The 72,089-nt window shown below is 44.7% G+C and overlaps 2 protein-coding genes across 2 annotated transcripts; one reads left to right on the top strand and one right to left on the bottom strand.

Annotated features, from left to right (window-relative positions):
* Nucleotides 1–34,449: 34,449 nt before the first annotated feature.
* Nucleotides 34,450–65,392, bottom strand: LOC138643466 (uncharacterized). Its single transcript, XM_069732371.1, has 3 exons — nucleotides 65,385–65,392; nucleotides 65,096–65,282; nucleotides 34,450–37,157 (listed from the first exon to the last, which is right to left on the bottom strand). The coding sequence occupies exons 1-3, from the start codon at nucleotides 65,390–65,392 to the stop codon at nucleotides 36,363–36,365; spliced, it is 990 nt and encodes a 329-aa protein (XP_069588472.1). The 3' UTR covers nucleotides 34,450–36,362.
* On the top strand, nucleotides 65,391–70,877 carry LOC138643465 (dentin sialophosphoprotein-like). Its single transcript, XM_069732370.1, has 11 exons — nucleotides 65,391–65,751; nucleotides 65,863–66,045; nucleotides 66,199–66,381; nucleotides 66,787–66,948; nucleotides 67,039–67,662; nucleotides 68,089–68,901; nucleotides 69,013–69,237; nucleotides 69,322–69,504; nucleotides 69,553–69,861; nucleotides 69,946–70,401; nucleotides 70,492–70,877. The coding sequence occupies exons 1-11, from the start codon at nucleotides 65,391–65,393 to the stop codon at nucleotides 70,875–70,877; spliced, it is 3,885 nt and encodes a 1,294-aa protein (XP_069588471.1).
* Nucleotides 70,878–72,089: the final 1,212 nt, after the last annotated feature.

The raw sequence follows: 72,089 nt of genomic DNA, 5'->3' as shown, positions 1-72,089 counted from the left end.
ATACTGTGTCTGCACCCATCCCATCACCCTTGCTCCCCATACTGTGTCCGCATACATTTTCCCCTCGTTCCTCATACTGTGTCCGCACCCATACTGCCACTCATCATACTATGTCTGCACCTATCCCCCATGCATACTCTCCATCTCACCCCTTCCTCCTCATATTGTGTCTTCAAATTTCTCCTGCTCCCCATATTGTGTCTGCACCTGTCCCTTCGTTTGCTCCTCAAACTTGTGTCCTCAAATTATCACTCTTTTACACTAACTTCTCCAATGACGTTAAATCTCCACCAGCTCGGTTACAGTAAATTTCTTCCCACACACACAGTAAATACCCCCTACATACAGTAAATACCCCCACATACAGTAACTACACCCCACACTGTAAATACCACCCCACCAACACAGTAAATACCCCCAACACATAGTAAATACCCCCCTCCCAGTAAATATCTCCCACCCACACACAGTAAATACCCCCACACACAGTAAATACCCCCACACACATTAAATACCTCCCACACACAGTAAATCCCCAATGCACATAGTAAATACCGAAACATACACACAGTACATGCCCCCCACACAGTAAATACCCCACCACACAAAGTAAATACCCCCACATACAGTAAATACACCCCCATACACACAGTAAATACACCCCAACACAGTAAATACACTCCTCACACACACAGTAAATACCCCAATACACACTGTAAATGCACCCCACACATACACAGTAAATCCCCCCACAGAGTAAATACACCCCCACACAAGGTAAATAGCCCACACACAGTAAATACATCCCCACTCATACTATATATACCCTCCACACTCAGTAATACCCAAGGCACACAGTAAATACCACCCTGGGCAGTAACCCCCAAGCAGTAAATACCCCAGCCCTGTTACACTAAATTTCCTCACCATCTTCCGTGTCTTCAGCTCCATTAACATGGAACACTTACCACCAATGCTCTTTGCGCTGGTGAATGACGTCAGCAGTGTGATCACATGAACTGATCATGCTGCTGATGTGTCTCTGACCTGGTGGTCAGAGCTTCAGTTGTACTCGCGTCTGAAAGGCAAGGATACAATTGATCACTGGGCTCATGCAGTTTCTCGAAGTCGGCTATCAGCTTGACAGCCTGTTCGGAGAGCTGCCGACTCCCAATCTGGGGGACTGCAGAATCCAGCTGTCGGGGCAGACACTTCGGATCATCGCCTTAGGTGGCCCTACTGTGCCAACCTGCCGGGTGTGCCTGGCGAACATGCCCCGGCTGCCCCCCTGATACACCTCTGTATGTCTGGGTTTCTGTGTTTCAGAAGCAGCGAGGGTTCTCAAACTAAAAGATCCCTTAGTAGTTTCTGATATCATGTAATTAAATGTTGCACATATTCTATTGTAGAAACTAGAGATAAGTTAATGAATTATTCAGAATCCAAATGTTTTCTTAAGTTCTCCTGAAAACCATAAAATTCAGGGTTCGCATTTGCAAATTTAGAATATTCTTTGCAGGACCAAGATGGCTTTTAAAAAAATAATAAAGGATAGTATTCTAGGATTCAACCCCCCACCTGTCCAGTTACTGCAGCACCCTGCCCAGTCTTCTGCTCTTTTTGAGTTTTTGTTTTTCTTCTCTTATCTCTTGTACTCTTTTGATTTTTAGTACGACATGTGTCGTACCCTATGAGGAACCATCGTGAGGTCCCAAAGATCAAAGATGAGAAATGAGAAGACAGAAAGCCCAAAGTCGAACAGAGTAAAAGACTGAAGTTGAGTGGATCACTGAGGATGAGAATATCGAAGACCCAAAGAAAACAGAAGACCAGGCCTAGGGAACATGCCCCGGCTGAGCCCCTGATACACCCCTGCATGTCTGGGTTTCTGGGTTTCGTATGGAGCGAGGGTTCTCAAACTAAAAGATCCCTTAGTAGTTTCTGATATCATGTAATTAACCCCTTCATGACCCAGCCTATTTTGACCTTAATGACCTTGCCGTTTTTTGCAATTCTGACCAGTGTCCCTTTATGAGGTAATAACTCAGGAACGCTTCAATGGATCCTAGCGGTTCTGAGATTGTTTTTTCGTGACATATTGGGCTTCATGTTAGTGGTAAATTTAGGTCAATAAATTCTGTGTTTATTTGTGATAAAAATGGAAATTTGGCGAAAATTTTGAAAATTTCGCAATTTTCACATTTTGAATTTTTATTCTGTTAAACCAGAGAGTTATGTGACACAAAATAGTTAATAAATAACATTTCCCACATGTCTACTTTACATCAGCACAATTTTGGAAACAAAATTTTTTTTTGCTAGGAAGTTATAAGGGTTAAAATTTGACCAGCGATTTCTCATTTTTACAACGAAATTTACAAAACCATTTTTTTTAGGGACCACCTCACATTTGAAGTCAGTTTGAGGGGTCTATATGGCTGAAAATACCCAAAAGTGACACCATTCTAAAAACTGCACCCCTCAAGGTGCACAAAACCACATTCAAGAAGTTTATTAACCCTTCAGGTGCTTCACAGCAGCAGAAGCAACATGGAAGGAAAAAATGAACATTTAACTTTTTAGTCACAAAAATTATCTTTTAGCAACAATTTTTTTTATTTTCCCAACGGTAAAAGGAGAAACTAAACCACGAAAGTTGTTGTCCAATTTGTCCTGAGTACGATGATACCTCATATGTGGGGGTAAACCACTGTTTGGGCGCACAACAGGGCTTGGAAGGGAAGGAGCGCCATTTGACTTTTTGAATGAAAAATTGGCTGCACTCTTTAGCGGACACCATGTCACGTTTGGAGAGCCCCTGTGTGCCTAAACATTGGAGCTCCCCCACAAGTGACCCCATTTTGGAAACTAGACGCCCCAAGGAACTTATCTAGATGCATAGTGAGCACTTTAAACCCCAAGGTGCTTCACAAATTGATCCGTAAAAATGAAAAAGTACTTATTTTTTCACAAAAAAATTCTTTTAGCCTCAATTTTTTCATTTTCACATGGGCAACAGGATAAAATGGATCCTAATATTTGTTGGGCAATTTCTCCTAAGTACACGGATACCTCACATGTGGGGGTAAACCACTGTTTGGGCACATGATAAGGCTCTGAAGGGAAGGAACGCCATTTGACTTTTTGAATGAAAAATTATCTCCATCGTTAGCGGACACCATGTCGCGTTTGGAGAGACCCTGTGTGCCTAAACATTGGAGCTCCCCCACAAGTGACCCCATTTTGGAAACTGGACCCCCCAAGGAACTTATCTAGATGCATATTGAGCACTTTAAACCCCCAGATGCTTCTCTGTTTATAACGCAGAGCCATGAAAATAAAAAATAATTTTTCTTTCCTCAAAAATGATTTTTTAGCCTGAAATTTCCTATTTTGCCAAGGGTAATAGAAGAAATTAGACCACAAATGTTGTTGTCCAGTTTGTCCTGAGTACGCGGATACCCCATATGTGGGAGTAAACCACTGTTTGGGCGCATGGCAGGGCTTGGAAGGGAAGGCACGCCATTTGGCTTTTTTTTTGGCGGACACCATGTCGCATTTGGAGAGCCCCAATGTGCCTAAACATTAAAGATCCCCCACAAATGGCCCCATTTTGGAAACTAGACCCCCAAAGGAACTAATCTAGATGTGTGGTGAGCACTTTGAACCCTCAAGTGCTTCACAGAAGTTTATAACGCAGAGCCATGAAAATAAAAAAAAAAATTTCTTTTCTCAAAAATGATTTTTTAGCCCGCAATTTTTTATTTCCCCAAGGGTAACAGGAGAAATTTGACCCCAAAAGTTGTTGTCCAGTTTCTCCTGAGTACGCTGATACCCCATATGTGGGGGTACACCACTGTTTGGGCACATGCCGGGGCTCGGAAGTGAAGTAGTGACGTTTTGAAATGCAGACTTTGATGGAATGCTGTGCGGGCGTCACGTTATGTTTGCAGAGCCCCTGATGTGGCTAAACAGTAGATACCCCCGACAAGTGACCCCATTTTGGAAACTAGACCCCAAAAGGAACTTATCTAGATATGTGGTGAGCACTTTGAACCCCCAAGTGCTTCACAGAAATTTATAACGCAGAGCCGTGAAAACAATAAATACGTTTTCTTTCCTCAAAAATAATTTTTTAGCCCCGAATTTTTTATTTTCCCATGGGCTACAGGAGAAATTGGACCCCAAAAGTTGTTGTCCAGTTTCTCCTGAGTACGCTGATACCCCATGTGTGGGAGTAAACCACTGTTTGGGCACACGTCGGGGCTCAGAAGGGAAGTAGTGACTTGAAATGCAGACTTTGATGGCATGGTCTGCTGACGTCACGTTGCGTTTGCAGAGCCCCTGGTGTGCCTAAACAGTAGAAACCCCCCACAAGTGACCCCATTTTGTAAACTAGACCCCCCCAAGGAACTTATCTAGATATGGGTTGAGCACTTTGAACCCCCAAGTGCTTCAAAACGTTTACAACGCAGAGCCGTGAAAATAAAAAATCACTTTTCTTTCCTCAAAAATGATGTTTTAGCAAGCAATTTTTTATTTTCTCAAGGGTAACAGGAGAAATTGGACCCCAATAATTGTTGCGCAGTTTGTCCTGAGTATGCTGGTACCCTATATGTGGGGGTAAACCACTGTTCGGGCACACGTCGGGGCTCGGAAGTAAGGGAGCACCATTTGACTTTTTGAATACAAGATTGGCTGGAATCAATGGTGGTGCCATGTTGCGTTTGGAGACCCCTGATGTGCCTAAACAGTGGAAACCCCTCAATTCTACCTCCAACACTAACCCCAACACACCCCTAACCCTAATCCCAACTGTAGCCATAACCCTAATTACAACCCTAACCCCAACACACCCCTAACCACAACCCTAACCTCAACACACCCCTAACCCTAACCACAACCCTAATTCCAACCCAACCCTAACCCTAAGGCTATGTGCCCACATTGCGGATTCGTGTGAGATTTTTCAGCACCATTTTTGAAAAATCCGTGGGTATAAGGCACTGCGTTTTACCTGCGGATTTACAGTGGATTTCCAGTGTTTTTTGTGCAGATTTCACCTGCGGATTCCTATTGAGGAACAGTTGTAAAACGCTGCGAAATCTGCACAAAGAATTGACATGCTGCAGAAAATACAACGCAGCGTTTCCGCGTGGTATTTTCCGCACCATGGGCACAGCGGATTTGGTTTTCCATATGTTTACATGGTACTGTAAACCTGATGGAACACTGCTGCGAATCCGCAGCCAAATCCGCACCGTGTGCACATAGCCTAATTCTAAAGGTATGTGCCCACGCTGCGGAAAACGCTGTGGATCGGCAGCAGTTTCCCATGAGGTTACAGTTCAATGTAAACCTATGGGAAACAAAAATCGCTGTACACATGCTGCAGAAAAACTGCACGGAAACGCAGCGGTTTACATTCCGCAGCATGTCACTTCTTTCTGCGGATTCCGCAGCGGTTTTACAACTGCTCCAATAGAAAATCACAGTTGTAAAACCGCAGTGAAATGCGCAGAAAAACCGCGATAAATCCACAGCGGTTTAGCACTGCGGATTTATCAAATCCGCTGAGGAAAAATCCGCAGAGGACCATAATACGTGTGCACATACCGTACCCTAACCCTAACCCTAACCCTAGCCCTAGTTCTAACTCCAACCTTAGTGAAAAAATTTTTTTTTTATTTTATTATTGTCCCTACCTATGGGGGTGACAAAGGGGGGGGGTCATTTACTGTTTTTTTATTTTGACCACTGTGATAGGTTTTATCACAGTGATCAAAATTCACTCTGGAACAAATCTGCCGGCACTGCGCATGCGCCCGCCATTTTGGAAGATGGCGGCGCCCAAGAAAGAAGACGGACGGACCTCGGGAGGCTCGGTAAGTATGATGGCGTGGGGAAGGGAGCACGGGGGGTGGATCGGAGCACGGGGGGTTGGATCGGAGAAGGGGGGTGGATCGGAACACGGGGGGTGGATCGGAGCATGGGGGGGTGGATTGAAGCATGGGGGGTGGATCGGAGTGCGGGGGAGTGGATCGGAGTGCAGGGGGGTTGGATTGGAGCACGGGGGGTGGGATTGGAGCAAGGGGGAGCGGATAGGAGGACGGGGGAGCGGAGCACAGGACGGAGGGGAGCGGACCACAGATTGGAGGACTGGGGGGGCGATCGGTGGGGTGGGGTGGGGGCACATCAGTGTTTCCAGCCATGGCCGATGATATTGCAGCATCGGCCATGGCTGGATTGTAATATTTCACCAGTTTTTTAGGTGAAATATTAAAAATCGCTCTGATTGGCAGTTTCACTTTCAACAGCCAATCAGAGCGATCGTAGCCACGGGTGCAGATCGGGTGAAATGGGAGTTAACCCTTTCACCCGATCTGCAGGGATGTGATCTTTCCATGACACCACATAGGCGTCACAGGTCTGATTGGCACCGACTTTTATGACGCCTACGTGGCGTCAAAGGTCGGGAAAGGGTTAAATGTTGCACATATTCTATTGTAGAAACTAGAGATAATGTAATGAATTATTCAGAATCCAAATGTTTTCTTAAGTTCTCCTGAAAACCATAAAATTCAGGGTTTGCATTTGCAAATTTACAATATTCTTTGCAGGACCAAAATGGCTTTAAAAAAATAATAAAGGATAGTATTCTAGGATTCAACCCTCCACCTGTCACGTTACTGCAGCACCCTGCCCAGTCTTCTGCTCTTTTTGAGTTTTTGTTTTTTTTCTCTTATCTCTTGTACTCTTTTGATTTTTAGTACGACATGTGTCATACCCTATGAGGAACCATCGTGAGGTCCCAAAGATCAAAGATGAGAAATGAGAGGACAGAAAGCCCAAAGTCGAACAGAGTAAAAGACTGAAGTTGAGTGGAACACTGAGGATGAGAATATCGAAGACTCAAAGAAAACAGAAGACCAGGCAGAGAGTATCGTTTAATATTTTATGTCCTACCACTATCTATATTTGCATATCTGACTATTATATATGTTTAACCATCGTGTATATAGTGTATTGTGTAGTGTTCCCTTAAGGTGATTAAATACAGTATATAATTTAACCTTTGGCTTCTCTCTTATCTCGATCCACGAATCCACATTTCTCGATTTAACTTCCTATGCTACCAGGGCTGGTTTCTGGCCTGATATAATCCCATTAACAAACTAGGCTTATATCTAACGAGAAACTGGTGGCAGTCCTATCGGGCTGACCAGGCACTGTTTCACTAGTGCTAGTGAAAGGGGCCTGTCAGTGTTGTGTGTGTGGTGCCACATCAGTGACTGCGTTGACTACATCCTTTCACTCTCTGTGCATCCCTGGACCAGTGTGGACAAGGGGTGTAGGTAAAACTACGCCAAGCGGACCTTACATGTCCCCAGGGGGTGCGGAATGTCACGTTGGTGTAAGATGAGAAGAGAGAAAACCCAAAGTTGAATAAAGTAAAAGACTGAAGTTGAGTTGAACACTGACGATGAGAATATCGAAGACCCAAAGAAAACAGAAGACCAGGCCGGGAGTATAACTGTTTAATATTTTATAACCATTTCTCAGCCCTCCTTTTATGCTTTGGAGTCTGGAGAGACCACAGAGTATAATAAGCAGAAATCTTTGTACTTCTGAGCCATTATGAATTTATGCGGACTTAATGATTTCTGCCCAAATCGTAAATCAGTATGTTTGCTTATCTCTAGTTGTACTATACAGTGCTATGAAAAAAAATGCAGCAAAGTAAGAAGGTTTCAAAAATAGAATTGTTAATAGTTTAATTTATTCAATTAACAAAATGCAAAGTGAATAAACAAAAGAGAAATCTAAATCCCATCATTATTTAGTGACCGCACTTTGCCATTAAACAGTATATAATTCTTCTAGGTGCATTTGTACAAAGTCATAGATTTTGTAGGATTATAGTCATTTTCATATGTAGGTTGAAGCACAGTCATTAACTGAAATAGAAACAGCTGTATAGGCTTAAAACTTGGTGAGGAACAGCTAAACTCTGCTACAAAGGTCAAGTTGTGTGAGACAGATTTTTTTAACAGGTAATTCACCATAGTGAGACTGAGCATGGCAAGAAGACACAAGGTAGTTATTCTGCATCAGCGAGGTCTCTCCCAGGAAAAGATGTCAAGGTGGTGTCAAGATGTCAAGAGATGCTGTATAAACTCTTTTTGAAGAAGCACCAAAAATGGGCAACGTTGAGGCAACCATAGATACAGAGGTTGGCCAAAGAAACTTAGTGCAGAAGATGAAAGACACATCATTATAACTCCTCTTCAAAATGTTGAGCAGTGCCATCAGCTCAGAAATGGCAATAACCAGTGTGACATAACTACACCAATCTTTGGAGAAGTCTGGCCAGAAGTTGTCTTTATGGAAGAATTGCAGCCAAAAAGCCATGCTATTTGTCATGCCCTTCTGTCTGTCTGGGATACTGCTGGCTGTTACTTTGATGGAGCCTTCTCAGTTCCCTGCTCTGCTGCGCAGTCGTACATGGGCATTTAGGTATTTGCCCCGCTGCATACCTTTCACATGTGCGGTCCCTGGTTGCTGCTGTGAAGCTGTCCGCGGGTTGTGAGGTCATTTGCAGCTGGTGCATGACTTTCCACGTGGCTCAGTGCTTGCAGTCTCAGCCAGGTGCCCTGAGCCTCAGAACCTGCACTGTTGGTGCTGTAATGGTTTCTGTGTGTGCTTAGGGCGTGCGCGGCCACACCTCCCCTGCTTTTATCAGGGTTAGGGTGTGTACTTCAAATGCTGTCCCCAGCCAATTGCTGTGGGGCAGCTCATATATAAAGCTCCCCTGCCCTATGGGCGGGGCCTGAGCTACACTCACAAAGCTCCTGAACTTTGCTATGCGTGTTTCTATTCCTGCACATCCCCTGTCTATGTTTTGGTACCAAAGTCCTTGCCTTGATTCCTGTTTTGTCCTGTTCTGGCGCCCGTCCTGGCCCGAATCCTTGATCCTGCACCTGTCCTGTACCTGAACCTGTCTGAACTGTGTCTGCTGTGATTATGTTCCTGGAATCCCTCTGCATCTGGAGCCTCACTCCCAGTGACTTTGAGTCTCTTGAAACCGGTGTTTCTGCTGAGCATCTACTACTCTGTGCTCTGACTACCATGCGGTGTTAACCCCGTCTGGCTCATGTCCAGTACGGCGGTGTCTGCACCATCACGCTTGAGTTCCTTCCTTGGTCCTATGCCCGGAACCTGACGACTGCAGTCTGGAATCTGATGACCGCTGTCTGGAGCTTGGAGCCTGATGTCTCTGGTGGTGCCTGTAGGTCGTGTCGGATGTCCCGAACTGAACGACTCCTGTCTGATGTCTGCCGGTGACCCTGGGTCCAGATGTCCTAATGTCCTGTCTGTACACTGATGTCCTGCCTGTGTCTTGGTGACCTCATGGACCCTGATGTCCTGATATCCTGTCTGTTCCCTGATGTAACCTGATTTCCTGGGCTGCCACGCCAGTGTCCCAGCTGATGACCTGGGCTGCCACGCCAGTGTCCCAGATGTCTATCCGGTATTCCTGTGTCCTGATGCCCTGCCTGTGTCCTGATGTCCTGAGGTCTTTCCTGAGTCCAGATGTCCTGATGTCCTGTTTGTATCCTGATGTCTTGCCCGCACCTTGATGTCCTCGTTTACCCTGATGTCCTGCCTGTGTCTTGATGACCTCATGGACCCTGATGTCCTGATATCCTGTCTGTTCCCTGATGTCCTGATGTCCTCCTTGTTTCTGATATCCCGATGTAACTGATGACCTGGGCTGCCACGCCAGTGTCCCAGATGTCTATCCAGTATTCCTATGTCCTGATGCCCTGCCTGTGTCCTGATGTCCTGAGGTCTTTCCTGAGTCTAGATGTCCTGATGTCCTGTCTGTATCCTGATGTCTTGCCTGTGCCCTGATGTCCTCGTGTACCGCCTATCTGTGCCTCGGTGATCCGTTGGTGCCTTGGGGTCCACTGGGTGGTACCCTTCTGAGGTGTGGAATTGGGAGCCTGACATCAGCATGTTTTGTTTATGTACTGTGTGACTTTACTTTAGTAAGCTTTACTTTCTCTATACCTGAGTATCGGTGTAATCACATCCTACGTGTCTCTTTCCTTGTCCACATGCTCAGCTGCCACAGAACCCCGGTCTCTGCCCTCCCCTAGTTCGGGTAGGCCCGGGTCCCCCTCTGCGGTTTAAAGGGTCCGTATTGCGTCTCCGGGGGACGCGCGCCCCACGCCTTCTGAGGTTGGTCGGCTTGGGGGCGTCTATGGGCTGGGCCGCATTGGCGGCCGCAGCTGATCGTGACACTATTGATATGGAAAAAGGGATGTGTGACTATGAACGCAAACATAGGAACTGGGATGCAGAAAATTTGACAGCAGCCGCTCTGGACTATGAATTACTATGTGAAATATATGGCTGTAACAAAAGACAGTTTGTTAATTGTGCTGCTCAGCTCTGATACATTCCAGTCTCCAGTTCTGCTGCACAGCTCTGCCACATCCAATTCTCCACTTCTGCTGCACAGCCCTGCTTCATCCAATTCTCCATTTCTCCAGTTCTGTTGCACATCTCTGTCACACCCAGTTGTCCACTTTTCCAGTTCTTCTGCACGGATCTGCTACATTCAAGTCTACACTTCTCCAGTTCTGTTGCACATCTCTGCCACATCCAATTTTCCATTTCTCTAGTTCTGCTGCACTGCTCTGCCCCATACAATTCTCCAGTTCTGCTGGACAGCTCTGCCACATCCAAGTCTACGCTTCTTCAGTTCTGCTGCCAGCACTACTGCATCCAAGATTTCACTTCTCAAGTTCTGCTGCAGAACCTTACTACATCCAAGTATCACGTGCTGATGCACATATCTGCTACATATACGTTTCCATTTCTCCAGTTCTGCTACTCAGCTCTGCTACTTCAAAGTCTCCACTTCTTCAGTTCTGCTGCTCAGCTCTGCCACATCCGATTCTACACTACTTTAGCTCTGCTTCACATCTCTGCTACATCCAAATTTCCAATTCTGCTGCACAACTCTGCCATATTCAAATCTCCACTTCTTAAGTTCTGCTGTACAACTCTCCTACATCCCAAGTCTCCACTTCTTCAGTTCTGATGCACAGCTCTCCAGCATCCAAGTCTCCACATCTCCAGTTCTATGGCATCAGTGAGTGTAAGTTCCCAATATGGTTTCCATGAACAGAATCAAGAGTGAATCTACCCATCATAGTCACGACCCCACTCAAATGGCGCATATTCGAAAAAAATGGAAAAATCAGTGAATAACAGATTCAGTGCCAAGACTAATGTTGACTAAGATCGCTACATTATTACACTGCAGCCCAGTGCATGTGAATGGGGTCACAATTTGACCCACAACTGTCCCCGACAAGCAAATTGCAAAAAAGTCAGAGACCATTGGAATTTTTACAAGTTGCTTGTTGTTGTCAAGATACCTTGAGGATCACAATGTGACCCCATTCAATTGCACTATACTGTGATGAAACAGAAACATACAGTGCGCTTTGGCCGCAAAACCTGCGTTGTGGCCAAAGTCACCTTGTAGCCCATACAAAGGGAATGAAGGATAAGGTGCACCTTTCTAAAAGTAATGGACACTCCCAGGGTCCATTCAAGGACCTTAGAACTTGTTAATTATTTTTGCTGGTTGCAAGAGGGAACATAGATGCCGTAGCAGCTGCCTGTGTTTTATTAGAGAACCTTTTCTAATATATTTATTTATTTATTTAGAATAAAAAGAAACAAAGGAAACACAATAACTGATAAAAACAAATGTTTTTTCCTGTGAAAAATACATAAAAAGTCTACAAAAATCTACTAAAAAGCATCCATTGATATGATGTTGAAATATTTAGCATCCCCATTGCCAGAATGATCTATGCAGAAAAAAATCATAACTGATGATTGCTAAATATCTTAACCCCTTTACCCCCAAGGTTGGTTTGCATGTTAATGACCGGGCCAATTTTTACAATTCTGACCACTGTCCCTTTATGAGGTTATAATAACTCTAGAAAGCTTCAATGGTTCCCGGTGATTCTGACATTGTTTTCTCGTGACATATTGTACTTCATGATAGTGGTAACATTTCTTTGATATTACCTGTTGTGTCGCCTGACGCATCCTTCACTTTTGGTTTGGGAGAAGGACACAAGGAAACGTCTTGTTCCTGACCGGGAGCATCCAGTGACGACTGGCTGCTGTGACATTTTGAACTTTGGGAAGAGGAGGCCAAAGAGCTAGAGGCTGAGTCAGCAAGGAAAGCCAAAACTTTTTCCTGCTGCTCCGGCTTTAAAAGCTGTTTTCCTACTCCCAGGTAAGGGAGCCTTCGAGGCCTTGTGTAGCCAGACGATGACGCAGGCTCAACACCTCCAGCCTTAGGTGCTACTGTGCTTTTGCCACTACCACCAGATGCAGCACCACCATCAGTACCAGCTGACAACCCCCGCCCACGGCCTCTTCCACCAGACTTCCTCATTTTTGGGGGGGAGACACAGAAGCACAACTCTGGCCCAGTGGTATAACAGTAAACTATGAACGTGGCAGAAAGTGGCTGCCTGATATATATGACACACTAGCAGTACAGCAGAATATACACTGTGTGCGAATTTTAATCTCCCTTTTTTGGGGGGGAGACACAGAAGCACAACTCTGGCCCAGTGGTTTAACAGTAAACTATGAATGTGGCAGAAAGTGGCTGCCTGATATATACGACACACTAGCAGTACAGCAGAATATACACTGTGTGCGAATTTTAATCTCCCTTTTTTGGGGGGGGAGAAACAGAAGCACAACTCTGGCCCAGTGATATAACAGTAAACTATGAACGTGCCAGAAAGTGGCTGGAATTATTATTTAAAAATAAATAAATAAATAAAAAAAATAACAAGCTCCCTACAATGAGCTCAGGACAAGTATGGCAGCAATAAAAAGGACTGCTTAACACAAAAATGTGGACAAATAAGCAAGATAGGTAACTGTGCAGAAAAGAGCAACAGGAATTTTGCTTTAAAAAAAGCAGTTGGTTTGCACAGCACCGTGCACACAGCTATGCAGCTGCTGCACTAAAATACGACCTCCACTGTCCCTGCACAAAAAGGTGGTGTGGGACAGTGAAAATCGCTCCAGCACAAGCGGTTTGGGGGTATATATTTCCTCCCTAACTCTGTCCCTGCTTCTGACTAACTGCAGCAACACCTCTCCCTGTGCTCAGATCGGCAGAAGTAAGATGGCGGTCGGCGTGCACGCCCCTTTATACCCCCTGTGACACCACAGACAGCAAGCCAATCACTGCCATGCCCTTCTCAAAGATGGTGGGGACCGAGACCTATGTCATCACACTGCCCACACTCTGCGTCCACCTTCATTGGATGAAAAACGGCGGTGACAGCATCATATGAAACATGACTTTGGCGCTCTGATCGTGTACCGCATGGCCGATCCCACTGTAGGATCGGTTCGGGTTTCATGAAACCCGACTTTGCCTAAAAGTCGCCGATTTATGAAAATGACCGATCCGTTTCGCTCAACCCTAAAAATGAACATTTAACTTTTTTTCACAAAAAATTTAATTCAGCTCCAATTTGTTTTATTTTACCAAGGATAAAAGGAGAAAATGGACCACAAAAGTTGTTGTACAATTTGTCCTGAGTACGCTGATACGCCATATGTGGGGGTAAACCACTGTTTGGGCGCATGACAGAGCTCGGAAGCGAAGGAACGCCATTTGACTTTTCAATGCAAAATTGACTGGAATTGAGATGGGACGCCATGATGCGTTTGGAGAGCCCCTGATGTGCCTAAACATTGAAACCCCCCACAAGTTACACCATTTTGGAAAGTAGACCTCCTAAGGAACTTATCTAGATGTGTGGTGAGCACTTTGACCCACCAAGTAACATAGTAACATAGTAACATAGTTAGTAAGGCCGAAAAAAGACATTTGTCCATCCAGTTCAGCCTATATTCCATCATAATAAATACCCAGATCTACGTCCTTCTACAGAACCTAATAATTGTATGATACAATATTGTTCTGCTCCAGGAAGACATCCAGGCCTCTCTTGAACCCCTCGACTGAGTTCGCCATCACCACCTCCTCAGGCAAGCAATTCCAGATTCTCACTGCCCTAACAGTAAAGAATCCTCTTCTATGTTGGTGGAAAAACCTTCTCTCTTCCAGACGCAAAGAATGCCCCCTTGTGCCCGTCACCTTCCTTGGTATAAACAGATCCTCAGCGAGATATTTGTATTGTCCCCTTATATACTTATACATGGTTATTAGATCGCCCCTCAGTCGTCTTTTTTCTAGACTAAATAATCCTAATTTCGCTAATCTATCTGGGTATTGTAGTTCTCCCATCCCCTTTATTAATTTTGTTGCCCTCCTTTGTACTCTCTCTAGTTCCATTATATCCTTCCTGAGCACCGGTGCCCAAAACTGGACACAGTACTCCATGTGCGGTCTAACTAGGGATTTGTACAGAGGCAGTATAATGCTCTCATCATGTGTATCCAGACCTCTTTTAATGCACCCCATGATCCTGTTTGCCTTGGCAGCTGCTGCCTGGCACTGGCTGCTCCAGGTAAGTTTATCATTAACTAGGATCCCCAAGTCCTTCTCCCTGTCAGATTTACCCAGTGGTTTCCCATTCAGTGTGTAATGGTGATATTGATTCCCTCTTCCCATGTGTATAACCTTACATTTATCATTGTTAAACCTCATCTGCCACCTTTCAGCCCAAGTTTCCAACTTATCCAGATCCATCTGTAGCAGAATACTATCTTCTCTTGTATTAACTGCTTTACATAGTTTTGTATCATCTGCAAATATCGATATTTTACTGTGTAAACCTTCTACCAGATCATTAATGAATATGTTGAAGAGAACAGGTCCCAATACCGACCCCTGCGGTACCCCACTGGTCACAGCGACCCAGTTAGAGACTATACCATTTATAACCACCCTCTGCTTTCTATCACTAAGCCAGTTACTAACCCATTTACACACATTTTCCCCCAGACCAAGCATTCTCATTTTGTGTACCAACCTCTTGTGCGGCACGGTATCAAACGCTTTGGAAAAATCGAGATATACCACGTCCAATGACTCACCGTGGTCCAGTCTATAGCTTACCTCTTCATAAAAACTGATTAGATTGGTTTGACAGGAGCGATTTCTCATAAACCCATGCTGATATGGAGTTAAACAGTTATTCTCATTGAGATAATCCAGAATAACATCCCTCAGAAACCCTTCAAATATTTTACCAACAATAGAGGTTAGACTTACTGGCCTATAATTTCCAGGTTCACTTTTAGAGCCCTTTTTGAATATTGGCACCACATTTGCTATGCGCCAGTCCTGCGGAACAGACCCTGTCGCTATAGAGTCACTAAAAATAAGAAATAATGGTTTATCTATTACATTACTTAGTTCTCTTAGTACTCGTGGGTGTATGCCATCCGGACCCGGAGATTTATCTATTTTAATCTTATTTAGCCGGTTTTGCACCTCTTCTTGGGTTAGATTGGTGACTCTTAATATAGGGTTTTCATTGTTTCTTGGGATTTCACCTAGCATTTCATTTTCCACCGTGAATACCGTGGAGAAGAAGGTGTTTAATATGTTAGCTTTTTCCTCGTCATCTACAACCATTCTTTCCTCACTATTTTTTAAGGGGCCTACATTTTCAGTTTTTATTCTTTTACTATTGATATAGTTGAAGAACAGTTTGGGATTAGTTTTACTCTCCTTAGCAATGTGCTTCTCTGTTTCCTTTTTGGCAGCTTTAATTAGTTTTTTAGATAAAGTATTTTTCTCCCTATAGTTTTTTAGAGCTTCAATGGTGCCATCCTGCTTTAGTAGTGCAAATGCTTTCTTTTTACTGTTAATTGCCTGTCTTACTTCTTTGTTTAGCCACATTGGGTTTTTCCTATTTCTAGTCCTTTTATTCCCACAAGGTATAAACCGCTTACACTGCCTATTTAGGATGTTCTTAAACATTTCCCATTTATTATCTGTATTCTCATTTCTGAGGATATTGTCCCAGTCTACCAGATTAAGGGCATCTCTAAGCTGTTCAAACTTTGCCTTCCTAAAGTTCAATGTTTTTGTGACTCCCTGACAAGTCCCCCTAGTGAAAGACAGGTGAAACTGCACAATATTGTGGTCGCTATTTCCTAAATGCCCAACCACCTGCAGATTTGTTATTCTGTCAGGTCTATTAGATAGTATTAGGTCTAAAAGTGCTGCTCCTCTGGTTGGATTCTGCACCAATTGTGAAAGATAATTTTTCTTGGTTATTAGCAGAAACCTGTTGCCTTTATGGGTTTCACAGGTTTCTGTTTCCCAGTTAATATCCGGGTAGTTAAAGTCCCCCATAACCAGGACCTCATTATGGGTTGCAGCTTCATCTATCTGCTTTAGAAGTAGACTTTCCATGCTTTCTGTTATATTTGGGGGTTTGTAACAGACCCCAATGAGAATTTTGTTACCATTTTTCCCTCCATGAATTTCAACCCATATGGACTCGACATCCTCATTCCCTTCGCTAATATCCTCCCTTAAAGTGGACTTTAGACAAGACTTTACATAGAGACAAACCCCTCCTCCTCTCCGATTTTTACGATCCTTTCTAAACAGACTGTAACCCTGTAAGTTAACTGCCCAGTCATAGCTTTCATCTAACCATGTCTCGGTTATTCCCACTATGTCAAAGTTACCTGTAGATATTTCTGCTTCTAGTTCTTCCATCTTGTTTGTCAGGCTTCTGGCGTTTGCTTCACAGAAGTTTATAATGCAGACCCGTAAAAATAAAAAATCATATTTTTTCACAAAAATGATCATTTTGCCCCAAATTTTATATTTCACCAAGGGTAAGAGAAGAAATTGGACCCCAAAAGTTGTACAATTTGTCCTGAGTACGCTGTTACCCCATATGTGGGGGTAAACCACTGTTTGGGCGCATGGCAGAGCTCGGAAGGGAAGGAGCGCCATTTGACTTTTCAATGCAAAATTGACTGGAATTGAAATGGGATGCCATGTTGCGTTTAGAGAGCCACTGATGTGCCTAAACATTGAAACTCCCCACAAGTGACACCATTTTGGAAAGTAGACCCCCCTAAGGAACTCATCTAGATGTGTTGTGAGAGCTTTGAACCCCCAAGTGTTTCACTACAGTTTATAACGCAGAGCCGGAAAAATAAAAAATCTTTTTCCACAAAAATTATTTTTTAGCCCCCAGTTTTGTATTTTTCCAAGGGTAACAGTTGAAATTGGACCCTTAAAGTTGTTGTCCAATTTTTCCTGAGTACGCTGATACCTGATATGTGGGGGGGAACCACCATTTGAGCGCATGTCAGAGCTCTGAAGGGAAGGAGCGCCATTTGGAATGCAGATTAAGATGGAATGGTCTGCAGGCGTCACATTGCGTTTGCAGAGCCCCTAATGTACCTAAACAGTAGAAACCCCCCACAAGTGACCCCATATTGGAAACTAGACCACCCAAGGAACTTATCTAGATGTGTTGTGAGAACTTTGAACCCCTAAGTGTTTCAATACAGTTTACAGCGCAGAGCCGTGAAAATAAAAAATCTTTTTTTCCCACAAAAATTATATTTTTGCCCCTAGTTTTGTATTTTCCCAAAGGTAACAGGGAAATTGGACCCCAAAAGTTGTTGTCCAATTTGTCCTGAGTACGCTGATGTAAAAAAGGGAAAAAATCTTCAGCTCACCCAAATGGAGTCCAAATTCCAAGAAGAAATCCGAGCAAGGATCAAGCGTGCAGCCAACAATGTCATGGATACAAAAGAAACGAGGGAGATCCAGCTCCAGGAAAGAGAAATAGTCTCTGATAAAATCCAAAATAGCTTTATTGTCATGAAAAAATTTAAAATGTGGACTCCAATGACAAGTGGTATAACAAAGGAATCACATAGCAGCTCTCACTCCTCATACTGAGGACTAAGAACACAGCTGTGTTCGAAACGCGTTCAGTGCAGTGAGTGCTGCTATGTGATTCCTTTGTTATACCACTTGTCATTGGAGTCCACATTTTAAATTTTTTCATGACAATAAAGCTATTTTGGATTTTATCAGAGACAATTTCTCTTTCCTGGAGCTGGATCTCCCTCGTTTCCTGAGTACGCTGATACCCCATATGTTGGGGTAAACCCCAGTGTGGGCACACGGGAGAGCTTGGAAGGGAAGGAGCACTGTTTTACTTTATCAACGCAGAATTGGCTGGAATTGAGATCGGACGCCATGTCGTGTTTAGAGAGCCCCTGATGTGCCTAAACAGTGGAAACCCCCCAATTATAACTGAAACTCTAATCCAAGTACACCCCTAACCCTAATCTGAACAGTAACCCTAACCACACCCCTAACCCTGACACACCCCTAACCCTAATCCCAACCCTATTGCCAACCGTAAATGTAATCCAAACCCTAACCCTAACTTTAGCACCAACCCCAACCCTAACTTTAGCCCCAACCCTAACTGTAGCCTTAACCCTAGCCCCAACCCTAGCCCTAGCCCTAACCCTAGCTGTAACCCTAACCCTAGCCCTAACCCTAACCCTAACTCTAGCCCTAACCCTAACCCTAGCCCTAACCCTAGCACTAGCCCTAACCCTAGCCCTAACCCTAATGGGAAAATGGAAATAAATACATTTTTTAAATTTTAAAATTTTTCCCTAACTAAGGGGGTGATGAAGGGGTGTTTGATTTACTTTTATAGTGGGTTTTTTAGCGGATTTTTATGATTGGCAGCCGTCACACACTGAAAGACGCTTTTTATTGCAAAAAATATTTTTTGCGTTACCACATTTTGAGAGCTATAATTTTTCCATATTTGGGTCCACAGAGTCATGTGAGGTCTTTGTTTTTTGCGGGACGAGTTGACGTTTTTATTGGTAACATTTTCGCGCACGTGACATTTTTTGATCGCTTTTTATTCTGATTTTTGTGAGGCAGAATGACCAAAAACCAGCTATTCATGAATTTCTTTTGGGGGAGGCGTTTATACCGTTCCGCGTTTGGTAAAATGGATAAAGCAGTTTTATTCTTAGGGTCAGTACGATTACAGCGATACCTCATTTATATAATTTTTTTTATGTTTTGGCGCTTTTATATGATAAAAACTATTTTACAGAAAAAATAATTATTTTGGCATCGCTTTATTCTCAGGACTATAACTTTTTTAATTTTTTGCTGATGATGCTGTATGGTGGCTCCTTTATTTGCAGGACCAGATGTCGTTTTCAGCGGTACCATGGTTATTTATATCAGTCTTTTTGATCGTGTGTTATTCCACTTTTTGTTTGGCGGTATGATAATAAAGCGTTGTTTTTTGCCTCGTTTTTTTTTTTTTTTTTTACGGTGTTCGCTGAAGTGGTTAACTAGTGATATACTTTTATAGGTTGGGTCGTTACGGACGCGGCGATACTAAATATGTGTACTTTTAATTTTATTTTATTATTTTGATAGAGAAATGTATTTATAGGAACAATATTTTGGGGGGGGGGATTTAAAAATTTTTTTTTTACCCATGTGAATATTTTTTTTTTTACACTATGACATTGCCCCTGGAGGGGGGGGCATCATGTTATAGTGTGAGATCGCTGATCTGACACTTTGCTGTGTACTGTGTCAGATCAGCGATCTGACGTGCACTTCTGGAGGCTTCCGGGCGCCTGCTCTGAGCAGATGCAGTGCAGCCACCTCCCTGCAGGACCAGGATGCCGCGGCCATTTTGGATCCAGGCCTGCTGCAGGGCGGAGGAGGTAAGAGACCCTCGCAGCAACACGATCACATCGCGTTGCTCCGAGGGTCTCAGGGAAGCCCGCAGGGAGCCTCCTCCCTGCGCGATGCTTCCCTATACCGCCGGAACACTGCGATCATGTTTGATCACAGTGTGCCGAGGGTTAATGTGCCGGGGGCGGTCCATGACCGCTCCTGGCACATAGTGCCGGATGTCAGCTGCGATAGTCAGCTGACACCCGGCCACGATCAGCCGCGCTCACGCATATGACGTACTATCCTGTCGGTGGTCATACGGGCCCACCCCACCTCGACGGGATAGTACGTCATATGTCAGAATAGGGGTTAAAAAATAGAACTTATGGTAAGTAATTTTTTTTCTTGAATTTTTCACATATTTTAAAGATGATAAAAATGATAATGTCCTATGACAAGAACTTTCCCAGGAATGTTACACGGTAAAAAAATAAAACACTTTTACATTGGCAAAAAAAATTATTTTAAGAATTTCTTCTTCGCTTCATTTATCAAAGAGAAGAGTAAAGGTTAACTCCCATTATTATTGCAGATTGGTCTTTTTCATCATCTCCTGCTCTTTAATAAATCAGCCGCTGTCCAGAAAAATATGCTCCGTTATTGATTGCGAATTATCTGCATTCCTGAGCATCACTTGTAAGAGACAAGAATCTCATGTAGATGCCCGCAGCTGGAGCGCAAGACGTGCGGATCAGGGGATAAGAGCCATCCAAGAGGCTGGAGGACGTCAGGAGGAGAATGCTGATTTATGGCAGACGCTGCGCCAACTTGTCCTCATCAGCTAAAGGGTTTCACAAATCGGAGCACGTCTGGAAAAAAAAGTCCACGTCGGACTTCTAGAGACACGACCTCCTGTGTCAAAGTCAAGCGCCAAGTCTTCGTGGACTTCTCATCGATAAGTAGTTTTGGCTTTTTAAAGTCACTTTTTTGGAGTTTGGAACATTTTTTTTTACTAGGCTGACGAACTTTGGGTCAAGTATGTAAATTTAGGGTGAATTTGGTGAACTTTTACATGACGCCAAACATAACTCGGTTGACAGTCAGACCTTCAGACAGAAAAAAAGATAAGTTTACTGAGGCCAAAGTGAAAGAAAGCCAACATTTAGAAATGTCAGAAAATAGAAGATTTTTATTTCCACACAAACTAATAAAATATCACTTTTTCTTTGCAATGGATATAGTAAATTATAGTAAAAAAAAAGTAAAAAAAATAAAAACTAGAACTGCGGTTTGTATGTCACATCACCTTTAAAAAAAAAAATCTATAATGAGGGGATATACCAAGCTAAATGTGCCGTATTTACTAGGAGCTTTAAAGGGAACCTGTCACCTGAATTTGGCGGGACTGGTTTTGGGTCATATGGGCGGAGTTTTCAGGTGTTTGATTCACCCTTTCCTTACCCGCTGGCTGCATGCTGGCTGCAATATTGGATTGAAGTTCATTCTCTGTCCTCCATAGTACACACCTGCACAAGGCAAGATTGCTTTGCACAGGCGTGTACTATGGAGGACAGAGAATGAACTTCAATCCAATATTGCAGCCAGCATGCAGCCAGCGGGTAAGGAAAGGGTGAATCAAACACCTGAAAACTCCGCCCATATGACCCAAAACCAGTCCCGCCAAATTCAGGTGACAGAGTCCCTTTAAACCCTTCAAGCTCCATTTATCATTTGCATTATTTTTTTAGTTATTTTTCATTTTTTGTCCTATTGACGTTGTTTTGTATCAAGTTCTTCAACATGACTAGTGCATGAATTTTTTCAAAAATCAAAAATTCTTTCTTATTTTTGTCTTTTGCCTTTTTTTTTTTGCACCTTTTTAGAGCAAAAAGTTGCACGATCCAATAGAATGTTGCAAAAGATTTGTGAAAATTACGCGTGTGCAATTTAAATCTCTCTATGGGGAGGTAAAGTGATTTTTTTTTTTGCCTTTAATAATATTTTTCCACTTTTTTAGAGGAAAAAAAGTTGTAAGATCCCCTAAAATTAAGCAAAATTTGATTTGGAAAATCCATAAAAGATCACTGAAAGGGTGGGGAACTGGAAAGCATTTGTGCAGAAAATCAAAATAAATAAGCGAACGCATAAAGTATCAGTAAAGATGCAAACTAAATGAAGAATTTGGAGTTAATCAATAACAGGCGGAAAACAATAAAAAATAGTTTAAAAGAAGAGTACAAATTAAATAATATTTTGGTACCAAAATGTTGCATGTTACCCCTAAAAAATCTGATGAAATGTCTTTAATATCAAATGTCAAAATAGTGAAAAAATAGAATAAAGATTTTCAAACCTAAGACAAATGTTACTACAGGAATCTTTAACATCAAGGCAGTGGAGTAGAATTGCACAAAAATGTTGCTCCTTTTTATAAAGTCTTTAGTCGTAAACTTTCCTAAGAATGTCTGTGATCACCCACTTACACAAAAAAACAACTGTGCAAAAAAAATTTGTGTAAAAAGTATAATCACTGGACCCCAATATCTTTTTGTGAGTGGATTTACTAACCTCGTCCCATATTGAGACAGTGTAAACTTAGATTAGAGAGTATTAGGCCGGCGTCACACACAGCGTATGAAAATACGGTCCGTATATTACAGCCGTAATACGCTGAAATGTCCCGAAAATAGTGGTCCGTAGCTCCTCCGTAGGCAGGGTGTGTCACCGTTTTTTGCGCATGGCATCCTCCGTATGTAATCCGTATGGCATCCGTACTGCGTGTTTTTATCGCAGGCTTGCAAAACCGACATACGGCTATGCAAGGGATCCATGTGTTAAAAAAAAAATAAAACATATATACTGTCTCTCTCTCTCTCTCTCTCTCTCTCTATATGTCAGGGAGACACATATATGTATATATATTATTACTTCATACAGCGCGAGATAGCAGAAAGCCGGTAATTCAATTACCGGCTTTTGCTATCTCCTTCACAAACCCGACATGATATGAGACCTGGTTACATACAGTAAACCATGTCTCATATCACCATTTTTTTGCATATTCCACACTACTAATGTTAGTAGTGTGTGTGTGCAAAATTTGGCCGTTCTAGCTATTAAATTAAGGGGTTAAATGGCGGAAAAAATTGGCGTGGGCTCCCGCACAATTTTCTCCGCCAGAGTAGTAAAGCCAGTGACTGAGGGCAGATATTAATAGCCTGGAGAGGGTCCACGGTTATTGCCCCCCCTGGCTAAAAACACCTGCCCCCAGCCACCCCAGAAAAGGCACATCTGGAAGATGCGCCTATTCTGGCACTTGGCCACTCTCTTCCCATTCCCGTGTAGCGGTGGGATATGGGGTAATGAAGGGTTAATGCCACCTTGCTATTGTAAGGTGACATTAAGCCAAATTAATAATGGAGAGGCGTCAATTATGACACCTATCCATTATTAATCCAATACTAGTAAAGGGTTAAAAAAAATACACACACACATTATTAAAAATTAATTTATTGAAAAAATCACAAAGGTTGTTGTATTAATTTATTCTACTCTCAATCCACTCACTGAAGACTCTCGATCTGTAAATTAAAAAAAAAAAATAAACCAACAATATACATATCTTCCGAGAATCTGGCATGTCCAACGATGTAGATCCATCTGAAGGGGTTAAAATATTTTGCAGACACGAGCTCCGCTAATGCAGGATGCTCATTTCTGCAAAACCCCGGCGAATGAAGCTAAATATAGGTCAATGAGCTATATTTAGCTTCATTTGCAGTGAGGCGCCCTCTGCTGGCTGTTCCTAGATCGTGGGAACTTTCCTCGAAAGCTCCCTTGCTCGAGTTCATATGAGGACAACCAGCAGAGGGCGCCCTCTTATGATCTCGAGCCAGGGAGCTTTCTAGGAAAGTTCCCACGATCTAGGAACAGCCAGCAGAGGGCGCCTCACCGCAAATGAAGCTAAATATAGATCATTGACCTATATTTAGCTTCATTCTCCGGGGTTTTCCAGAAATGAGCATCCTGCATTAGCGGAGCTCGTGTCTGCAAAATATTTTAACCCCTTCAGATGGACCTACATCGTTGGACGTGCCAGATCCTCGGAAGGTAAGTATATTGTTGGTTTATTATTTTTTTTTATTTACAGATCGAGAGTCTTCAGTGAGTGGATTGAGAGTATAATAAATTAATACAACAGCCTTTGTGATTTTTTCAATAAATTAATTTTTAATAATGTGTGTGTTTTTTTAACCCTTTACTAGTATTGGATTAATAATGGATAGGTGTCATAATTGACGCCTCTCCATTATTAATTAGGCTTAATGTCACCTTACAATAGCAAGGTGACATTAACCCTTCATTACCCCATATCCCACTGCTACACGGGAATGGGAAGAGAGTGGCCAAGTGCCAGAATAGGCGCATCTTCCAGATGTGCCTTTTCTGGGGTGGCTGGGGGCAGGTGTTTTTAGTCGGGGGGGGCCAATAACCGTGGACCCTCTCAAGGCTATTAATATCTGCCCTCAGTCACTGGCTTTACTACTCTGGCGGAGAAAATTGTGCGGGAGCCCACGCCAATTTTTTCCGCCATTTAACCCCTTATTTTACTATCTAGAACGGCCAAATTTTGCACATACACACTACTGACATTAGTAGTGTGGAATATGCAAAAAAAATGGGGATATGAGATGGTTTACTGTATGTAAACCAGGTCTCATATCATGTCGGGTTTAGGAAGGAGAAAGCAAAAGCCGGTAATTGAATTACCGGCTTTTCTCTCTAACACCGCTGCGTATTCCTCGCAAGTCACACTGCTGGTCCGTGTGTGATCCGTATTTTTCTGGCTTCCATAGACTTTCATTGACGTTTTATTTGCGCAATACGGTGACAAACGCAGCATGCTGCGATTTTCTACGGCCGTAGAAAGCCGTATAATACGGATCAGTTTAATATGGCAGATAGGAGCAGGGGCATAGAGAATAATTATGCCGTATTTTTTGCAAGTTTTATGGACGTAGTTTCTGCGCTCTTACGTCCGTAAAACTCGCAAGTGTGACGCCGGCCTTAAACTGCTGACGCTGATCATAAACTTGGCGCATCTTTTGACACTTTTCTCTAAGTTTACACCACCTTTTTATTGACTTAATTTGGGGAATCTTTTGTGTTGAAATTTGATGCATTTTTTCACGTTTTAAGCCACACTGCTTCATCTATGCTACACCCCATTTTATATGGGGTCACCTAATGGGGGAACTCGCGTGTCTTCGTAAAGGGACCAGGCTCTGCTCCCCCATCTCCCTCTCCTCTTTTGCATATCTGTTTACCATGGTAACTTCACTCTTCTATGCCTGCTCAGGTGGCCGCACTTCGCCTGAGTATTCAGGCAGTTCATCACATGCTGGCTACCGTATGTGTAGATTAAGTGCACCTCCTGACAAACTCTTCTGTGTTGTTTGCATCAGCTTTGCTGTATCAATGTGCCTGTTCCCAAAAAACGTCTCTCCTATTCCAAGCAGCTGTCCAACATTTACAGCTCTACTGTTCCATGTGCACTCTAGCTTATTCAGCTCCACTGAATCTTACCTGTTGTATCTCAGTTTTCAGTTGCACAGTTTAGTACATTTTGGGTGTTTTATCACAACTGCTTTTCTTGAACCTCTTTTTGGAAAAGTGCCACGGCAATGTACAAAATGGGGCATACATGTAAGGGGTTACAATGGACAGTATCGGCATCTAACCCCTTTTTAAACCACGTCCTGGTACAATGTAAATATGGTTTGTTAGGATTTTATAATTCTCTTTGTCTAGTGCTGTATACATATTTATAATATTTTAGCTTCTGTAGCACAATGTTTAATATGTGATTGTAGGCAAAGCACAGTTCTACCTTTAGCCACTAGATGGGGGCACATAGATCATAGAACTGTATATATTATAGTAGATGGTTAACATAGGAGAGATCACAGTGGATAAGGCAGGAAAGACTTCCTGATAGAGTCAGTCAGGGCCAGGGTGCCCGTTTAGCTCGGGTGGGCTAGATCAGAGGTCCCCAACTCCAGTCCTCAAGGCCCACCAACAGGTCATGTTTTCAGGATTTCCTTTGCATTGCACAGGTGATGCAATTATTACCTGGGCAAGACTAAGGAAATCCTGAAAACATGACCTGTTGGTGGGCCTTGAGGACTGGAGTTGGGGACCTCTGGGCTAGATAGCCCCGTGCAGCACCGTGCCATGCAACGGTGAAAAGAGTAAGGCCCAGCCATCTAGTATTGGTGGTCAGGACATCATCAGAAGAAGCAGCAGCAACATTGCTAGCAGTGTAGATTTAGTGGGAACTGCAATTGCTAGGGAAGACTAGGCAGTAAGGGCAGGTCACTCACCATGTGGCAGCTTATTGCTTGGGCTGATGCCCACAGGACTTGTGCAAAATGGCTGAGGGAGCACTCAAACAGAGAAAGCCTGCACAGGGAGGATGCTGAAGAACAGAAAGGTACGGTCCGTCCCAGAAGCGATCTTAGTGACAGAGAGAGGAGGACAGGGACAGAAGAAGAGTTGCATGATGTGAAAACTGATGCTGATGCTGGAACGAATATAGATGTGCTGTGTACGAAGATCAGTAAAGTTGTTTGTTTGAAAGCTAATTTGGACTGTGGCTCATTTTGTGAAAAACTGGACCGAGGAAGCTTCCAGGAACGTGCAGAGGGTCCTGACGATGCAGGTGAAGAAGCCTCAGGTATGCAGAGCTATGGACAGTGTGTTCATGTGATGGGAAGGCCGGGCACGCTAACGCAAATGCTTTCAGCCACGACTACTGCCCTGTACCTCTCTCACATAAAACTCAAGTTCCTACCAGTCCTTATGTTACGCATCTGCCTCACCTCGGCGAGGCTTCATATACTTCTCCTATGGCTGCTGCTTTCTGCTCCATGTCAGGTTTGGCAAGTGGCCCTCGGGCTCCTATGTGATAATCTGCCTAGGCCTTTATAAGGCTCACCAAGATACACAACTGTGTCTTGCTGTTAAAACTCTTGTTCTGTTTGTATAACTGCATCACTACATGCTTCCCTGTGTCCTGCCAGCCTGAGGTCTTGGTGCTTTAAGTTCTTGCTCCATACCTGATTCCCTGTGTCGTGTCTGTCTCCAGAATTACTCCTCCTCCAGACCAGAATGTATATCAAGGGAAGCTCCCTTAAAACCTGGTTCAGAGCTCCCCCTTCTGGCCAGGAGTCAGAATGTGTTGAATGTACAGCTTACCTGCCGAAGGGATTCTCCTCGTTTCCAGGCATGGCATCACCCTCCCCGAGAGGAAGGCAATACCACTGTGGTACCTGAACTCCTGGGGTGCCACACCTGTCTCCCAACACGACTCTACTGTTCCAAGTTGCTGTCTGCACAGTTGGCTATGCTACACTAAGGTGAATCTTTGCAAACACGGGGTCTCCAATTCTTAATAGGAGGCACCGCACCTGTTTTTTTCTAACTTTGTGAGCTTTGTGCCTTTTTTTAACTTTATTTTCTACTTTTTTTGAAGTTTATTTTTTATTTGCTTGTCTGTTTTTTGTTTTTTTTTCTTCCACTTTTCAGTTTCTCCGCCGTTTCCTTCCTGATGAAAATCAGCTCTCACCCTGGTCCGATTTTTTCACGCACCCATAGACTTGCATTGTTGGTTGTGAATCAGACCTCCAAACAAAATGGGACATGCCTTCAAGATTTTATCCGGACCACTCTGTCCGCGAAAAATCACAGCCATGTGAATGGCACCATAGGCTATCACAGGTACGCTCGTTATCTGTCAAAATCACGGATGTAACTCACACAAGAAAATTGGACGTCTGAATGAGCCCTTAGTGTGATACAAAAGAAACGCATCTTTCTATCCTTTAATAATGTAATTTTTAATAACACTGTTATAATGTGAGGTTTACTTTTTTCCTGACTGGATTATGGATTTGGATAGTTGTAATTGTAAAATTTCTTTTACATCATTTCTATTTTATTTTTTTTTCATTCATTATTACATATAATGGGAACTTTTGTCTTCCTAAAGATCAGATAAGTCTTTCGGCGTACAATATCCACATATCATATTCCTATGTAACTGAAAAAGCCCCAGTTGCCCCATGGGATTTTGTTGGCAGCCATTATTAACCCCTTCATGACCGGAGCTTTTTTCAGTTTTGCATTTGCGTTTTTCGCTCCCCTTCTTTCCACAGCCCTAACTTTTTTTATTTTTTCATCAATAGGGCTTAGTTTTTTGCAGGACGAGTTGTACTTTTGAACGACATTATTGGATTTACCATGTCGTGTACTCGAAAGCAGGAAAAAAATTCCAAGTGCGGTGAAATTGCAAAAAAAAGTGCAATCCCACACTGTTTTTTTTGTTTGGCTTTTTTGCTAGGTTCAGTAAATGCTAAATCTGACTTGAGATTATGATTCTCCAGGTCATTACGAGTTCGTAGACACCAAACATGTCTAGGTTTTTTTTTTTTACCTGAGGCCCCTTTCACACATCAGTTTTTTGCCGTCAGTCACAATCCGTTGACTCAACGGATCGACGGATCCGTCGCAGATTGTGAAAAACTGATGTGACGGATTTGTTTTTTTGACGGATCTGATTAGCGGATCTGGCTAATTGGATCCTAAATGAATCGGAACAAGCTCAGTTAAAAAAACGGAATCCGTCGCCGGATTCCGTCATTTGACAGATCTGGCACCCATAGGTTTCCATTCGAGCAAATGACGTATCCGTTGCTGTCCGATTTTTCGATGTACACAAAAAATGTACTTTGTCTGTCGTCTCCGGCTGCCGGTCAAATAATTTTCGAACAACGGATGAAACATGAGGACATCCGTCGCAATCTGTCGCTAATACAAGTCTATGAGAAAAAAATAGATCCGGCGGCATCAGTGGCCGGATTCGTATTTTTCAAAATTCAACCCATTGTGACTGATGGCAAAAAAAACTGATGTGTGAAAGGGACCTACGTGGTAAAAAAAAATTACAAAGTTTGCTAGAGAATGCAATGTTGCGGCGACCAAAAAGACGTAATTCTGGCACTTTGATTTTTTTTCTCACTACATCGTTTTGTGATCTGGTTAATCTTTTTTTTATTGATCGGGCGATTCTGAACACGGTGATACCAAATATGTGTAGGTTTTTGATTTATTTTGAATGAGGCGAAAGGGGGTGATTTGAACTTTTTTTCTGTTTTTTTTTTCTTCATATTTTAACCCCTCTGTGACCTTAGACGTACTATCCCGTCGAGGTGCCCTGGGCTTATCTGACCCTGGACGGGATAGTACGTCATAGCCGATCGGCCGCGCTCACGGGGGGAGCGCGGCCGATCGCGGCCGGGTGTCAGCTGCTTATCGCAGCTGACATCCGGCACTATGTGCCAGGAGCGGTCACGGACCGCCCCCGGCACATTAACCCCTGGCACACCGCGATCAAAGATGATCGCGATGTGCCGGCGGTACAGGGAAGCACCGCGCAGGGAGGGGGCTCCCTGCGGGCTTCCCTGAGCCCCCCGCAGCAACGCGATGTGATCGCGTTGCTGCGAGGGTCTCCTCACCTCCCTCCCTGCTCGAGCCCCGGATCCAAGATGGCCGCGGATCCGGGTCCTGCAGGGAGGGAGGTGGCTTCACAGAGCCTGCTCAGAGCAGGCACTGTGAAGCAGCCTGCACTCCTATCAGATCAGTGATCTGACAGAGTGCTGTGCAAACTGTCAGATCACTGATCTGTGATGTCCCCCCCTGGGACAAAGTAAAAAAGTAAAAAAAAAAATTTCCAAATGTGTAAAAAAAATAAAAAAAAATATTCCAAAATAATGAAAAAAAAAAAAAAATATTATTCCCATAAATACATTTCTTCATCTAAATAAAAAAAAAAAACCAATAAAAGTACACATATTTAGTATCGCCGCGTCCGTAACGGCCCGACCTATAAAACTGGCCCACTAGTTAACCCCTTCAGTAAACACCGTAAGAAAAAAAAAAAAAAAACGAGGCAAAAAACAACGCTTTATTATCATACCGCCGAACAAAAAGTGGAATAACACGCGATCAAAAGGACAGATATAAATAACCATGGTACCGCTGAAAGCGTCATATTGTCCCGCAAAAAAAGAGCCGCCATACAGCATCATCAGCAAAAAAATAAAAAAGTTATAGTCCTGAGAATAAAGCGATGCAAAAATAATTATTTTTTCTGTAAAATAGTTTTTATCGTATAAAAGCACCAAACCATAAAAAAATGATATAAATGAGGTATCGCTGTAATCGTACTGACCCGAAGAATAAAACTGATTTATCAATTTTACCAAACGCGGAACGGTATAAACGCCTCCCCCAATAGAAATTCATGAATAGCTGGCTTTTGGTCATTCTTCCTCACAAAAATCGGAATAAAAAGCGATAAAAAAATGTCACGTGCCCAAAAATGTTTTCAATAAAAACGTCAACTCGTCCCGCAAAAAACAAGACCTCACATGACTCTGTGGACCAAAATATGGAAAAATTATAGCTCTCAAAATGTGGTATTGCAAAAAATATTTTTTGCAATAAAAAGGGTCTTTCAGTGTGTGACGGCTGCCAATCATAAAAATCCGCTAAAAAACTCGCTATAAAAGTAAATCAAACCCCCCTTCATCACCCCCTTAGTTAGGGAAAAATAAAAAAAAATGTATTTATTTCCATTTTCCCATTAGGGCTAGGGTTAGGGCTAGGGTTAGGGCTAGGGCTAGGGTTAGGGCTAGGGTTAGGGCTAGGGTTAGGGCTAGGGTTAGGGTTAGGGCTAGGGTTAGGGCTAGGGTTAGGGCTAGGGTTAGGGCTAGGGTTAGGGCTAGGGTTAGGGCTAGGGTTAGGGCTAGGGTTAGGGCTAGGATTAGGGCTAGGGTTAGGGCTAGGGTTAGGGTTGGGGCTACAGTTTGGGTTGGGGCTAAAGTTAGGGTTAGGGTTTAGATTACATTTACAGTTGGGAATAGGGTTGGGATTAGGGTTAGGGGTGTGTCAGGGTTAGAGGTGTGGTTAGGGTTACCGTTGGAATTAGGGTTAGGGGTGTGTTTAGATTAGGGTTTCAGTTATAATTGGGGGGTTTCCACTGTTTCGGCACATCAGGGGCTCTCCAAACACGACATGGCGTCCGATCTCAATTCCAGCCAATTCTGCGTTGAAAAAGTAAAACAGTGCTCCTTCCCTTCCGAGCTCTCCTGTGTGCCCAAACAGGGGTTTACCCCAACATATGGGGTATCAGCGTACTCAGGACAAATTGGACAACAACTTTTGTGGACCAATTTCTCCTGTTACCCTTGGGAAAATACAAAACTGGGGGCTAAAAAATAATTTTTGTGGGAAAACAAAAAGATTTTTTATTTTCACGGCTCTGCGTTATAAACTGTAGTGAAACACTTGGGGGTTCAAAGTTCTCACAACACATCTAGATAAGTTCATTGAGGGGTCTAGTTTCCAATATGGGGTCACTTGTGGGGGGTTTCTACTGTTTAGGTACATTAGGGGCTCTGCAAACGCAATGTGACGCCTGCAGACCAATCCATCTAAGTCTGCATTCCAAATGATGCTCCTTCCCTTCCGAGCCCTCCCATGCGCCCAAACGGTGGTTCCCCCCCACATATCGGGTATCAGCGTACTCAGGACAAATTGGACAACAACTTTTGTGGACCAATTTCTCCTGTTACCCTTGGGAAAATACAAAACTGGGGGCTAAAAAATAATTTTTGTGGGAAAACAAAAAGATTTTTTATTTTCACGGCTCTGCGTTATAAACTGTAGTGAAACACTTGGGGGTTCAAAGTTCTCACAACACATCTAGATAAGTTCATTGAGGGGTCTAGTTTCCAATATGGGGTCACTTGTGGGGGGTTTCTACTGTTTAGGTACATTAGGGGCTCTGCAAACGCAATGTGACGCCTGCAGACCAATCCATCTAAGTCTGCATTCCAAATGATGCTCCTTCCCTTCCGAGCCCTCCCATGCGCCCAAACGGTGGTTCCCCCCCACATATCGGGTATCAGCGTACTCAGGACAAATTGGACAACAACTTTTGTGGACCAATTTCTCCTGTTACCCTTGGGAAAATACAAAACTGGGGGCTAAAAAATAATTTTTGTGGGAAAACAAAAAGATTTTTTATTTTCACGGCTCTGCGTTATAAACTGTAGTGAAACACTTGGGGGTTCAAAGTTCTCACAACACATCTAGATAAGTTCATTGAGGGGTCTAGTTTCCAATATGGGGTCACTTGTGGGGGGTTTCTACTGTTTAGGTACATTAGGGGCTCTGCAAACGCAATGTGACGCCTGCAGACCAATCCATCTAAGTCTGCATTCCAAATGATGCTCCTTCCCTTCCGAGCCCTCCCATGCGCCCAAACGGTGGTTCCCCCCCACATATCGGGTATCAGCGTACTCAGGACAAATTGGACAACAACATTTAGGGTCCAATTTCTCCTGCTAACCTTGGAAAAATACAAAACTGGGGGCTAAAATATAATTTTTGTGGAAAAAAAAATATTTTTTATTTGCATGGCTCTGCGTTATAAACTGTAGTGAAATACTTGGGGGTTCAAAGCTCTCACAACACATCAAGATGAGTTCCTTAGGGGGTCTACTTTCCAAAATGGTGTCACTTGTGGGGGGTTTCTACTGTTTAGGTACATTAGGGGCTCTGCAAACGCAATGTGACGCCTGCAGACCATTCCATCTAAGTCTGCATTCCAAATGGCGCTCCTTCCCTTCCGAACCCTCCCATGCGCCCAAACGGTGGTTCCCCCCCACATATGGGGTATCAGCGTACTCAGGACAAATTGGACAACAACTTTTGTGGTCCAATTTCTCCTCTTACCCTAGAGAAAATACAAAACTGGGGGCTAAAAAATAATTTTTGTGGGAAAAAAATTTTGTTTTATTTTTATGGCTCTGCATTATAAACTTCTGTGAAGCCCTTGGTGGGTCAAAGTGCTCACCACACATCCAGATAAGTTCCTTAGGGGGTCTACTTTCCAAAATGGTGTCACTTGTGGGGGGTTTCAATGTTTAGGCACATCAGTGGCTCTCCAAACGCAACATGGCGTCCCATCTCAATTCCTGTCAATTTTGCATTGAAAAGTCAAACGGCGCTCCTTCCCTTCCGAGCTCTCCCATGCGCCCAAACAGTGGTTTACTGCCACATATGGGGTATCAGCGTACTCGGGACAAATTGGACAACAACTTTTGAGGTCCAATTTCTTCTCTTACCCTTGGAAAAATAAAAAATTGGGGGCAAAAATATAATTTTTGTGAAAAAATATGATTTTTTATTTTTACGGTTCTGCATTATAAACTTCTGTGAAGCACTTGGTGGGTCAAAGTGCTCACCACACCTCTAGATAAGTTCCTTAGGGGGTCTACTTTCCAAAATGGTGTCACTTGTGGGGGGTTTCAATGTTTAGGCACATCAGTGGCTCTCCAAACGCAACATGGCGTCCCATCTCAATTTCTGTCAATTTTGCATTGAAAAGTCAAACTGCGCTCCTTCCCTTCCGAGCTCTCCCATGCGCCCAAACAGTGGTTTACTGCCACATATGGGGTATCAGCGTACTCAGGACAAATTGGACAACAACTTTTGAGGTCCAATTTCTTCTCTTACCCTTGGAAAAATAAAAAATTGGGGGCAAAAATATAATTTTTGTGAAAAAATATGATTTTTTATTTTTACGGTTCTGCATTATAAACTTCTGTGAAGCACTTGGTGGGTCAAAGTGCTCACCACACATCCAGATAAGTTCCTTAGGGGGTCTACTTTCCAAAATGGTGTCACTTGTGGGGGGTTTCAATGTTTAGGCACATCAGTGGCTCTCCAAACGCAACATGGCGTCCCATCTCAATTCCTGTCAAGTTTGCATTGAAAAGTCAAATAGCGCTCCTTCCCTTCCGAGCTCTCCCATGCGCCCAAACAGTGGTTTACTGCCACATATGGGGTATCAGCGTACTCAGGACAAATTGGACAACAACTTTTTGGGTCCAATTTCTCCTGTTACCCTTGGTAAAATAAAACAAATTGGAGCTGAAGTAAATTTTTTGTGTAAAAAAGTTAAATGTTCATTTTTATTTAAACATTCCAAAAATTCCTATTAAACACCTGAAGGGTTAATAAACTTCTTGAATGTGGTTTTGAGCACCTTGAGGGGTGCAGTTTTTAGAATGGTGTCACACTTGGGCATTTTCTATCATATAGACCCCTCAAAATGACTTCAAATGAGACGTGGTCCCTAAAAAAAAATGGTGTTGTAAAAATGAGAAATTGCTGGTCAACTTTTAACCCTTATAACTCCCTAACAAAAAAAAAAATTGGTTCCAAAATTATGCTGATGTAAAGGAGACATGTGGGAAATGTTACTTATTAAGTATTTTGTGTGACATATCTCTGTGATTTAATTGCATAAAAATTCAAAGTTTGAAAATTGCAAAATTTTCAAAATTTTCGCCAAATTTCCGTTTTTTTCACAAATAAACGCAGGTACTATCAAAGAAATTTTACCACTATCATGAAGTACAATATGTCACGAGAAAACAATGTCAGAATCACCAGGATCCGTTGAAGCGTTTCGGAGTTATAACCTCATAAAGGGACAGTGGTCAGAATTGTAAAAATTGGCCTGGTCATTAACGTGCAAACCACCCTTGGGGGTAAAGGGGTTAAACACATTTTTTTTTTTACTTTTGCCATGATTCAATAGTCTCCATGGGAGGCTAGAAGCAGGCACAACTCGATCGCCTCTGCTACATAGGGGCAATGCTCAGATCTACCCTATGTAGTACAATTACAGCTTTGCTATGAGCGCTGACCACAGCCATAGCAATCTGGCATCAACAACCATAGAGGTCTCAAGGAGACCTCTGGTTGTCATGCCGATGCACCGCTGACCCCCAATCTCGTGACGTGACGTGGTTAATAGGTGCGGGCGGATCGCGATTTCGCCAGCGCCTATTGTGGGCACATGTCAGCTGTTGAAAACAGTTGACATATCGCAGCTTTGAGGTGGGCTCACTGCCGGAGTCCACCTCAAAGAGGGGCTTCTGATGCCGGACGTACTATCCCATCAGACGTCAGAAAGGGGTTAATATAATCTCTGTGCATTAACCCCTTCAAGATCTTGCCCTTTTCCGTTTTTGTATTCTCGTTTTTCGCTCCCCTCCTTCCCAGAGCCATAACTTTTTTATTTTTCCGTCAATATGGCCATGGGAGGACTTGTTTTTTGCTCTTTTGAACGACACCATTGGTTTTACCATGTCGTATACTAGAAAACAGGAAAAAAATTCCAAGTGCGGTGAAATTGCAAAAAAAGTGCAATCCCACACTTGTTTTTTGTTTGGCTTTTTTGCTAGGTTCACTAAATGCTAAAACTGACCTCCTGCCATTATGATTCTCCAGGTCATTACGAGTTCATAGACACCAAACATGTCTAGGTTACGTTTTATCTAAGTGATAAAAAAAATTCTAAACTTTGCTAAAGAAAAAAAATTCTGCAATTATCCAATACCCGTAGGGTCTCCATTTTTTGTGATCTGGGTCAGGTGAAGGCTTATTTTTTGCGTGCCGAGATGACGTTTTTAATTATACCATTTTGGTGCAGATACGTTCTTTTGATCGCTAGTTATTGCATTTTAATGCAAATGTCACGGTGACCAAAACAACGTAATTCTGTCATTTCTAATTTTTTTCTCGCTACGCTGTTTAGCGATCAGGTTAATGCTTTTTTTTATTGATAGATCGGGTGATTCTGAAAGCGACGATACCAAATATGTGTAGGTATGATTTTTTTTATTGTTTAATTTTGAATGGGGCGAAAGGGGGGTGATTTAAACTTTTATATTTATTTTTATTTTTTTCATATTTTTTTTTAAACTTTTTTTTTTTTACTTTTGCCATGCTTCAATAGCCTCCATGGGAGGCTAGAAGCTGGCATAGCCAAATCGGCTCTGCTACATAGGAGCGATCATCAGATCGCTCCTATGTAGCTGAATTACAGGCTTTCTATGAGTGTCGACCACAGGGTGGCGCTCACAGCAAGCCGGCATCAGCAACCATAGAGGTCTCAAGGAGACCTCTGGTTGCTATGCTGATGCATCGCTGACCCCCGATCATGTGACGGGGTCGGCGATGCGCTCATTTCCAGCCCGATGGCCGGAAGCGCCGGTTAAATGCCGCTGTCTGCATTTGACAGCGACATTTAACTAGTTAATAGCGGTGGGTGAATCGCGATTTCACCCACCACTATTGCGGGCACATGTCAGCTGTTCAAAACAGCTGACATGTCCCAGCTTTGATTTGGACTCACCGCCAGAGCCCACATCAAAGCAGGGGATCCGACCTACGCTGTACTAGTACGGCGGAGGTCGGTAAGGGTTTAATAAGAATTAATTATAGGTTTCGTCCATTGCTTAAAAGGATTGTCCGGTCAGAATACATTGATGACCTTTCCTTAGGATATAGCTTGAAACCTTCAATATTAACTGGTCAACTCTAAGACTCATTTATTCTTATGTAAAATTCTAATGTTTCCATTATTTCGGATCGTACAATTAAAATTGTTCCCAATTTTTTTGTCTCAAACACCTAGTTTCCCAGTTGTTTGCATCCTTTTGTTGTCTTCTGACCGTCCACTGATTATGATGGACTGAGATAAACCTTGATTTATATCGGGACACCTCAGAGATCTAAGTTGCCCGTGGACAATAACATTTCGCGAATCGTTGATCTTTGAAGAGATGGTCTTAGGTTTGGAATCACTGACACGTCTCCTCTCATCTTTGCTCAGGGTTAAGTTTAATCCGCCCAATCTTCGAGGAAGCGAATGTATCCTAACCGATGACTCATTAACCAATACCTTGTCTTGTGTTGAATTAATATCTTCATGAAGTTTGGGAAGTTTGTTCTCCCTTATTTCGAACTTCTTTAATGGATCGCTCTTGGCGGGACATTGATATGGGGATATCAGGTTGTGATGTGAGGGCTTGTGCTCATTTAGGTAAACAGTTTCCTCCATTGTAGTGATTTTTTTCATCTGTGCCTCTTTAACTTTGGCTGGAAGGTCTAATGGAGCCAATTTTATTGGTCGCTTTGGTTGGAAACTGTCAACGTTTTGGGAATCAATTGATGAATATTTTAAAGAATTGAGATTGTTAGAAAAACTCCCAACAGTTGTCACCTCGTTTTTGATCACAGCAGATTCTTGACTTGAGTTCACTATATTGCTCTTTGCCAACCTTATCTCTTTTTTTATAGAAGATTTTAGTAAGCCGATTCTTGTATTTTTGGTCAAGGTTGGGTCATAATTGTCGATGACCGGAATTTTTTCATTGTTTACATCACTGGGCTCTAGGTCTTCCTTATTCAGTGATGGCTTCAGGAAAAGAAAAAAAAATATCAAGATACCAACTAATACAATAAAAATATAGATAGATAGATAGATAGATAGATAATAGATAAATAATAGCTAGACAATAGATAGATAGATTATAGATATAGATAATATATTATAAATATATAACAGATAGATAAATAATAGATAGATGATAGATAGATGATAGATTATATATATAATAAATAGATAACAGATAGATATTAGATAGATAATAGATAGATATTAGATATATAGATGATAAATATATAAATAATACATAATATAGATAGATATATAAATAATAGATAGATAATAGATAACAAATAGATAATAGATAATAGATAGATAATAGTTTGATAGTTAGATAGATAATAGATGATAGATAGATAATAGATAGATAATAGATATATAGATAATTGATAGATAATAGATGTATAGATAGAGAATAGTTTGATAGATAATATATAATATAGATATATAGATAGATAATAGATAGATATTAGATAGATGATATATATAGACATAATATATAATAAATAGATAATAGATAGATAATATATAGATAATAAATAGATAATAGACAGATAATAGGTTGATTGAAGATAATAGATACCATAGAGAGATAGATAGATAGATAGATAGATAGATAGATAGATAATATATAATAGATAGATAATAGATAGATAATAGATAGATAATAGATTGATAATAGATACATAGATAATGGATAGACAATAGATAGATAATATATAATGATAATAGAAAATTATAGATAGATAATAGATAGATAGATTAGGGATAAAGCAGAGATACACTAGGGATACTTCAGGAATACATCAGGGATACAGTAGGAAACTTCAGGGATAAACCAGTGGTACACTAGGATACATCAGGGATATAGCAGAGAGACACTAGGGATATATGTTGTCACAAGTTCTAAGGGCTCACTGAATGAGGTGGATTTTCTAAACCCAAATAGGCCACAGGTGTCGATGCAGCAGGTTTGTGAGTAGAGGGATTGGAAACCGTACATAGACAGGGGAAATGTTGGAAACCGCAGAGAGACAGAGGGCATCAGAAAACCGCAGGCAAGCAAGTGGAGTGCAGGAAACTGCAGGCAGACTGAGGATGTCGGGAAACCGCAGGCAAGCAGAAGACGTGAGGAAACCACAGGCAGGTAGCAGATAACACTTCGGAGTAATGGGAAAGCCAGCAATCAAGAGAGTGTGTCAAACAGAAATCAGTCCCAGGAGCGCTGAAGGAAACTCAGACAACATATGTCGTTTGCCACAACGCGTTTCAACGGTAAACACCGTCTTCTTCACATTCTTATCCTCCTTTGGAGGTATTCAGCTGGAGCTGCAGTGGTGCTTGACAACTCCCTTTCATCTCTCCTTCCCTGGGTCAATTCCTCTGCGCTCTCCTCTGACTGCTTTCACTTATCCAGCAATCAAGAGAGTGGCACACAGCCAGTAAAAAGGTCCTGAAAACCAAAGGCAGACACCGAGAAGTGGGCCAGGAGACTCAGGGACAACTCCGGAGTCACTAGAAGCCGCAGACAAATAGGAAGAAGCACTAGAAACTGTTGGTCTAGAAGAGAAGCCCACAGCCGCATAAACTGCAAATCTAGTCTCAGATTCAATAGCAAGGCTCATGTGTGAGCCTTAGAGCCCTTAATAAGGCAGAACATCACGTGGAAGAACGTCAGGCCACCTGCAAAGCCAGACGTGGAGCACCAAACCATTCAACGCATCGGGGCAGATGGACCAGAGCCCAGACCAGGTGTATAACAGTACATCTGAGACATAGCTCAGATACACTAGGGATACATCAGGGATGCAACTGAGATACACCGGGGATACATCAGGGAAACAGCAAAGCTACACTAGGGATATACACTACCATTCAAAAGTTTAGGGTCACCCAGACAATTTTGTGTTTTCCATGATAACTCATACTTTTATTAATCAAATGAGTTGCCAAATGAATTGAAAATCTAGTCCAGACATTGACAAGGCTCGAAAAAAAGATTTTTATTTGAAATAATAATTTTCTCCCTCAATCTTTGCTCCCTTTGCAGCAATTCCAGCATTGCAGACCTTTGGCATTCTAGCAGTTAATTTGCTGAGTTAATCTGGAGACATTTCCCCCCATGCTTCCAGAAGCCCCTCCCACATGTTGGTTTGGCTTGATGGGCACTTTTTGCGCACCATACCGTCAAGCTGCTCCCACAACAGCTCAATGGGGCTGAGATCTGGTGACTGCGCTGGCCGCTCCAGTACAGATAGATACCAGCTGCCGGCTTCTTCCCTAAATAGTTCTTGCATAATTTGGAGGTGTGCTTTGGGTCATGGTCCTGTTGTAGGATGAAATTGGCTCCAATCAAGCACTGTCCACAGGGTATGGCATGGCGCTGCAAAATGGAGTGATGGCCTTCCTTATTCAATATTCCTTTTACCTTGTACAAATCTCCCACTTTACCAGCACCAAAGCAACCCCAGACCATCACATTACCTCCACCATGCTTGACAGATGGCGTCTTGCAGCATCTTTTCAGTTGTTCTGCATCTCACAAAAGTTCTTCTGTGTGATCAAAACACCTCAAACTTGGACTCATCCGTCCATAACACTTTTTTCCAATCTTCCTCTGTCCAATGTCTGTGTTCTTTTGCCCATATTAATCTTTTCCTTTTATTAGCCAGTCTCAGATATGGCTTTTTCTTTGCCTCTCTGCCCTGAAGGCCAGCATCCCGGAGTCGCCTCTTCACTGTAGAGGTTGACACTGGCGTTTTGCGTGTACTATTTAATGAAGCTGCCAGTTGTGGACCGGTGAGGCGTCGATTTCTCAAACTACAGACTCTAATGTACTTGTCCTGTTGCTCAGTTGTGCAGCCGGGCCTCACTTCTCTATTCTCTCTGGTTAGAGCCTGTTTGTGCTCTCCTCTGAAGGGAGTAGTACACAAAGTTGTAGGAAATCTTCAGTTTCTTGGCAATTTCTCGCATGGCATAGCCTTCATTTCTAAGAACAAGAATAGACTGTCGAGTTTCACATGAAAGTTTTTCTGGCCATTTTGAGAGTTTAATGGAACCAACAAATCTAAAGCTCCAGATTCTCAACTAGCTCAAAGGAAGGTCGGGTTTATAGGTTCTCTAATCAGCCAAACTGTTTTCAGCTGTGCTAACATGCTTCCACAAGGGTTTTCAAGGGTATTCTAACCATCCATTAGCCTTCTTACACAGTTAGCAAACACAAAGTACCATAAGAACACTGGAGTGATGGTTGTTGGAAATGGGCCTCTATACACCTTTGAAGATATTGCATTACAGACCAGACGTTTGCAGCTAGAATAGTCATTTACCACATTAACAATTTATAGAGTGTATTTCTGAATCATTTAATGTTAGCTTCACTGGAAAAAAATGTGCTTTTCTTTCAAAAATAAGATAATTTCTAAGTGACCCTAAACTTTTGAACGGTAGTGTACTAGAGACAGGGCTGGCATCAGCAACTGGGCAAGTGCCTGGGTCCTGAGGAGGTGGGGGGCCTATTTACCATTGGGGACACCGGCACGCTATGGAGGCCCAGTGTCAGCGCTCGTGAGTGCCCCCCACTCGCTCAGGGCCCCGGTACATGCAATACTTACTTCTCCCCGTTCCTCCACTGCATGTCTCCTTAGTCTGTGACATTTCAGGCCAGAGAGCGCGATGACATGACTAGCATGCTCCTTTTCTCCAAACAATCACAGTGCAGAGAGCCAGAAACCGGCAATGCTGAGGTTTTTGGAGAAGAGCAGCAGCCAGCAAGGAGAGGTGAGTATGTCATTTCTTTCTTTTAATGTTTGGAGCATTATATGGGGCCCATCATATACTGTAGCATTATCTGGGGCCCATTATATATGGAGCAATATATGCGGCCCTCCATATATGGTACGGAGCATTAAATGGGGCCCAACATATATGGAGCAATAAATTGAGCCCATCATATACTGTATGGAGAATTATTTTGGGCCCATCATATACTGTTTGGAGCATTATAGGGGGCCCATTATGTATGGAGCAACATTTGGAGTTCATTATTCTATATGGGCATTATGCTGAATGGAGCAATATATGAGGTTCATTAAACTGTATGAAGCAATATATGGTGTCCATTATACTAAATGGAGCGATATATGGGGCTCACTACTCTGTATGGAACAATATATGGGTCCATTTTTCTGAGGAGTAATATATAGCGTTCATTATACTGAATGGAGTGGAGCGCCCCCCAAGGGCAATGGGTGTTATGACCTGGTGGTCAGGACAATAATGGACCTGGTGGTTAAGAGCACACGGAATGACCTGATAGTTACTGATAATATAGGACGAGCTCTGGGACGTGGGAACTCTGCTGAGCGCAATCCCTAATCCTATCAACCACACTAGAAATAGCCGTGGATAGCTCCTAACGCTCCCTATGCAACTCGGCACAGTCTAAGGAACTAGCTAGCCCTAAAGATAGAATAATAAAGCCTACCTTGCCTCAGAGAAATTCCCCAAAGGAAAAGGCAACCCCCCACATATAATGACTGTGAGTAAAGATGAAAATACAAATACAGAGATGAAATAGATTTAGCAAAGTGAGGCCCGACTTACTGAACAGACTGAGGATAGGAAAGGTAGCTTTGCGGTCAGCACAAAAACCTACAAAAAGACCACGCAGAGGGCGCAAAAAGACCCTCCGCACCGACTCACGGTGCAGAGGCGCTCCCTCTGCGTCCCAGAGCTTCCAGCAAGCAAGACAACAATCAAAATAGCAAGCTGGACAGAAAAATAGCAAACCAGAGAAAAACAAGCAGTCACTTAGCTTCTGCTGGGAAGACAGGTCACAAGAACGATCCAGGAGTGAACTAGACCAATACTGGAACATTGACAGGTGGTATGGAGCAAAGATCTAAGTGGAGTTAAATAGAGCAGCCAGCTAACGAATTAACCTCGTCACCTGAGGAAGGAAACTCAGAAACACCCACAGCCACCAGAGAAAGTCCATGGACAGAACCAGCCGAAGTACCATTCATGACCACAGGAGGGAGCCCAACAACAGAATTCACAACAGTACCCCCCCTTGAGGAGGGGTCACCGAACCCTCACCAGAGCCCCCAGGCCGACCAGGACGAGCCAAATGAAAGGCACGAACCAGATCGGCAGCATGAACATCAGAGGCAAAAACCCAGGAATTATCTTCCTGACCATAACCCTTCCACTTGACCAGGTACTGGAGTTTCCTTCTCGAAATACGAGAATCCAAAATCTTCTCCACCACATACTCCAACTCCCCCTCAACCAACACCGGGGCAGGAGGATCAACGGATGGAACCACAGGCGCCACGTATCTCCGCAACAACGACCTATGGAACACATTATGGATGGCAAAAGAAGCAGGAAGGGCCAAACGAAATGACACAGGATTGATAACCTCAGAAATCTTATACGGACCAATGAAACGAGGCTTAAACTTAGGAGAGGAAACCTTCATAGGAACATAACGAGACGACAACCAAACCAAATCCCCAACACGAAGTCGGGGACCCACACAACGCCGGCGGTTAGCGAAACGTTGAGCCTTCTCCTGGGACAATGTCAAATTGTCCACCACATGAGTCCAAATCTGCTGCAACCTATCCACCACAGTATCTACACCAGGACAGTCCGAAGACTCAACCTGCCCTGAAGAGAAACGCGGATGGAAACCAGAATTGCAGAAAAACGGCGAAACCAAAGTAGCCGAGCTGGCCCGATTATTAAGGGCGAACTCAGCCAACGGCAAAAAGGACACCCAATCATCCTGATCAGCAGAAACAAAGCATCTCAGATATGTTTCCAAAGTCTGATTAGTTTGTTCGGTTTGGCCATTTGTCTGAGGATGGAAAGCCGAGGAAAAAGAAAAATCAATGCCCATCCTAGCACAAAAAGATCGCCAAAACCTCGAAACAAACTGGGAACCTCTGTCAGAAACGATGTTCTCCGGGATACCATGTAAACGAACCACATGCTGGAAAAATAATGGCACCAAATCAGAGGAGGAAGGTAATTTAGACAAAGGTACCAAATGGACCATCTTAGAAAAGCGATCACAAACCACCCAAATGACCGACATCTTTTGAGAGACGGGGAGATCCGAAATAAAATCCATAGAAATATGCGTCCAGGGCCTCTTCGGGACCGGCAAGGGCAATAGCAACCCACTGGCACGAGAACAGCAGGGCTTAGCCCGAGCACAAGTCCCACAGGACTGCACAAGAGAACGCACATCCCGTGACAAAGACGGCCACCAAAAGGATCTAGCCACCAAATCTCTGGTACCAAAGATTCCAGGATGCCCAGCCAACACTGAACAATGAAGCTCAGAGATAACTCTACTAGTCCATCTATCAGGGACAAACAGTTTCTCTGCTGGGCAACGGTCAGGTCTATCAGCCTGAAATTTTTGCAGCACCTGCCGCAAATCAGGGGAGATGGCAGACAAAATTACCCCCTCTTTGAGAATACCCACCGGCTCAGGAACACCCGGAGAGTCAGGCACAAAACTCCTTGACAGGGCATCAGCCTTCACATTCTTAGAGCCCGGAAGGTACGAAACCGCAAAATCAAAACGGGAGAAAAATAACGACCATCGAGCCTGTCTCGGATTCAACCGTTTGGCAGACTCAAGATAAGTCAAATTCTTGTGATCTGTCAAGACCACCACGCGATGCTTGGCTCCTTCAAGCCAATGACGCCACTCCTCGAATGCCCACTTCATGGCCAACAACTCTCGATTACCAACATCATAATTGCGCTCAGCAGGCGAAAACTTTCTAGAAAAGAAAGCACATGGCTTCATCACCGAGCCATCAGAATTTCTTTGCGACAAAACAGCCCCAGCTCCAATCTCAGAAGCATCAACCTCAACCTGAAACGGGAGCGAAACATCTGGCTGGCACAACACAGGGGCAGAAGAAAAACGACGCTTCAACTCCTGAAAAGCCTCTACAGCTGCAGAAGACCAATTGACCACATCAGCACCCTTCTTGGTCAAATCAGTCAACGGTTTAGCAACACTAGAAAAATTAGCGGTGAAGCGCCGATAAAAATTAGCAAAGCCCAGGAACTTTTGAAGGCTCTTCACAGATGTCAGCTGAGTCCAATTGTAAATGGCTTGGACTTTAACAGGGTCCATCTCGATAGTAGAAGGGGAAAAAAATGAACCCCAAAAATGAAACCTTCTGAACTCCAAAGAGACACTTTGACCCCTTCACAAACAAGGAATTCGCACGAAGGACCTGGAACACCATTCTGACCTGCTTCACATGAGACTCCCAATCATCCGAAAAGACCAAAATATCATCCAAATACACAATCAGGAATTTATCCAGGTACTCTCGGAAGATGTCATGCATAAAGGACTGAAATACTTATGGAGCATTGGAAAGCCCGAATGGCATAACCAGGTACTCAAAATGGCCCTCGGGCGTATTAATTGCTGTTTTCCATTCATCGCCTTGTTTAATACGCACAAGATTATACGCCCCTCGAAGATCTATCTTGGTGAACCAACTAGCCCCTTTAATACGAGCAAACAAATCAGACAGCAACAGCAAAGGATACTGAAATTTGACTGTAATTTTATTGAGAAGGCGGTAATCAATACAAGGTCTCAAAGAACCATCCTTCTTGGCCACAAAAAAGAACCCTGCTCCTAACGGTGATGACGACGGGCGAATATGGCCTTTCTCCAAGGATTCCTTTATATAACTCCGCATAGCGGCGTGTTCTGGCACAGATAAATTGAACAATCGGCCCTTAGGAAACTTACTACCAGGAATCAAATTAATAGCACAATCGCAATCCCTATGAGGAGGTAGGGCACTGGCTTTGGGCTTATCAAATACATCCCGATAAGCCGACAAAAACTCTGGAACTTCAGAAGGAGTGGAAGACGAAATAGACAAAAATGGAACATCACCATGTACCCCCTGGCAACCCCAGCTGGACACAGACATAGATTTCCAGTCCAATACTGGATTATGAACCTGTAGCCATGGCAACCCCAAAACGACCACATCATGCAGATTATGCAACACCAGAAAGCGGATATCCTCCTGATGTGCAGGAGCCATGCACATGGTCAATTGGGTCCAGTACTGAGGCTTATTCTTGGCCAAAGGCGTAGCATCAATTCCTCTCAATGGAATAGGATACTGCAAGGGCTCCAAGAAAAAACCACAGCGCCTAGCATACTCCAAGTCCATCAAATTCAGGGCAGCGCTCGAATCCACAAATGCCATAACAGAATAGGATGACAAAGAACAAATCAGAGTAACGGACAATAGAAATTTAGACTGTACCGTACCAATGGTGTCAGACCTAGTGAACTGCTTAGTGCGCTTAGGACAATCGGAGATAGCATGAGTGGAATCACCACAGTAAAAACATAGCCCATTCCGACGTCTGTGTTCTTGCCGTTCAGCTCTGGTCAGAGTCCTATCACATTGCGTAGGCTCAGACCCATGCTCAGATAGTACCGCCAAATGGTGCACAGCTTTACGCTTACGCAAGCGTCGATCGATCTGAATGGCCAAAGACATAGACTCATTCAGACCAGCAGGCATGGGAAATCCCACCATGACATCCTTAAGGGCTTCAGAGAGACCCTTTCTGAAGATTGCTGCCAGGGCACATTCATTCCACTGAGTGAGCACAGACCACTTTCTAAACTTCTGACAATATATCTCCGCTTCATCCTGACCCTGACACAGAGCCAGCAAGATTTTCTCTGCCTGATCCACTGAATTAGGTTCGTCATAAAGCAATCCAAGCGCCAGGAAAAACGCATCAACATCACGCAATGCCGGATCTCCTGGCGCAAGGGAAAATGCCCTGTCTTGAGGGTCACCACGTAACAAAGAAATAATGATCTTTACTTGTTGAACAGGGTCACCTGAGGAGCGAGGTTTCAAGGCAAGAAACAATTTACAATTATTTTTGAAATTCAAGAACTTAGATCTATCACCAAAAAACAAATCAGGAATTGGAATCCTAGGCTCTGACATCGGATTCTGAACCACAAAATCTTGAATGTTTTGTACACTTATAGTGAGATTATCCATCAAAGAGGACAGACCTTGAATATCCATGTCTACACCTGTGTTCTGAACCACCCAGATGTAAAGGGGAAAAGAGAGACAAAATACACTGCAAAGAAAAAAAAATGGTCTCAGAACTTCTCTTATCCCTCTATTGAGATGCATTAATACTTTGGGCCACCTGTACTGTTATGACCTGGTGGTCAGGACAATAATGGACCTGGTGGTTAAGAGCACACGGAATGACCTGATAGTTACTGATAATATAGGACGAGCTCTGGGACGTGGGAACTCTGCTGAGCGCAATCCCTAATCCTATCAACCACACTAGAAATAGCCGTGGATTGCTCCTAACGCTCCCTATGCAACTCGGCACAGTCTAAGGAACTAGCTAGCCCTAAAGATAGAATAATAAAGCCTACCTTGCCTCAGAGAAATTCCCCAAAGGAAAAGGCAACCCCCCACATATAATGACTGTGAGTAAAGATGAAAATACAAATACAGAGATGAAATAGATTTAGCAAAGTGAGGCCCGACTTACTGAACAGACTGAGGATAGGAAAGGTAGCTTTGCGGTCAGCACAAAAACCTACAAAAAGACCACGCAGAGGGCGCAAAAAGACCCTCCGCACCGACTCATGGTGCAGAGGCGCTCCCTCTGCGTCCCAGAGCTTCCAGCAAGCAAGACAACAATCAAAATAGCAAGCTGGACAGAAAAATAGCAAACCAGAGAAAAACAAGCAGTCACTTAGCTTCTGCTGGGAAGACAGGTCACAAGAACGATCCAGGAGTGAACTAGACCAATACTGGAACATTGACAGGTGGTATGGAGCAAAGATCTAAGTGGAGTTAAATAGAGCAGCCAGCTAACGAATTAACCTCGTCACCTGAGGAAGGAAACTCAGAAACACCCACAGCCACCAGAGAAAGTCCATGGACAGAACCAGCCGAAGTACCATTCATGACCACAGGAGGGAGCCCAACAACAGAATTCACAACATATGGGGTACTCGGATCTGGGCCCTTCTGTAGTCGGTGGGGATGTCACGGTGGCTGACCCGGTCCATGGCCCTCGGGAGGACGTCCGTTAATGTTGTGGGGGGAAAGGTCTTTAAAGGGATAATGTTCGTGACGCCACCTGTGGTACTCGGTCAGGGTGACCGACGCTGCTTTAAGGGGTCGCTGGGGCGATGTTATGGCAGCTAGATGGTATTCCTTCCCACAGGTGAAGTATGTCCCCAGGGCTTCCCAGAGTGTAGGTGGCGGATGGTGCAAGGCGCAGTGAATAATGAGGACACAGGGTTGCAGTCTCTTTACCTTTTACTGAAGGTTGAGCATCCACAGTCCAGAGTAGGGACCACAGGGTAGGCAGAGTCCGGCCAGTCTGAAGGCAAATCCAGAGTCCCCTTGTCCAGGAGGAATTCAATAGCTTTCCCCTAGTGCACAGTAACGTAGTAGGTCCCTACTTGCATAAGCTACCATAAGGTCCTCACTGTTGTTACTTCTCTCTGTCTGTCCCCCAGATGGTACGGATAGGACAAAACCCATATGACTGATGGCCTGGGGCTTATTTATAGGGACCCTAGAGACGCCCGACCCCACAAGTTGCCACTGTGTCTTCTTAGGTATAAAAGGTCGAACAGCCAACTTGGAATTAACTGCCCTGCCAGTCTCTGAAGTAACGGCATAGAGCTCTTTACTCCCTCGGTATTCTGGCCACCGGATCTGCGCTTCAGATGGAGGCAGCCTGCTTCTAGCTGGTCTCCCACTGATGTTTCACTCCTGTTGCTATGACTTCTTCTCTCACTCACTACAGCACAATTCCTTTCTTGTCCTTTCTTAGGATGCTGCCGCATGGGTTGCAGGCGCAGCTCCTTCTTTCCCTTCTTCCTCAGACTTCAGTGTGGATCTGACCAGGAATCACCCCAGCCAGCTCGACCTGGAGACCTTTCCTCGTCGGTCCCCAGCCAGGAATTCTCCTCTCCTCCTTCTGATACTGACTAACTTCCTAACCAACCCTCCAGTTTTACCCTATGTGAGGAGTGGCCTAATAGATAAAACCCTTAGCTCCCCCTGGTGGACTGGCGTGTGAAGTGTGTGTGTGGCTGTGATACCTGGACAGATCTCCTTCATTGCCTTCAGACGTAACATCACTCCCCCTGGTGGAAGAACAACATTACTGCAACGAACCAGGACTCTGGGGCGCTGCAGGAGCAATATATGATGCTCATTTTACCATATGGAGCAATATATGAGACTCATTATATTGTATGGAGCATTATAAGGGGCTCATTCTGTATAGAGCATTATGTGGTGCACATAATACTGTATGGAACATTATATGGGGCTCATTAATCTGTATGGAGCATTATATTGGGTCCATTATTCTGTATGAAGCATTATATGAGACGCATTATTCTGTATGGAGCAATATATGGTGTCCATTACACTGAATGGGGCAATATATGGGGCTCATTATTCTGTATGGAACAATATATGGGACCATTATTCTGTATAGAGTAATATATTGTGTCCATTATACTGAATGGTTAAATATATGATGCTCATTATACTGTATGGAGCAATATAAGTGGCTCATTATATTGTATGGAGCATTATATGGGGCTCATTATTCTGTATGGAGATCAATGTGGTGCCCATAATACTGCATGGGGCATTATATGGGCCTCATTATTCTGTATTCAGCATTATGTGGTGCACATAATACTGTATGGAGCACTATATGGGGCTCATTAATCTGTATGGAGCATTATATGGGGTCCATTATTCTGTATGGAGCATTATATGGGACACATTTTTCTATATGGAGTATGGTGCTCATAATACTGTATGGAGGACTGTACTGTCCGGTTTCTCACTTTTTTGTAGAATAAGAAGTGAAATCTTTGGCATTGTACTATACCTAAATTTATCTGCAGTATCTGTGCATCATGAATTGTGGTATGTATTTCAGGGGCCCACAGAGACTCTTTCACCTGGGACCCTGGAGCCGCTCCTGACTAGACATACATCAGGGATACAGCAGAGATACAATAGGAATACTGTCATGATCCAGGCCGGGTTTTGTATCCTGTTGTCATAACGGACGCTATTCACACTAGGGCGTCTGACAGACAGCGGTAATTCCGCTAGGTTGTCCAGGGTTAATCTAGCTGGTACTCGGATTGAAGGCTGGGTCACGCCCTCTGCCTTTAAATAGTTCTGCTGAACTTTGGGCATCGCCGATTATAGCTTGTGTCTTGTGCCTGGTGATCTCGGTCTGGAGTGGTGGTCTAGGAGAAGGAATATCGTATCTGGTGGTGTATTATCCTTTGTCATATTTCTCCTTCCTATATTTGTATTTGTTTTGCCCTGTGCACATTTTCATGTATTCCTGTGTGACTGCGGCATGGTGCGTTTTTCAGTTTTCCCTGTCTGTGCTTTCTGTGGGGATTGGTGTGTGGTCTCTTCACTGGGTGGTGGGAGGTGGTTTCAGCTTAGGGCTGAAACAGGAGACAGGGTCAGGCCTGGTGGCCCAGACGTGCACACCTTTAGTGTAACTTCTGGGATACGTTCAGACAGGGTTTTCCTAGCCTGAGGGATAACACAGGGGCCCGGGTAACCAGCCTTAGTCTACCCAGAAAGACAGCTTTTAATACTCCTAAGGGTCATTTTGAAAATGTGGTGATGCCATTTGGGTTGACAAACGCGCCTGCTGTATTTCAACATTTCATTAATGATGTGTTCTCGCATGTTTTTGGGAAGTTCGTTATTGTGTACCTTGATGACATTCTCATTTATTCATAAGACATTTAGAGCATGTCAGGCAGGTGTTACAGCTTCTCAGAGAGAATAAGCTTTATGCAAAACTTGAGAAATGTGTATTTTCAGTTCAGGAGTTGCCTTTCTTGGGTTATATTGTGTCCGCTTCAGGGTTTAAAATGGACGCCGCTAAGGTGCAAGCGGTGCTGCATCGGGAACGGCCTGATAACCTAAAAGCGTTTCAGCGGTTCCTTGGGTTTTCTAACTACTATAGGAAGTTTATCAAAGATTTTTCTACCATTGCTAAACCGCTTACTGACATGATGAAAAAGGGTAACAATTTCTCCACCTGGCCTGAGTCTGCTGTGCGCGCATTCAAATTTCTGAAGAACAGTTTTGCTTCGGCCCCCATTCTGGTGCAGCCGGACGTATCGAAACCATTTACCATGGAAGTCGATGCGTCTGAGGTTGGAGTGGGGACGGTGCTGTCACAAGGCTCATCATTGAGCGAGTTGCGTCCATGTGCCTATTTCTCCAAGAAACTGTCGCCCGCCGAACGTAACTACGATATCGGCAACAGAGAGTTGTTGGCTTTTGAGGAATGGCGACAGTTTTTGGAGGGGTCGGTTCACCAGGTTACTGTTATTACCGACCATAAGAATTTGCTTTATTGGAGTCAGCCAAGCGTCTGTCCCCAGGCAGGCTCGCTGGGCGTTGTTTTTCATGCGGTTCAACTTTTTTGTTACTTACCGACCTGGGTCTAAGAACACTAAGGCGGAAGCTTTGTCCAGGTGTTTTCCGGGGGGAGAACCTCGGGAAGAACCCGTACCCATCCTCCAAAAGGGTGTAGTGGTCTCGGCTCTCACAACTGAGGTTGAGGCTGAGATTGCCGAGGCTCCGGAGGAGGTACCACCTGAGCTTCCCTTTAGCAAATCGTTTGTACCGCTCCAACTTCGCCTAAAGGTATTGGCGGAGCATCATGATGCTGTCCTGGCTGGCCACCCAGGGGTTAGGGGTACTTTGGAGTTGGTGTTGCGTCGTTTTTGGTGGGCCAATATCTGACAGGACGTGGTCTCGTACGTGTCAGCATGCACCACGTGCGCTAGGGCTAAGACGCCCCGCTCCTGTCCGGCTGGCACACTACTTCCTCTTGAGATACCCAGTAGGCCATGGACGGAGATGTCCATGGATTTTATCACAGACTTGCCCTCCTCAGCTGGGAACACGGTCATCTTGGTGATTGCTGATCGGTTCTCAAAGATGTCGCACTTTGTGTCTTTGCCTTCGTTGCCTAATGCTAAGACTCTGGCTCAGGTATTTGTGCAGGAGGTGGTCAGACTTCATGGGGTCCCGTCTGACATCGTGTCTGATAGGGGTTCTCAGTTTGTGGCAAAATTTTGGAAAGCATTCTGCTCACGGCTGGGGATCAAGTTGTTGCATTCTTCGGCGTTTCATCCTCAGTCAAATGGTCAGACCGAGCGTATGAACCAAAATTTGGAGCAGTACTTAGGCTGCTTTGTTTCTGACAACCAGGAGGAGTGGTCAACGTTCCTTCCTTTGGCTGAGTTTGCCATATATAATCACCACCAGGAATCTTCTGGGGAGTCTCCGTTTTTTTGTGTTTACCGGCACCATCCTCAATTTTGTACTTTGAGTCAGGGAGGCTCTTCCGGCGTCCCGGAGGAGGACCACTTAGGAGCACAACTGTCATCAGTCTGGAGGAGAGTTAAACAGCACCTGTTGAGCGTGGGGGCAAGGTACAAACGTGTGGCTGACAGTAGACGTGTGCCAGGTCCGGACCTGAGTGTGGGTGACTGGGTGTGGTTGTCCACAAAAAACATAAGACTCAAAATAACATCCTTTAAATTGGGTCCAAGGTATATTGGTCCATTTAGGGTCGCTGCCATCATTAACCCGGTAGCCTACTGATTGGAGCTCCCTACGGTATATAAGATTTACAACATTTTCCACAGGTCTTTATTAAAAAAGGTGAGGGGTTCCGTGGACGTGGCGCCGATGCCACCTCCTGTCTTGGTGGATGGCAATTTAGAGTTTGAAGTCTCCAAGGTGGTTGACTCTCGAGTAGTGTGCCACACTTTACAGTACCTGGTACACTGGCGTGGTTATGGGCCTGAAGAGAGGTCTTGGGTACCAGCCTCGGACATTCATGTGGACAGGCTGGTCAGTATGTTTCACCGCCGCCATCCGGACAAGCCGGGTCCTATAAGTCGTGAGGGCCCTGGGGTCCCTCGTAGAAGGCGGGATACTGTCATGTCGGACGCTATTCACACTAGGGCGTCTGACAGACAGCGGTAATTCCGCATTTGTCCACTCTGTGCTCAGTGGCGCCGGCTAGATTTTATCTAGGTTGTCCGGGGTTAATCTAGCTGGTACTCGAATTGGAGGCTGGGTCACGCTCTCTGCCTTTAAATAGTTCTGCTGAACTTTGGGCGTCGCCGATTATAGATTGTGTCTTGTGCCTGGTGATCTCGGTCTGGAGTGGTGGTCTAGGAGAAGGAATATCGTATCTGGTGGTGTATTATCTTTTGTCATATTTCTCCTTCCTATATTTGTATTTGTTTTGCCCTGTGCACATTTTCGTGTATTCCTGTGTGACTGCGGCGTGGTGCGTTTTTCAGTTTTCCCTGTCTGTGCTTTCTGTGGGGATTGGTGTGTGGTCTCTTCACTGGATGACGGGAGGTGGTTTCAGCTTAGGGCTGAAACAGGAGACAGGGTCAGGCCTGGTGGCCCAGACATGCACACCTTTAGTGTAACTTCTAGGAGAGGGTCAGACAGGGTTTTCCTAGCCTGAGGAAAATCACAGGGGCCCGGGTAACCAGCCTTAGTCTACCCAGTACTCCCGTGACACCTGTCTCTCTTTCCTAGCTTGATTATGTCAAGAGTTAACTTTGCTCTGCCTCATTCTGGGTTCAGGTTTGCTATTTAGCTCCACTGCATCCTGCAGGCGGTGTCAGTTAGTTTTTGCCTACGGTATATGGAGCTGACACTGCACACCCTGATTCGTCCTGCTGCTTTTGCTGACTGTACCCGTGTTTGTTTATTCCCCTCTTCCTGTCCCCACTCAGTGTTCCCCGTTCATGTTTGGATTCCCTGGTACCTGACTTGGCCTGAACTCTGACCCGCTGTTTTGTTTCTTGTCTTTGGCATATCTGCTCCTGACTGGTATTGATGCAATTGGCTTGTTTCTGACTCCGTGCTTGATTATTCCTTTGGTACTGCGCTACAGACTAATATCGACCCGCCTTGTTTACTATTCCGCTGCACCTGATGGTGGCCTCGCTGCTGTGCTGCAGATCTGCTCCTGCTGTGTGCAATCCTCTCTCTACTCTATTGCCATCTAGTGGAGCTAAATCTACCTGCATAGCTGGAGCGTGACAAATACACATACAAATACATATAATTCAAATTCAAATTCAAATGAGCTTTATTGGCAGGACTAAGTACATGTTAGCATTGCCAAAGCATATGGTAAAAATACGGGGGTGGGGGAGGGGGGGCATATAGAGGTCCAGGGAATATCAAATTCCTTTTAGAGGATAGGGGATGTTTCCAGGGTGGGGTATAGGAGTCCATGACATATCGGGCTCTTTAGTCGGGGGATAGGGACGTGTCCAGTGTTGGGGTACGGGAGTCCATGACATATCAGGCTCCTCTTAGTCTGTGGCAGGCACTGACATATTCCGCTGCTACGGCCACTGCACTTTCCTCTTCCCCCAGTATTATCGGCAGTTTCTCTTCCTCCTCCTTGGAGGTGAAGTCTGGGAGGAGATCAGACAGCCTCTTGAAGTGAGTGTCCCTCACTGCGGAGTATTTGGGGCACCTCAGCAGGAAGTGGGCCTCATCCTCCACGGCCTCCTGGGGGCGCTGCTGGCAGAGTCTGTTCTCTCGAGGCTTGTAGTTCTGTCGGTGCCGCCCGGATTCGATGAGTAGGCTGTGGGCGCTCAGTCTGTACCGGCTCAGGATCTGTCGATCTTTGGGGTTTTCTAGTTTCTCTAGATATGGGGCCAGTTTGTACTCCCTCTGTAGATTCCGGTATATTGTCAGTTTCTGGGATTTGTTTATGTCGTTCCTCCAGATGCTGAGATATTCCTCTTTGACTTTGTGTACCATTTTCTGGATTTCACCTTTTGTCAGGCCATGGAGGTTGATGGCTTGGTCAGACTGGCTTATATACAAATACACAGGGATACATCAGGGATACAGCAGAGATACACTAGGGATGCATCAGAGATACAGCAGAGATACACTAGGGATACAGAAGGGATACATCAGGGCTACAGCAGAGATGCACTATGGATACAGTAGGGATACATCAGGGCTACAGCAGAGATACACTAGGGATACAGTAGGGATACATCAGGGCTACAGCAGAGATACACTAGGGATACATCAGAGATACAACAGAGATGCACTAGGGATACAGTAGGGATACATCAGGGCTACAGCAGAGATACACTAGGGATACAGTCGGGATACGTCAGAGATACAGCAGAGATACACTAGGGATACAGTAGGGATACATCAGGGCTACAGCAGAGATGCGCTATGGATACAGTAGGGATACATCAGGGCTACAGCAGAGATACACTAGGGATACAGTAGGGATACATCAGGGCTACAGCAGAGATACACTAGGGATACATCAGAGATACAACAGAGATGCACTAGGGATACAGTAGGGATACATCAGGGCTACAGCAGAGATACACTAGGGATACAGTAGGGATACATCAGGGCTACAGCAGAGATACACTAGGGATACATCAGAGATACAACAGAGATGCACTAGGGATACAGTAGGGATACATCAGGGCTACAGCAGAGATACACTAGGGATACAGTAGGGATACATCAGGGCTACAGCAGAGATACACTAGGGATACATCAGAGATACAACAGAGATGCACTAGGGATACAGTAGGGATACATCAGGGCTACAGCAGAGATACACTAGGGATACAGTCGGGATACATCAAAGATACAACAGAGATGCACTAGGGATACAGTAGGGATACATCAGGGCTACAGCAGAGATATACTAGGGATACATCAGAGATACAACAGAGATACACTAGGGATACAGTAGGGATACATCAGGGCTACAGCAGAGATGCACTATGGATACACAAGCGATACATCAGGAATACAGCAGAGATACATGAGGGATACAGCAGAGATACATCAGAGATACTGTACGTCAGAGATACATTATGGATACATTAGAGATACACTGGGGATACACAAGGAATGCATCAGGGATACAGCAGAGATACATCAGGAATATAGCAGAGATAAACTAGGGATACACTGGTGATACTTCAGGGATACAGTAGAGATACACTAGGGATACATTAGGGATATATCACGGATACAGCAGAGATACAGGTGAGATACCCTATGGATACACAATGGAATTATCACAGATACAGCTGGGATACATTGTGGATACACTGGGGATACACTAGTGATACATTGGGGATACACTGGGGATATACCAATTATACAGCAGGGATAAACTAGGGATGCACTAAGGATTCAGCAGAGATACACTGGGGATACACTAGTGATACAGCAGAAATACACTGGGGATACACTAGTGATACAGCAGAAATACACTGGGGATACACTAGTGATACAGCAGAAATACACTGGGGATACACTAGTGATACAGCAGAGATACACTGGGGATACACTAGTGATACAGCAGAGATACACTGGGGATACACTAGGGATACAGCAGAGATACACTGGGTATACAGTAGTGATACAGCAGAGATACACTGGGGATACACTAGTGATACAGCAGAAATACACTGGGGATACACTAGTGATACAGCAGAGATACACTGGGGATACACTAGTGATACAGCAGAGATACACTGGGGATACACTAGTGATACAGCAGAGATACACTGGGGATACACTAGTGATACAGCAGAGATACACTGGGGATACACTAGTGATAGAGCAGAGATACACTGGGTATACAGTAGTGATACAGCAGAGATACACTGGGTATACAGTAGTGATAGAGCAGAGATACACTGGGGATACACTAGTGATACAGCAGAGATACACTGGGGATACACTAGTGATACAGCAGAGATACACTGGGGATACACTAGTGATACAGTAGAGATACACTGGGGATACACTAGTGATACAGCAGAGATACACTGGGGATACACTAGTGATACAGCAGAAATACACTGGGGATACACTAGTGATACAGAAGAGATACACTGGGGATACACTAGTGATACAGAAGAGATACACTGGGGATACACTAGTGATACAGCAGAGATACACTGGGGATACACTAGTGATACAGCAGAGATACACTGGGGATACACTAGTGATATAGCAGAGATACACTGGGGATACACTAGTGATACAGCAGAGATACACTGGGGATACACTAGTGATAGAGCAGAGATACACTGGGGATACACTAGTGATACAGCAGAGATACACTGGGGATACACTAGTGATACAGCAGAGATACACCGGGGATACACTAGTGATACAGCAGAGATACACTGGGGATACACTAGTGATAGAGCAGAGATACACTGGGTATACAGTAGTGATAGAGCAGAGATACACTGGGGATACACTAGTGATACAGCAGAGATACACTGGGGATACACTAGTGATACAGCAGAGATACACTGGGGATACACTAGTGATACAGCAGAGATACACTGGGGATACACTAGTGATACAGCAGAGATACACTGGGGATACACTAGTGATACAGCAGAGATACACAGGGGATACACTAGTGATACAGAAGAGATACACCGGGGATACACTAGTGATACAGCAGAGATACACTGGGGATACACTAGTGATACAGCAGAGATACACTGGGGATACACTAGTGATAGAGCAGAGATACACTTGGTATACAGTAGTGATAGAGCAGAGATACAATGGGGATACACTAGTGATACAGCAGAGATACACTGGGGATGCACTAGTGATACAGCAGAGATACACTGGGGATACACTAGTGATACAGCAGAGATACACTGGGGATACACTAGTGATAGAGCAGAGATACACTGGGGATACACTAGTGATACAGCAGAGATACACTGGGGATACACTAGTGATACAGCAGAGATACACTGGGGATACACTAGTGATACAGCAGAGATACACTGGGGATACACTAGTGATAGAGCAGAGATACACTGGGGATACACTAGTGATACAGCAGAGATACACTGGGGATACACTAGTGATACAGCAGAGATACACTGGGGATACACTAGTGATGCTGCAGAGATACACTGGGGATACACTAGTGATACAGCACAGATACACTGGGGATACACTAGTGATACAGCAGAGATACACTGGGGATACACTAGTGATACAGCGGAGATACACTGGGGATACACTAGTGATACAGCAGAGATACACTGGGGATACACTAGTGATACAGCAGAAATACACTGGGGATACACTAGTGATACAGAAGAGATACACTGGGGATACACTAGTGATACAGCAGAGATACACTGGGGATACACTAGTGATACAGCAGAGATACACTGGGGATACACTAGTGATACAGCAGAGATACACTGGGGATACACTAGTGATAGAGCAGAGATACACTGGGTATACAGTAGTGATAGAGCAGAGATACACTGGGGATACACTAGTGATACAGCAGAGATACACTGGGGATACACTAGTGATACAGCAGAGATACACCGGGGATACACTAGTGATACAGCAGAGATACACTGGGGATACACTAGTGATACAGCAGAGATACACTGGTGATACACTAGTGATAGAGCAGAGATACACTGGGTATACAGTAGTGATAGAGCAGAGATACACTGGGGATACACTAGTGATACAGCAGAGATACACTGGGGATACACTAGTGATACAGCAGAGATACACTGGGGATACACTAGTGATACAGCAGAGATACACTGGGGATACACTAGTGATAGAGCAGAGATACACTGGGTATACAGTAGTGATACAGCAGAGATACACTGGGTATACAGTAGTGATAGAGCAGAGATACACTGGGGATACACTAGTGATACAGCAGAGATACACTGGGGATACACTAGTGATACAGCAGAGATACACTGGGGATACACTAGTGATACAGTAGAGATACACTGGGGATACACTAGTGATACAGCAGAGATACACTGGGGATACACTAGTGATACAGCAGAAATACACTGGGGATACACTAGTGATACAGAAGAGATACACTGGGGATACACTAGTGATACAGAAGAGATAAACTGGGGATACACTAGTGATACAGCAGAGATACACTGGGGATACACTAGTGATACAGCAGAGATACACTGGGGATACACTAGTGATATAGCAGAGATACACTGGGGATACACTAGTGATACAGCAGAGATACACTGGGGATACACTAGTGATAGAGCAGAGATACACTGGGGATACACTAGTGATACAGCATAGATACACTGGGGATACACTAGTGATACAGCAGAGATACACTGGGGATACACTAGTGATACAGCAGAGATACACTGGGGATACACTAGTGATAGAGCAGAGATACACTGGGTATACAGTAGTGATAGAGCAGAGATACACTGGGGATACACTAGTGATACAGCAGAGATACACTGGGGATACACTAGTGATACAGCAGAGATACACTGGGGATACACTAGTGATACAGCAGAGATACACTGGGGATACACTAGTGATACAGCAGAGATACACTGGGGATACACTAGTGATACAGCAGAGATACACCGGGGATACACTAGTGATACAGCAGAGATACAATGGGGATACACTAGTGATAGAGCAGAGATACACTGGGTATACAGTAGTGATAGAGCAGAGATACACTGGGGATACACTAGTGATACAGCAGAGATACACTGGGGATACACTAGTGATACAGCAGAGATACACTGGGGATACACTAGTGATACAGCAGAGATACACTGGGGATACACTAGTGATACAGCAGAGATACACTGGGGATACACTAGTGATACAGCAGAGATACACTGGGGATACACTAGTGATACAGAAGAGATACACCGGGGATACACTAGTGATACAGCAGAGATACACTGGGGACACACTAGTGATACAGCAGAGATACACTGGGGATACACTAGTGATAGAGCAGAGATACACTGGGTATACAGTAATGATAGAGCAGAGATACAATGGGGATACACTAGTGATACAGCAGAGATACACTGGGGATGCACTAGTGATACAGCAGAGATACACTGGGGATACACTAGTGATACAGCAGAGATACACTGGGGATACACTAGTGATAGAGCAGAGATACACTGGGGATACACTAGTGATACAGCAGAGATACACTGGGGATACACTAGTGATAGAGCAGAGATACACTGGGGATACACTAGTGATACAGCAGAGATACACTGGGGATACACTAGTGATAGAGCAGAGATACACTGGGGATACACTAGTGATACAGCAGAGATACACTGGGGATACACTAGTGATAGAGCAGAGATACACTGGGGATACACTAGTGATGCTGCAGAGATACACTGGGGATACACTAGTGATACAGCACAGATACACTGGGGATACACTAGTGATACAGCAGAGATACACTGGGGATACACTAGTGATACAGCGGAGATACACTGGGGATACACTAGTGATACAGCGGAGATACACTGGGGATACACTAGTGATACAGCAGAAATACACTGGGGATACACTAGTGATACAGAAGAGATACACTGGGGATACACTAGTGATACAGCAGAGATACACTGGGGATACACTAGTGATACAGCAGAGATACACTGGGGATACACTAGTGATACAGCAGAGATACACTGGGGATACACTAGTGATAGAGCAGAGATACACTGGGTATACAGTAGTGATAGAGCAGAGATACACTGTGGATACACTAGTGATACAGCAGAGATACACTGGGGATACACTAGTGATACAGCAGAGATACACCGGGGATACACTAGTGATACAGCAGAGATACACTGGGGATACACTAGTGATACAGCAGAGATACACTGGTGATACACTAGTGATAGAGCAGAGATACACTGGGTATACAGTAGTGATAGAGCAGAGATACACTGGGGATACACTAGTGATACAGCAGAGATACACTGGGGATACACTAGTGATACAGCAGAGATACACTGGGGATACACTAGTGATACAGCAGAGATACACTGTGGATACACTAGTGATACAGCAGAGATACACTGTGGATACACTAGTGATACAGCAGAGATACACTGGGGATACACTAGTGATAGAGCAGAGATACACTGGTGATACACTAGTGATAGAGCAGAGATACACTGGGTATACAGTAGTGATAGAGCAGAGATACACTGGGGATACACTAGTGATACAACAGAGATACACTGGGGATACACTATTGATACAGCAGAGATACACTGGTGATACACTAGTGATAGAGCAGAGATACACTGGGTATACAGTAGTGATAGAGCAGAGATACACTGGGGATACACTAGTGATACAACAGAGATACACTGGGGATACACTAGTGATACAGCAGAGATACACTGGGGATACACTAGTGATACAGCAGAGATACACTGGGGATACACTAGTGATACAGCAGAGATACACTGGGGATATACTAGTGATAGAGCAGAGATACACTGGGTATACAGTAGTGATAGAGCAGAGATACACTGGGTATACAGTAGTGATAGAGCAGAGATACACTGGGTATACAGTAGTGATACAGCAGAGATACACTGGGGATACACTAGTGATACAGCAGAGATACACTGGGGATACACTAGTGATACAGCAGAGATACACTGGGGATACACTAGTGATAGAGCAGAGATACACTGGGTATACAGTAGTGATAGAGCAGAGATACACTGGGGATACACTAGTGATACAGCAGAGATACACTGGGGATACACTAGTGATACAGCAGAGATACACTGGGGATACACTAGTGATACAGCAGAGATACACTGGGGATACACTAGTGATAGAGCAGAGATACACTGGGGATACACTAGTGATACAGCAGAGATACACTGGGGATACACTAGTGATACAGCAGAGATACACTGGGGATACACTAGTGATAGAGCAGAGATACACTGGGTATACACTAGTGATACAGCAGAGATACACTGGGGATACACTAGTGATACAGCAGAGATACACTGGGGATACACTAGTGATACAGCAGAGATACACTGGGGATACACTAGTGATAGAGCAGAGATACACTGGGTATACAGTAGTGATAGAGCAGAGATACACTGGGGATACACTAGTGATACAGCAGAGATACACTGGGGATACACTAGTGATACACAGATCACACAGATAAAAGGTAAAAAAGCCAGTGGTCCAGATGGGATCCTCCCAGAAATGCTGAAATACAGCCCTCCAGACATCCAGGCTGCGATAACAAAACTATTTAATATTGTACTGCAGGCCGGCTGCTTCCCCAAAAACTGGAACCAAGGCCTCATAACCCCTATACACAAAAATGGGGACAAGTACGACCCAGCAAACTACCGAGGGACATGTGTCAGCAGCAACCTGGGTAAACTCTTCAACTGCATCCTGAACAAGAGGATCCTCACCTTCCTCACCGAGCACAACGTCCTCAGCAAGAGCCAAGCAGGGTTCATGCCAAACCACCGCACCACTGACCACATCTACACTCTGCACAGCCTCATCAAGAGCCACGTCCACAATACAAAGAACGGGAAGATATACGCTTGTTTTGTGGACTTCAAGAAGGCCTTCGACTCAGTGTGGCACCCAGGACTATTCCTAAAATTGCTGGGGAGCGGAATAGGAGGCAAAACATATGATGTCATCCGAAGCTCCTACACAGAGAACAGTTGCAGTGTGAAGGTCAACGGAAGGAGGACAGCCTATTTCCAACAAAGTCGAGGAGTGAGACAGGGCTGCAGCCTCAGTCCAACGCTCTTTAACATCTACATCAACGAGCTGGCAGTGGCCCTAGAGTCCTCCTCAGCACCAGGACCCACCCTCCATGACACCCAGGTGAAATTTCTGCTGTATGCAGATGACCTCGTGCTGTTATCACCAACTGAGAAAGGCCTCCAAGATCATCTGAAAATCCTAGAGACCTTCAGCAGCACATGGGCACTGCCAATCAACGAGAAAAAAACTAATATCATGGTGTTCCAGAAAAGAAAGCAGAAACCCACTGGCAATCCTACCTTTATGATAGACAACCGTCCACTTACTGAAACCAACAGGTACACCTACCTGGGCCTAGAACTCAGCCAGTCAGGGAGCTTCAAGCAAGCCATAGAGTCACTAAAAGACAAGGCATCCAAAGCCTTCTATGCCATCAGAAGGCGTCTGTACCACCTCAAGGCACCAGTAACCGTATGGCTAAAAATTTTTGACTCCATCATTGCCCCAATTCTTCTATACGGTAGTGAGGTCTGGGGCCCAGTCTCATACCCAAACTGGTCAAAGTGGGACGCTGGGCCGACAGAAATATTCCACCTAGAGTTCTGCAAGCATCTTCTCCAAGTCCATCGGAGCACATCAAATAGCGCCTGCCGAGCAGAGCCGGGCAGATTCCCACTACACATCGCAATAAAGAAGAAGGCGCTGTCATTCAAGGCTCATCTACAAAGTAGCAGTCCCAGCTCCTACCATCACAAAGCCTTCCTACACCAGGAAGCCTCAGGAAGCCTCCCAAGAAAAAGTACCCAAAGCCAGTCTGACCAAGCCATCAACCTCCATGGCCTGACAAAAGGTGAAATCCAGAAAATGGTACACAAAGTCAAAGAGGAATATCTCAGCATCTGGAGGAACGACATAAACAAATCCCAGAAACTGACAATATACCGGAATCTACAGAGGGAGTACAAACTGGCCCCATATCTAGAGAAACTAGAAAACCCCAAAGATCGACAGATCCTGAGCCGGTACAGACTGAGCGCCCACAGCCTACTCATCGAATCCGGGCGGCACCGACAGAACTACAAGCCTCGAGAGAACAGACTCTGCCAGCAGCGCCCCCAGGAGGCCGTGGAGGATGAGGCCCACTTCCTGCTGAGGTGCCCCAAATACTCCGCAGTGAGGGACACTCACTTCAAGAGGCTGTCTGATCTCCTCCCAGATTTCACCTCCAAGGAGGAGGAAGAGAAACTGCCGATAATACTGGGGGAAGAGGAAAGTGCAGCGGCAGTAGCAGCGGAATATGTCAGTGCCTGCCACAGACTAAGAGGAGCCTGATATGTCATGGACTCCCGTACCCCAACACTGGACATATCCCTATCCCCCGACTAAAGAGCCCGATATGTCATGGACTCCTATACCCCACCCTGGAAACATCCCCTATCCTCTAAAAGGAATTTGATATTCCCTGGACCTCTATATGCCCCCCCTCCCCCACCCCCGTATTTTTACCATATGCTTTGGCAATGCTAACATGTACTTAGTCCTGCCAATAAAGCTCATTTGAATTTGAATTTGAATTGAATTTGAATTTGATACAGCAGAGATACACTGGGGATACACTAGTGATACAGCAGAGATACACTTGGGATACACTAGTGATAGAGCAGAGATACACTGGGGATACACTAGTGATAGAGCAGAGATACACTGGGGATACACTAGTGATACAGCAGAGATACACTGGGGATACACTGGTGATACTGCAGAGATACACTGGGGATACACTAGTGATACAGCAGAGATACACTGGGGATACACTAGTGATACAGCAGAGATACACTGGGGATACACTAGTGATACAGCGGAGATACACTGGGGATACACTAGTGATACAGCAGAGATACACTGGGGATACAGTAGTGATAGAGCAGAAATACACTGGGGATACAGTAGTGATAGAGCAGAGATACACTGGGGATACACTAGTGATAGTGCAGAGATACACTGGGGATACACTAGTGATACTGCAGAGATACACTGGGGATACACTAGTGATACAGCAAAGATACACTGGGGATACAGTAGTGATACAGCAGAGATACACTGGGGATACACTAGTGATACTGCAGAGATACACTGGGGATACACTAGTGATACAGCAAAGATACACTGGGGATACAGTAGTGATACAGCAGAGATACACTGGGGATACACGAGTGATAGAGCAGAGATACACTGGGGATACACTAGTGATACAGCAGAGATACACTGGGGATACACTAGTGATACAGCAGAGATACACTGGGGATACACTAGTGATACAGCAGAGATACACTGGGGATACACTAGTGATAGAGCAGAGATACACTGGGGATACACTAGTGATACAGCAGAGATACACTGGGGATACACTAGTGATACAGCAGAGATACACTGGTGATACACTAGTGATAGAGCAGAGATACACTGTGGATACACTAGTGATACAGCAGAGATACACTGTGGATACACTAGTGATACAGCAGAGATACACTGGGGATACACTAGTGATACAGCAGAGATACACTGGGGATACACTAGTGATACAGCAGAGATACACTGGGGATACACTAGTGATACAGCAGAGATACACTGGGGATACACTAGTGATACAGCAGAGATACACTGGGGATACACTAGTGATACAGCAGAGATACACTGGGGATACACTAGTGATAGAGCAGAGTTACACTAGTGATACAGCAGAGATACACTGGGGATACACTAGTAATACAGCAGAGATACACTGTGGATACACTAGTGATACAGCAGAGATACACTGGGGATACACTAGTGATACAGCAGAGATACACTGTGGATACACTAGTGATAGAGCAGAGATACACTGGGGATACACTAGTGATACAGCAGAGATACACTAGTGATACAGCAGATATAGCCTGGACATACTGTAGACATATATGGAGCATATAATGACAGACACCAGAGGTGCACCGGTGATACATTAGAAGTATAGCGGGGATACACCGTGGATGCACTGGGAACACAGAGATATCTTGGAGGAGCAGCGAAGACGTCATGGGCACTTACAGGATGAGCTGCGGGGTCTCTGCTCGTCCTCCTGGATGTCAGAATTGCCGGGTCCATTGTTACCGGTGATTTGGGCTCATCTTCGTGCTCAATGGAAGACTCTTGTCTTGTTCCTTGTGAGGACGGCAGAGTCTCCGGTCTCAGGCAGATTAGCCACAGATTAAGGGCAGAAGTATTTATGGAACGACTTAGTGAAAGGGAAGACGACACAAAGGGAAGGGACAACTCAGTGTCATGAGGAAATCTGCGTCCGATCACCGTGGACGGGACTGTGTGACCGTGTGATTACCTTACCATGGATTGTAGAAGGATTCCTGATCATACAGATGTGGCCTCCGATCGTACAGATGTGACCTCCGATCGTACAGATGTGGCCTCCGATCGTACAGATGTGGCCTCCGATCGTACAGATGTGACCTTAGATCGTACAGATGTGGCCTCCGATCGTACAGATGTGACCTTAGATCGTACAGATGTGGCCTCCGATCGTACAGATGTGACCTCCGATCGTACAGATGTGACCTTAGATCGTACAGATGTGGCCTCCGATCGTACAGATGTGACCTCCGATCGTACAGATGTGGCCTCTGATCGTACAGATGTGACCTCTGATCGTACAGATGTGACCTCCGATCGTACAGATGTGGCCTCCGATCGTACAGATGTGGCCTCCGATCGTACAGATGTGGCCTCCGATCGTACAGATGTGGCCTCCGATCGTACAGATGTGTCCTCTGATCGTACAGATGTGTCCTCTGATCGTACAGATGTGTCCTCTGATCGTACAGATGTGTCCTCCGATTGTACAGATGTGGCCTCTGATCGTACAGATGTGGCCTCTGATCGTACAGATGTGTCCTGCGATTGTACAGATGTGTCCTCTGATCGTACAGATGTGTCCTCTGATCGTACAGATGTGGCCTCCGATTGTACAGATGTGGCCTCTGATCGTACAGATGTTTCCTCTGATCGTACAGATGTTTCCTCTGATCGTACAGATGTGTCCTCCGATTGTACAGATGTGTCCTCTGATCGTACAGATGTGGCCTCTGATCATACAGATGTGTCCTCTGATCGTACAGATGTGGACTCCGATCGTACAGATGTGGCCTCCGATCGTACAGATGTGTCCTCTGATCGTACAGATGTGTCCTCTGATCGTACAGATGTGTCCTCCGATGGTACAGATGTGGCCTCCGATGGTACAGATGTGTCCTCTGATCGTACAGATGTGACCTCTGATCGTACAGATGTGGCCTCCGATCGTACAGATGTGGCCTCCGATCGTACAGATGTGGCCTCCGATCGTACAGATGTGGCCTCCGATCGTACAGATGTGGCCTCCGATCGTACAGATGTGGCCTCCGATCGTACAGATGTGGCCTCCGATCGTACAGATGTGGCCTCCGATCGTACAGATGTGACCTCCGATCGTACAGATGTGTCCTCTGATCGTACAGATGTTTCCTCTGATCGTACAGATGTGGCCTCCGATCGTACAGATGTGGCCTCTGATCGTACAGATGTGTCCTCTGATCGTACAGATGTGTCCTCTGATCGTACAGATGTGTCCTCCGATTGTACAGATGTGTCCTCTGATCGTACAGATGTGTGCTCTGATCGTACAGATGTGTCCTCCGATTGTACAGATGTGTCCTCTGATCGTACAGATGTGTCCTCTGATCGTACAGATGTGTCCTCCGATTGTACAGATGTGTCCTCTGATCGTACAGATGTGGCCTCTGATCGTACAGATGTGGCCTATGATCGTACAGATGTGACCTCTGATCGTATAGATGTGGCCTCTGATCGTACAGATGTGGCCTCCGATCGTACAGATGTGGCCTCTGATCGTACAGATGTGGCCTCTGATCATACAGATGTGTCCTCTGATCGTACAGATGTGTCCTCTGATCGTACAGATGTGGCCTCTGATCGTACAGATGTGGCCTCCGATCGTACAGATGTGGCCTCCGATCGTACAGATGTGTCCTCTGATCGTACAGATGTGTCCTCCGATTGTACAGATGTGGCCTCTGATCGTACAGATGTGGCCTCTGATCGTACAGACGTGTCCTCTGATCGTACAGATGTGGCCTCCGATCATACAGATGTGGCCTCCGATCGTACAGATGTGTCCTATGATCGTACAGATGTGACCTATGATCGTACAGATGTGCCCTCCGATCGTACAGATGTGTCCTCCGATCGTACAGATGTGGCCTCCGATCGTACAGATGTGGCCTCCGATCGTACAGATGTGGCCTCCGATCGTACAGATGTGTCCTCCGATAGTACAGATGTGGCCTCCGATCGTACAGATGTGGCCTCCGATCGTACAGATGTGGCCTCCGATCGTACAGATGTGTCCTCTTATCCTACAGATGTGTCCTCTGATCGTACAGATATGTCCTCCGATCGTACAGATGTGGCCTCCGATCGTACAGATGTGGCCTCCGATCGTACCGATGTGTCCTCTTATCGTACAGATGTGTCCTCTGATCGTACAGATGTGGCCTCCGATCGTACAGATGTGGCCTCCGATCGTACAGATGTGACCTCTGATCGTACAGATGTGTCCTCTGATCGTACAGATGTGGCCTCTGATCGTACAGATGTGGCCTCCGATTGTACAGATGTGGCCTCTGATCGTACAGATGTTTCCTCTGATCGTACAGATGTTTCCTCTGATCGTACAGATGTGGCCTCCGATCGTACAGATGTGGCCTCTGGTCGTACAGATGTGTCCTCTGATCGTACAGATGTGTCCTCTGATCGTACAGATGTGTCCTCCGATTGTACAGATGTGTCCTCTGATCGTACAGATGTGTCCTCTGATCGTACAGATGTGTCCTCTGATCGTACAGATGTGTCCTCTGATCGTACAGATGTGTCCTCTGATCGTACAGATGTTTCCTCCGATCGTACAGATGTGGCCTCCGATCGTACAGATGTGGCCTCTGATCGTACAGATGTGACCTCTGATTGTACAGATGTGTCCTCTGATCGTACAGATGTTTCCTCCGATCGTACAGATTTGGCCTCCGATCGTACAGATGTGGCCTCTGATCGTACAGATGTGACCTCTGATCGTACAGATGTGTCCTCTGATCGTACAGATGTGTCCTCCGATTGTACAGATGTGTCCTCCGATCGTACAGATGTGGCCTCTGATCGTACAGACGTGTCCTCTGATCGTCCAGATGTGTCCTCTGATCGTACAGATGTTTCCTCCGATCGTACAGATGTGGCCTCCGATCGTACAGATGTGGCCTCTGATCGTACAGATGTGACCTCTGATTGTACAGATGTGTCCTCTGATCGTACAGATGTTTCCTCCGATCGTACAGATTTGGCCTCCGATCGTACAGATGTGGCCTCTGATCGTACAGATGTGACCTCTGATCGTACAGATGTGTCCTCTGATCGTACAGATGTTTCCTCCGATCGTACAGATGTGTCCTCTGATCGTACAGATGTGTCCTCTGATCGTACAGATGTGTCCTCCGATTGTACAGATGTGTCCTCCGATCGTACAGATGTTTCCTCTGATCGTACAGATGTGTCCTCTGATCGTACAGATGTGTCCTCCGATTGTACAGATGTGGCCTCTGATCGTACAGATGTGGCCTCTGATCGTACAGACGTGTCCTCTGATCGTCCAGATGTGTCCTCTGATCGTACAGACGTGTCCTCTGATCGTCCAGATGTGGCCTCCGATTGTACAGATGTGTCCTCTGATCGTACAGATGTGGCCTCTGATCATACAGATGTGTCCTCTGATCGTACAGATGTGGCCTCTGATCGTACAGATGTGGCCTCCGATCGTACAGATGTGTCCTCTGATTGTACAGATGTGTCCTCTGATCGTACAGATGTGTCCTCTGATCGTACAGATGTGTCCTCTGATCGTACAGATGTGTCCTCCGATAGTACAGATGTGTCCTCTGATCGTACAGATGTGTCCTCTGATCGTACAGATGTGTCCTCTGATCATACAGATGTGTCCTCCGATTGTACAGATGTGGCCTCTGATCGTACAAATGTGTCCTCTGATCTTACAGATGTGGCCTCCGATCGTACAGATGTGGCCTCTGATCGTACAGATGTGACCTCTGATCGTACAGATGTGGCCTCCGATCGTACAGATGTGGCCTCTGATCATGCACATACTCTGCTGGGAAACGTTCATTCTTGATGTGCTCATGTGGCCTCTTATCATACAGATGTGGCCTCTGATCGTACAGATGTGTCCTCTGATCGTACAGATGTGGCCTCTGATCGTACAGATGTGTCCTCTTATCGTACAGATGTGACCTCCGATTGTACAGATGTGTCCTCTGATCGTACAGATGTGGCCTCTGATCATACAGATGTGTCCTCTGATCGTACAGATGTGGCCTCTGATCGTACAGATGTGGCCTCCGATCGTACAGATGTGTCCTCTGATTGTACAGATGTGTCCTCTGATCGTACAGATGTGTCCTCTGATCGTACAGATGTGTCCTCTGATCGTACAGATGTGTCCTCCGATTGTACAGATGTGTCCTCCGATTGTACAGATGTGTCCTCTGATCGTACAGATGTGTCCTCTGATCGTACAGATGTGTCCTCTGATCGTACAGATGTGTCCTCCGATTGTACAGATGTGGCCTCTGATCGTACAAATGTGTCCTCTGATCTTACAGATGTGGCCTCCGATCGTACAGATGTGGCCTCTGATCGTACAGATGTGACCTCTGATCGTACAGATGTGGCCTCCGATCGTACAGATGTGGCCTCTGATCATGCACATACTCTGCTGGGAAACGTTCATTCTTGATGTGCTCATGTGGCCTCTTATCATACAGATGTGGCCTCTGATCGTACAGATGTGTCCTCTGATCGTACAGATGTGGCCTCTGATCGTACAGATGTGTCCTCTTATCGTACAGATGTGACCTCTGATCGTACAGATGTGGCCTCTGATCGTACAGATGTGACCTCCGATCATACAGATGTGGCCTCTGATCGTACAGATGTGGCCTCTGATCGTACAGACGTGGCCTCCGATCGTACAGATTTGGCCTCTGATCGTACAGATGTGGCCTCTGATCGTACAGATGTGGCCTCTGATCGTACAGATGTGGCCTCTGATCGTACAGATGTGACCTCTGATCGTACAGATATGGCCTCTGATCGTACAGACGTGGCCTCCGATCGTACAGATTTGGCCTCCGATCGTACAGATGTGACCTCTGATCGTATAGATGTGGCCTCTGATCGTACAGATGTGGCCTCCGATCGTACAGATGTGGCCTCCGATCGTACAGATGTGGCCTCTGATCATACAGATGTGTCCTCTGATCGTACAGATGTGTCCTCTGATCGTACAGATGTGGCCTCCGATCGTACAGATGTGTCCTCCGATCGTACAGATGTGTCCTCTGATCGTACAGATGTGTCCTCTGATCGTACAGATGTGTCCTCCGATCGTACAGATGTGGCCTCTGATCGTACAAATGTGTCCTCTGATCTTACAGATGTGGCCTCCGATCGTACAGATGTGGCCTCTGATCGTACAGATGTGTCCTCCGATCGTACAGATGTGGCCTCTGATCGTACAGATGTGGCCTCTGATCGTACAGATGTGGCCTCTGATCGTACAGATGTGTCCTCTGATCGTACAGATGTGGCCTCTGATCGTACAGATGTGACCTCTGATCATATAGATGTGACCTCTAATCATACAGATGTGGCCTCTGATCATACGCATACTCTGCTGGGAGACGTTCATTCTTGATGTGCTCATGTGGCCACCTAGTGGCTGTTGTGTGAATTGCAGCACAATGTTTTGGATTTTTATAGTGAGAGATTTTGGGTTTGTAGTGAAATGACATCTGCCATCAGGTGACTCGGTGCCCGGACCCTCACTGAGATCAAGGACAGGTGGGTGGAAATGTTAATAAGAGTTTTCCAATTTACTGACAACAATCAGAGATATTAAAAGGGTGAAGAATGAAAGCAGAAAATAGAATAGTGGTAAGTGACACTTTACAGTGATGAGAGCAGTTTTCATATGGAGCGAAGGGGATACAGGTAACACCCAAGTATTTAAGATTGAGGGTCCGGGCAGGGGAGCGTGCATCCATCCCTGTGCGAGCCGCCGTCACCCCTGAATTGCACTTAAACAGTTTTTTGCCAACTAGGATATCAGTTTCCCTTTAATTCAACTCCTTTAATTTTTAATTATATTTTGCAGCAAAATTCGATGTCAACTGCTAAACTATGTCTATGTAGCAGAGCTGAGAGTGCGGCACATACACCTGCTGCTGCATTACTGCCAGTGTCCACTAGATGTCTCACTCCTGTCATGTATGAAGACCCTGCTGGAGTAATGCTGTCCCTGTGCCCAGGCCTTGGGCCACTAGGAAACTACTCACACCACTAGTTTGGGTTATTTTGTTTTCTTTCTTTGCCATTTTGGTAAATTGATTTAGTATTTTGATTGTATGAAGTTTAGCAGTCACAGCGATATATAATATATATATTTTCCCTGCCCGTTCAGTGCCCCCTCGGCTATCAGGAGGCATTGTGTGGTCCTCGCAGTATCAGGTACAGGATCGCAGTCTTGTTGTTTCTTGTAGTTTGGAGAGAGAAGAATTTTTGGAATTTTTTTATTTTTTCAGAGGGGTTATCTCAAATAAAAATGATGGAATCTCAGGTATGAAAGGTCTGGAGGTAAAATCCATCCGCCGCGCTGTCACCGATCCCCGGCTGTGATCAAAGGATGTATGGGAGCGATCAAAATCCCCATCCTGCTGTGTGGCTTCTTTCCATCTTTCTTTTCTCAATTTCTTTCCTTCTCTCTTTTTTGTCTTTCTGTCTTTCCTTCTCTTCTCCATCTTTCTTTCTGTCCTTTCTTCCTTCCCTTCTTTATTTCTTTTTTTAAATTTTTCGTTTCACCTTTTTCCTTTCTTTTTCCCTCTTGTTCTTTCTTTATTTGTTTCTTTCA

The sequence above is a fragment of the Ranitomeya imitator genome, chromosome 6, assembly GCF_032444005.1.
Source record: "Ranitomeya imitator isolate aRanImi1 chromosome 6, aRanImi1.pri, whole genome shotgun sequence".
Taxonomy (NCBI): domain Eukaryota; kingdom Metazoa; phylum Chordata; class Amphibia; order Anura; family Dendrobatidae; genus Ranitomeya; species Ranitomeya imitator.
The sequence above is the reverse complement of the archived record's forward strand: the minus strand, read 5'-3'. Positions and strand labels throughout refer to the sequence as shown.

Coding starts and splice junctions, on each gene's coding strand:
- LOC138643466 (XM_069732371.1), bottom strand. Junction 37,158..65,095: donor GAGACCCCGCAGCTCATCCT/GTAAGTGCCCAT, acceptor CTTTTCCTGAAG/CCATCACTGAATAAGGAAGA.
- LOC138643465 (XM_069732370.1), top strand. CDS start 65,391: ATGGATTGTAGAAGGATTCCTGATCATACAGATGTGGCCTCCGATCGT. Junction 67,663..68,088: donor TACAGATGTGACCTCTGATC/GTACAGATGTGT, acceptor CTGATTGTACAG/ATGTGTCCTCTGATCGTACA. Junction 69,505..69,552: donor TACAGATGTGGCCTCTGATC/GTACAGATGTGG, acceptor CTGATTGTACAG/ATGTGTCCTCTGATCGTACA.